The 72,089-nt window shown below is 35.9% G+C and overlaps 6 protein-coding genes and 1 long non-coding RNA gene across 9 annotated transcripts; 5 read left to right on the top strand and 2 right to left on the bottom strand.

Annotated features, from left to right (window-relative positions):
• Positions 1 to 4,615: 4,615 nt before the first annotated feature.
• LOC139888083 (protein ALP1-like) lies at positions 4,616 to 5,724 on the bottom strand. Its single transcript, XM_071871117.1, has 2 exons — positions 5,469 to 5,724; positions 4,616 to 5,148 (listed from the first exon to the last, which is right to left on the bottom strand). Exons 1-2 carry the CDS (start codon positions 5,722 to 5,724, stop codon positions 4,616 to 4,618), a joined length of 789 nt encoding a protein of 262 aa, XP_071727218.1.
• A 5,799-nt stretch (positions 5,725 to 11,523) lies between these two features.
• LOC139888082 (uncharacterized) lies at positions 11,524 to 14,329 on the top strand. The gene is made up of 5 exons (XM_071871116.1): positions 11,524 to 11,875; positions 12,603 to 13,281; positions 13,377 to 13,611; positions 14,068 to 14,130; positions 14,204 to 14,329. Exons 1-5 carry the CDS (start codon positions 11,524 to 11,526, stop codon positions 14,264 to 14,266), a joined length of 1,392 nt encoding a protein of 463 aa, XP_071727217.1. The 3' UTR covers positions 14,267 to 14,329.
• A 9,376-nt stretch (positions 14,330 to 23,705) lies between these two features.
• On the top strand, positions 23,706 to 30,489 carry LOC139891166 (uncharacterized). Its single transcript, XR_011773546.1, has 3 exons — positions 23,706 to 23,800; positions 24,380 to 24,501; positions 29,844 to 30,489. It is a non-coding gene; the product is annotated as an uncharacterized lncRNA (long non-coding RNA).
• Positions 27,298 to 28,710, top strand: LOC139894231 (serine/threonine-protein phosphatase 7 long form homolog). Its single transcript, XM_071877440.1, has one exon. The coding sequence runs from the start codon at positions 27,298 to 27,300 to the stop codon at positions 28,708 to 28,710; it is 1,413 nt and encodes a 470-aa protein (XP_071733541.1).
• A 2,558-nt stretch (positions 30,490 to 33,047) lies between the features above and the next one.
• On the bottom strand, positions 33,048 to 33,581 carry LOC139888081 (uncharacterized mitochondrial protein AtMg00860-like). Its single transcript, XM_071871115.1, has one exon. It carries the CDS (start codon positions 33,579 to 33,581, stop codon positions 33,048 to 33,050), a length of 534 nt encoding a protein of 177 aa, XP_071727216.1.
• Positions 33,582 to 55,274: 21,693 nt separating this feature from the next.
• LOC139888080 (uncharacterized) lies at positions 55,275 to 57,404 on the top strand. The gene is made up of 4 exons (XM_071871113.1): positions 55,275 to 55,790; positions 55,942 to 56,102; positions 56,294 to 56,925; positions 57,088 to 57,404. Exons 1-4 carry the CDS (start codon positions 55,275 to 55,277, stop codon positions 57,402 to 57,404), a joined length of 1,626 nt encoding a protein of 541 aa, XP_071727214.1.
• A 2,082-nt stretch (positions 57,405 to 59,486) lies between these two features.
• On the top strand, positions 59,487 to 62,983 carry LOC139891165 (F-box/LRR-repeat protein At4g14103-like). Of its 3 annotated transcripts, none has more exons than XM_071874113.1 (5): positions 59,487 to 59,661; positions 60,674 to 61,614; positions 61,880 to 62,035; positions 62,126 to 62,422; positions 62,770 to 62,983. In XM_071874113.1, exons 2-4 carry the CDS (start codon positions 60,682 to 60,684, stop codon positions 62,405 to 62,407), a joined length of 1,371 nt encoding a protein of 456 aa, XP_071730214.1. In that variant the 5' UTR covers positions 59,487 to 59,661; positions 60,674 to 60,681; the 3' UTR covers positions 62,408 to 62,422; positions 62,770 to 62,983. The 3 variants fall into 3 exon arrangements, with proteins under 3 accessions (XP_071730214.1, XP_071730216.1, XP_071730215.1); XM_071874115.1 differs by having other exon boundaries at positions 62,739 to 62,983; XM_071874114.1 differs by having other exon boundaries at positions 62,714 to 62,983.
• The last annotated feature ends 9,106 nt before the right edge of the window (positions 62,984 to 72,089 follow it).

Here is a 72,089-nt window from a genome sequence, read left to right as displayed (position 1 = left end):
TCGTACGAAACACGAGATTATTACATGGATGTTCGTAAGTGTCCAAATTATATGTCGCTGCTTGAGTTGCTCCAGCGAGACATAATCTACCCCTTCAAACATATGGTTTTTCAAAAAATCCAACGGTCCTGCCTCGTTACTAGAAGAAGATCACGATTGGTTTGGTGTGATTGGGCGAGCCTTGTTACGTAACCTACCAATTACGCTTTACACCGAATGGATTGATGAAAGTTACGCCATTGAGGCAAGTGAAGATGAAGCTGTCCCTGAATCTCAGCCGTGACAGCAATACAATATCCGCGATTACGAAGATTGATGATTGTGTTTGTTGAAGATAGCCGTTAGGAATTTAAGTTATCTTTTTTAGGAAAGTATGTTTTTGTTTTTTTTAAGAAGATAATGTAATCGTTTAGGAATTAATGAAATAAACGGCTATATCTTTAAAATAGAAAACAATTCATAAATATAAATAAACATAAAGTACATTAAATTGAATTACTAAAACGAAACATTACATAATTTTAAAATTCCTAAACGAAACTAAAATATACATAACACACTACTCATCATTAGCGGTACGAAAGTAAGGTGATAAGTTTCAGACGTGCTCAGTTAAATCTGCCTCCAACTGTTTGTGAACTTGCTTATCTCTTATTTCCTTAATCCTTGCATCTCGATCCCTCAAATTCCGTTCTAAACGTCGTGGTGGGTTCCTTTGTGTAACGACCCGTCAAAATCGCTATTGACGCGGCACATTAATCATTGATTCCACAGTGAGGTTTTGACCTCTATATGATACGTTTTGATAAAATATTGCATTCATTAAAATAAGTGACTTTCTAAACATAGAAAGTTATAAACATGTGGGCGAGTGCTTAGGTATAAGCAAAACCCCGAAATACATAAGTCTTTAATTTACAGGTTGACATCACAGTCCAATTATTTATTACACAACGCAGTTTTATTTTGAATGCAATAAACTTTGTACAAAGCATGAGAGACTCCATGCAGGCAACAAGCACATCACAGCGGAAGCATTCTAAGGACCCGAGAATAAAACATGCTAAAAAGTCAACACGAATGTTGGTGAGTTATAGGTTTAATTGCTCGAGTCATAAACATATATAAAGATAGACCACAAGATTTCATCAAAAGTTTATCAATAGATTCTACGTAACAGAGCACCCTGGTAACTAAACTTAACGCTATAGTGATAATTACCCCATTCGTTTTAATACACGCAAACCAACGTGTCTTAAACTCAAATAACATACGTCCGTTAAAAGGCTAGCGCTCTAGCTCGGACGGGGATGTCAAGCCCTATGGATCCATATACAATTATTCGCGCCCACCAGTCCATATCCTATGTACTGACAGCTACTAGTTACCAAAGCTAAGGGATTTTCGGTTTAACTCAGTGTAGAATTTTGTATGTACTTGTGTCTTATTGCGTTTAAAATAAATTGCATGTATTCTCAGCCCAAAAATATTTAAAGTATTTAAAAAGGGAGACTATAACTCACAGTTCAATATTGAGACTCAATATTGCAGGCAAATTGCGTAGACGTAATGATGGTAGACGACTGTATGGTTGGCCTTGGATTCAAGAACAATACCCCGAACAATACCCAATATTTCCTTATTTTAAAACGGTTTGAAACCCGAATTAAAAATACCCTCGAATATACTTTATTATTATTAAACTTAAAATTAAAATTATAATTAAAATTATAAATATAAATTTTAAGTACAGAATAAGAATGAAAAAAAAACGTCGAGCAAAACTGAACTTTTATAGTACTTTTCGATTTACTGTAGCTCATGCGATCGCATGAGTTTTTAGTGTTTTTGCCATGCGATCGCATGGCCGCCTTTTCTGTTTTTCTTTGCTAGTTCGTCGACATCAAATAGTATTTTACTGTAGCAAATAGTGTTTTACTGTAGCAAATAGTGTTTTACTGTAGCAAATAGTGTTTACTGTAGCAAATAGTGTTCACTGTAGCAATGTAGCAAAATACGGTTTCACTGTAGCAAATAGTGTTTTACTGTAGCAAAGTCATTTTTACTGTAGCAATTAATGTTTTACTGTAGGAAAGTCGTTTTTACTTGTACATCTTAAAATATATATATATATATACATACATATATGTATATTTACATAATATTAAATCATAAAGAGAATTGGTTTAAATTAGTCGAAATTTTTCGGTTCATCACAGTACCTCCCCGTTAAAGAAAATTTCGTCCCGAAATTTTGAGTAGTACCTGTTTCATGAGCGATATCAGTGAACAAATGTGGATACTTTTGCTTCATCTGATCTTCACGTTCCCAAGTAAACTCGGGTCCTCTTCTTGCGTTCCAACGAACCCTAACTATCGGTATTTTGCGTTGTTTTAATTGTTTGACCTCACGGTCCATGATTTCAACAGGTTCTTCGATAAAATGGAGTTTATCATTGATTCGTATTTCGTCAAGAGGAATTACGACATCCTCTTCAGCTAAACATTTCTTCAAATTTGACACGTGAAATGTGTTGTGAACACTACTAAGTTCTTGCGGTAGCTTTAATCGATAAGCAACTGTTCCAATTCTTTCGGTGATTTCAAAGGGTCCTACGTACCTAGGACTTAGCTTTCCTCGTTTACCGAATCGTACAACGCCTTTCCAGGGTGACACTTTCAACATGACTTTGTCGCCCACTTGAAATTCTAGCGGTTTTCTTCTTACATCAGCATAACTCTTTTGGCGACTCATGGCCGTTTTCAATCGCTGTTGTATTTGAATGATCTTTTCGGTGGTTTCATGAATAATTTCTGGTCCAGTAAGTTGTCTTTCTCCTACTTCACTCCAACAGATAGGAGATCTGCACTTTCTACCGTAAAGTGCTTCAAATGGCGCTGCGTTGATGCTCGTATGATAGCTGTTATTGTATGAAAATTCTGCCAACGGTAAGTGTCGATCCCAACTGGTTCCAAAGTCAATCACGCATGCCCGTAACATGTCTTCCAATGTTTGTATTGTTCTTTCACTTTGACCATCTGTCTGTGGGTGATAAGCGGTGCTCATATCTAATCGAGTTCCCAATGCTTTTTGTAATGACTGCCAGAAACGTGATGTGAATCGGGTGTCGCGATCAGATATGATAGAGATGGGTGCACCATGCCTGGAAACTACTTCCTTCAAATATAGGCGTGCTAATTTCTCCATAATGTCTGTCTCCTTTATTGGTAGAAAGTGAGCTGATTTAGTTAGACGATCAACTATCACCCAAATAGTATCATGACTACTTGCAGTCCTTGGCAATTTCGTAATGAAATCCATGGTTATTCTTTCCCATTTCCACTGCGGAATTTCTGGTTGTTGCAGTAATCCTGGCCGCTTTTGGTGCTCAGCTTTGACCTTTGCACACGTTAAACATTTGCTTACATAAGTAGCAATTTCTGTTTTCATATTAGGCCACCAATAAAACTTCTTGAGATCGTGGTACATTTTTCCGTTTCCTGGGTGAATTGAGTACCTCGTTTTGTGTGCTTCATCCAGTACTAGTTGCCTTAGGTTACCATGTTTTGGTACCCATATCCTACCAGCAAAATACAGGGTTCCATCGGCTTTTTCTTCAAGTTGTTTTTCTAACCCTTTGCTTATTTCGCCTTTTTCATTTTCTTCTTTTAAAGCCTCTAACTGTGCTGCTTGAATTTGCTTTGTGAGATCAGTACGAATTGTAATATTCAAAGCTCGGACCCTAAGAGGTTTTACTCTTTCTTTTCGACTCAGGGCATCAGCTACAACATTAGCCTTTCCGGGGTGGTAACGGATTTCACAATCGTAATCGTTTAACAACTCTACCCAGCGATGTTGCCTCATATTGAGTTGTTTTTGATCAAAAATATGCTGAAGACTCTTATGGTCGGTGTACACTGTACACTTGGTGCCATATAGATAGTGTCTCCATATTTTGAGTGCAAAAACTACTGCTCCAAGTTCTAAATCGTGCGTCGTATAGTTCTTTTCATGAATTTTTAGTTGTCGTGAGGCATATGCGATGACTTTTGTGCGTTGCATTAATACACATCCTAAACCTTGGCGTGAAGCATCACAATAGATCACGAAATCATCATTTCCTTCCGGTAATGACAAAATGGGTGCAGACGTTAACTTCTTCTTTAATAACTGGAATGAGGATTCCTGTTCTGTGGACCAATCATACTTCTTTCCCTTTTGAGTCAATGCAGTTAAGGGTTTGGCGATTCTAGAGAAATCTTGAATGAATCTTCGGTAGTAACCAGCAAGACCTAAGAATTGGCGAATTTGTGTTGGAGTCTTCGGGGTTTCCCATTTACTAATACGGTTTCACTGTAGCAAAATACGGTTTTACTGTAGCAAATAGTGTTTTACTGTAGCAAAGTCATTTTACTGTAGCAATTAATGTTTTACTGTAGGAAAGTCGTTTTTACTTGTACATCTTATAATATATATATATATATATATATATATATATATATATATACATACATATATGTATATTTACATAATATTAAATCATAAAGAGAATTGGTTTAAATTAGTCGAAATTTTTCGGTTCATCACACTTTGTATCATTATTTCTTCTCGCCGTCAAATCACAAAACCGTTATTTTCTTGAATCATGTTATGTAGAACAACACAAGCATACATATATCTTCTAATTTTGTTGAAGTCTATAGATCTCGCCGGACTTTTTAACATTAAAAATCTACCCTGTAATACTCCAAATGCACGCTCAATATCTTTCCTTGCACTTTCTTGAAATCGTTTAAATTTTTTACAAGGTTCGTCAGTTGGATTATGAGGCACTTTTACCAACATAGCCCAATCTGGGTATATACCATCACCTAAGTAATACCCTCTTTCGTAGCGACGCCCGTTTACTTCAAAGGGTGAAGGTGGAGCAGTTCCAACTTTTATAGTGTTAAACAATGGAGAAAAATTCAAAACGTTAATGTCGTTGTTCGAACCTGCCATACCAAAGAATGCATGCCATATCCACAAATCTTGTGAGGCGACTGCTTCAAGCATAACAGAAGGCCCTTTCTGATCACCTCTTGTGTATTGTCCTTGCCAAGCAACAGGACAATTCTTCCACTCCCAATGCATACAATTGATACTACCTAACATACCCGGTAAACCATGTTTTGTGCATGAAAATTATAAAGTCTAGCAATATCTTAGGCAGTTGGTTTTCGCAAATATTGTCTAGCAAACAAATGAAATACGCATTGACAAAAAATTTCAAGACACAACGCATCCGTTTTCTCCCCAATTTTTATATATTTATCAAACAAATCAGGAGTTGTTCCATATGTCATTTGACGTATGGCCGCTGTGCACTTTTGGATAATTGTCAAACTTTGACGGCCCTTTGCATCGGGCCGTTCCCGAAAATAAATAAAATAGTCAGGAATAATGACACTATTAAAATTAGATATACCTTCAACAATTCGAAGAAATAACTCACGACTCATTCGAAAACGTCGTTTAAGATATTTGTCGGGAAACACCGGTGACTCCGCAAAATAATCATTGTATAACCTTATAGCCGCATCTTCTCGATCCCTAGCAACATAAATCCGGGATCGAGGGACTCGAGAACTACTTGTCTCTCCATTGACTTCTTCTTGCGTCAGACTATTAACAAAATTAACAATCTTTTCGTCATCCGAATCATCCACAAAAAACTCTATCATTTTGAAAGTTTTATCCATTTGGAACAAATTAAAATTGTAAATTGTGTGTATTTTGATTGGAAAATAAGAAGAAAATGGAAGAGTGTGTGTTAAAATGTAAAATACATATACATATATATATATTATATATTATATATATATATAGAAAAAGAAAAGTGAAAAAATCAAACAATATTTTTGTTAAGTAGCAACGGTAAAAAAAAAACAGCCAACCAACGGATGCCACGTGTAAGTGATGTAACGACCCGGCTTTTTCGACTTGCTTTTGTGCCTTGTATTTTTGCGAAACTGCGTATTTGTGCGTACTGCGTTACTTTATTACTATGGAACCTTGGCACACGTGTTTTATATTCATATATACTTTAAAACATGCCTTGGTATGATTAGAATGCTTAACTTGTCCATTGGATGCTTTATAACCGTTAGCGTTACTTGCCGTTACGATTAAAACGCGGACTGCGCGTACGTTTGACTTTTGTCGGAACCGGAACTTTTGGACAGCGAAATATTAATTATTATTTTATAATAATAATTACTTGGGCCTTTGGATGCTTAATTTTATTTATTTAATTGCTAAAGCCCAATAGTTAGCCTTTTTGGACTTTTTACCTTGTTGGGCTCAAGACCACCCTACTCTAGCTAGTGACCCAATTAATTAGCCCAAATATATTTACTAGTGGCCCATAATAATAAATAAATAAATAAATAAATAATTAGTGAGTCATGCTAGCATTATGGATAAGGATAATTAACTTTGTTACATAAGATTATAGCAAAAGGACACACTTTAGACACCATTAGCCAAAAAGTAAACTTTTTGTCCTTCCCCTCCCCCTCCATAAATCGTCCACCACCACCACCCTAGATCTTGCCATGTCATCAATCCATGTGATCACTCTTTGCTTATAAATACTAGCCTTTAGCCTCTCATTTCCACACTTGATCATTTTGGTTTTTCACACACTTGTTCTTTCTCTCTCTCTTTCCTTTCTAGTATTACTTGTAAGTCTTCTTTTCCTTCTTCTTTTCCTTTTCAAATTCATGATCATCATCATCATCATTTTATGGAGATCAAAGTTCCTTTTAGCTTTGATCTTACTTATATCTTGTTGATTCAAGCATGAATCTTTCAAGAACATGGAAGATTCAAGCTTTTAGCTTGAATCTTCATAACTTTTGTAGATCTACTTCTTTTATACTTTAATCTTTCTATTTTATGATAAAGATTCAAACTTTTGTTTGTAATCTTCATGCATCTTCAAGATCCAAGCTTTATGCTTCAAGATCTTCAAGAACAATCAAGATACAAGCTTTCTAGCTTGAATCTTCATATCTTTTTGTTAGATCTAAGTTCTTTTTGCTTTGATCATATTGTTTTGTGAAAAAGATTCAAACTTGTGTTTGTTATCTTCATATATCTTAAAGATCCAAGTTTTATGCTTCAAGATCTTCAAGAACACTTAAAGGTTCAAGCTTTCTAGCTTTGTAACCTTGTAACTTGTGTGAAAGGGATCCAAGCTCTCTAGCTTAGGGTTCCATCACCTCTTTTGACTTAGATTGTGTTCATACTTGTTAAATTGATGTAAAGTTTGTAACTTTAGTTGTTATTGTGACTTGTATTAGTGTTAAGACTAAGGATATGATGTAACCTTGGTTCATCATCCATCTAAGACTCATGAATGAGTTGTATTCTTACTTGGTCTTAACATATTGTGTATTGATGGTGAATCATGGTCAAAAGTAATGCTAAACCATCAACGAGTTGTACACTTGAAGCTACAAGCATCAAGGATGAGAACCGTGATGAGCATCGAGCACCAAGAACCCCACTGGAGCACATGTCCACTGATTTTCGTATCTGATCAGACCACCTGGTCTACTGGAAAGTTTATTTTCAGTTAGTTCGGTTCGAGTAGATGATTTTCCGTTTAGGCCTCGTCTTAATCCGAGTTACGGTTTAGGATTTATGGCCCTCCGAGAGTCACTACACCCTATTAACGTTGAGCTGAAATTTCTGACCTACTCGCACTTAAACCGTCGCCATGGTCAAACGAAGACGAGTTAGGTCCTGAAAATTGGTCAGCTGTTAGGGGACTCATATACGGAGCCATAGCCACTGACCATGCGTCTTTTCGATTTACGTAGAGGTCGTAGCAGCTGACCGAAGTCAGCCTATTGTTTCGATCTCTATTCTTGTCAAACTCACTTAGCTTTTATGATGATGAATGATGATGATGATGATGACACTTAAACTTATTTTATGCACTATTAGAACTTATTAAGACAACCTACTGACCTAGTAACCTTTGATTTAGGTTGACGACCTTTCGGACCGACTTACTACTTGCGTACTTTCATTACCGACTTTACCGCTTTTATCACTGTGAGTTATAGCATTCCCTTTTTACTTTAACTTATTTTGGGAACTGAAAATACATGCGGATTTTATGTTTTACATACTAGGCACGAGTACTTAAACTTATATATGTGTGGGTTATACAACGGCATACACATTCTCTTTAGCTCGGTAACGTTTAATCATTGGTTTTTGAACCATGAACGCGAATCTTAGATATGGATCCATAGGGTTTGACATCCCCACTCGGGCTAGTCGCACTAGCATTTAACGGGTGTTTAATACTTCGTAAGTCATACGCACTTGCCAAGTGCACTTTCAGGGGGTTATAAACGTTAAGTCTAGTTACCGGGTGCCCACGGTTATACATATACTTATTCATACTGATTTGAACATACTGTTTTGATACGCTGTTTGCAGCACTGAAATCTCGTGGCCTACGTTACATTACTGATACAAACAAACTATAGCTCACCAACATTCGTGTTGACTTTTTAAGCATGTAATTCTCAGGTGCTTAGACGATGTTGCTTCCGCTGTTAGCCTTGCTATTCTAGTCTCGGTGTATAGACTTGCTGTTACAGACTTGCTGTGTTAGACTTCCGCTGCATTACTTAGAGATGTCTCAAGCATAGAACTTTTACTTTGCATTCGCAACTTATGTTATTTTCAGAACAATAGCTTTGTAATGACCTTAGTATCATGTACTCATGTTAATGTTTCCTATTCATCTTTTGTAAAAACCTTATCTTTTATGAATGCATATCGGTTTTCAAACAGCATATAGTGTTTGACCTTGTAATGATCCTGTTGTTGATGTACCGTACACGATGATTTTGTACGGGGCGTCACAAGTGACATTCGTCTCCTATCCCGTTTCTTCGCGACTGACGCCGGCGAAACGCCGCCAACTGACGCCGCGATACGCCATTAAAGGCGTCTCTTTGCTGCAATGCAGGCAAGGTGACGGTGTCACCTTATTCCGATACAAGTAGCCTTAGTATTGTTGTCGTGTTAGAGTGAATGTTCGTGGTTGCTTGGTGTCATTCTATACTCTAGCTTATGGCCAATTTTTAATAATAATTCAGTTGCGTGCCTTTATATATATTATAATTGTTTGATATATATTCTGAATATATTATGTTAGTGGAAATATATGTGTTGAATGGTTAAAAGAGTAATTCAAATTTAAATTTACCATTTACCGTAAAACATTCAAAAGAGACATAAAGGAATTTAAATTGTTGTTTCGAAAATATCTAGCTATACAAACCCATTACTTTGTTACTTTTTTTGAGAAATGACACTCTAATTAATCGACTTTTCATGTGTATAAATAAATGTATGAATAACTAAAACTATTGATTTTATTCTTTTTGTTCGTCACCTGTTAAACAATAATGTGGTTTACTTTCTTTCCCTTCGCGAGTAATTCAGCTTAGTCAGGTTTCTAGTGTTTTTTTTTTTTTTTTTTTGACGGATGACGTTCTCCCGTTCTCTATCATTGTTTGTTTGTTTGCTTTGTTTAATATAGTTGGTGATTTATATTCTCTTTGTTATAGCTTTAGTTTTGCTCTATATCATAGGTAGACGTATTTTCACATTGTTGGTGAAGTCGTTTATTTAGGTATGCTTAGTTTGCCTAGAGCTTGTTTTGGTTTCTTTTGTATCAATTTGTATATGTTGATCTCCGAATCCGTATTAATGTTATTATTATTATTATTATTATTATTATTATTATTATTATTATTATTTATTTTTCTTTTTTGAAAAAAGAAGTCATTTTGTCTGTATCCCATGTTAAGTGTGTAGCGCGCGAGAGTATTCTGTTTTACCACCACTCATTTAGATACGGTGTGACCCGAGATAATACATTCTTAATTTGTTCTATCCGAAGACACGTAAAACAAAACCCATATTAATAAATTATACTTGTGCAATGCCTGACACGAAAATTATGGTGTTCTATGTTTTTGTAACTGTTATTCTTCTGAAGAAATACATATCATGTCTGTAGAAAAAATGTCGTCTAAAAATATGTATAATGAATAAAAGAATGGAAAGATAGAAAAGAAAAAAATACCCTCACATGCTTGGCACATGATCGGATTGTACAGAAGCCTGTCATACACAAATTATCCGTGTAAGATTTGCAAACAACGGGACTATTCATGCAAGAAAAAAGTTAAGAGACAAAACTTGCAAAATTCGATTAACTACAGGGACTATTTGTGTAAAAAAATCCTTAGACTTGGATAATTCGTAATCTGGTGTGCTTAGACAATTCGTTGGGCAATTAATTATATCTATATATCTAAAAGGCATAGTCAAACTGAATAGTAAACCTCACAAGTTTCACAAACTACCCCCAATTTTTTACTCACTTACATTTTATATCTATATATCTAAAAGGCATAGTCAAACTGAATAGTAAACCTCACAAGTTTCACAAACTACCCCCAATTTTTTACTCACTTACATTTTAGCCCCAAAGTAAGGCATAGTCAAACTGAATAGTAAACCTCACAAGTCCAATCTTTTACTCACTTACATTTTAGCCCCAAAGTATATAATCGTTAACTTTATGTTTTTTATAAACTTACCACAAACTTTTAACATTTTATACTTTAACCATTAAACTTCTCATTCATTATAAATTGACCACATACTTTATATACTACCTAATAGACAAAAACGATTAATAGTCACCAGGGGCGCTTTCGTCCTTTCACTTCTTTTTTTTCCCATTTTCCACATTTTTTTTAAAAAGGCCCCATAGTTTGTTCAAATATTAAAATCGACCCCCCAAACAGGGGGTATAGTGTCAAATACTCATTTTCATAAAAAAATTTAAATAAACTCCACCCAAAAATTCAACGGGTCATATCTTCTCGCTCGCAACGAGTTAAATTTTTCTGACACCATCGTTAAACTCGAAATAATTTTAGGAGCACACTGTCACTAACTATACGCAATACAGACGCTTTTTAAAAAACGCTAAATATTTGAGTTACTTTTCATACACGTCGATTTTGCGTAAAATTTTTAAAAGTCGACAATTCCATAGTGAAACGCGGAGATGTGCATATATTGTTAATTTAAAATAACATTTAAATCTTTCACGGATTATACCTTTTAGTTCGACTCGAGTTGCACTTCAACGATATCATCGTTAGCCACGAAATAATTTTACAAACTAAACGCAATATAATACATTGAAAACCGAACCCCGGCGCGAAGCTAGGGTTCGAACACTAGTTATTTTGAAAACATAAAACCGATCGCGCCAATGAAATGATTTCAAGAATCGAGCGCCAAACAAATAGTTTGAAATTACCAAAAAACTTACATTACAAGAATCACTTTGTTCACTCTATAATCCAAACCCTCTCCAAATTGTTTTCATTCATCTCAATTTCAATTCAATTCAATTCAATTAATTCATGGCTGATTTTGAAGCACCTTCGTTCTCATTAGGTCTCGATTTTGACCTAATTGATTCCCAGCCCCAAATCACTACTGCAAATCAAAATAATAAACCTCAATCAACATCGAATCAGTTCTCCAAGTTACCAGAATATGAAGATGATGATTTTGAAACCCTAACAGTACTTGATTCAGACCCTGATAGTCTTGATTCACAGCCGAAACTGAAACGACTTCGCCGAGGATCTACGGTGAACGACGCCGTATCATCAGCTTCAGTTAAAAGTAATCTGGATTTGCATTCTGCTGTTGTTGTTGATGATGATGACATCGAAGATTTTTCTTCACCGGAGGATAATAATCGTATAGGTATATATAAACACACATTTTTTTTACATTTTGTTAATCAAATTATGTTATTGAAATTAGGTATAAAGTAAAAATTATTTAGCAATATATTTAACTTACAACATTTTATGCTATTGTTATTGTATGTATCGAAATTTAAACTTTAAATATTAGAGGTTACCAAGTACTACGTATTGTTTATGGCTGCCACATCATCAAAAAATTCGGTCACATATTTAAGAGGTCACTTGTGTACAGTGTTGTAAAAAACTCGATTACTCGCCGATTAATCCTCGATTAATCATTTTTAGGATAAATTTGTTCCGATTTCTAAAAATTCGTTTAATTAAACAGTCAAGGTCAATTGATGGATCAAAATCAAATTTGGTATTCAAAGTCGGTCAAAGTAAAAAATTGTTAATATTTAAACTATAATTTTATAGTTTGAATCAAAATGAACAATTTTAGACAATTATGTTAAAAATTTACTTTATATTTATGGTTTTTTTTCTATAGTTACACATATAATTTTTAAAATTTAATATTTAAATGTATACAGTATAATCTGATTAATCTCCGAATTACCGATTAATCCTTCCAAAGTCCCGACCGATTAATCCTCGAATAGCGATTTTTGCAACCTTGCTTGTGTATATACAATTGCAAGTTTTAGATTTATTTAATATGTAGAAAATGATACTATTATTTAATATGTATTCATGTATGCTATCTTTATTGGTAACTGCAGATGAACATCTATCTACCCATCAATATTCAGTTTATAACAGCTCAAAAGTCCCTCTTAGCGGACACGGGGTTTTGACTAAACAATCAGGAAAAAGAAAGCAAAGTGTCTCAGATGGTCCAGAGTCTGTAATCACGAATTGTAGCAAATCACCGTTTCCAAAGTTAACTGTCAGTCCTCTTAGAAGGTTTCAGCTGATTGATTCTGACTCTGATCCTGACGATCCTTTTACAAGTGAAGTCGCTGCAAACAAAACTTTTAATGGATCAGAATCGTACCTGAACGGTGGGCAGCCTAATCTTGTGTCACGTGCAGGTTTAAATGAACATGGAAAATTAGATGAATCGGTTAATACATTTAAGAAAGATTTATGGGAAGATTTTCAATCAGAGAAGACTTTTCGTATGCCTACACCTGCATTTGATGCAGTCTGTGAGGAATATTTCAGTGCCAAAAAAGATAAAATAAAATCTGAGGGTAGTTCTATAGAGAGTAAACGAAATGGTTTTTCTACAAATAGTGTCATTGATTTGGATGACACGTGTCTTCCTGCTCATCGGTATTTTTTCCATCATGATCCGAGGGTTCAGGAACTAGTTCGAACACGATTGCGCAATTTCTTCCCTTTAAATGCAGCAAACAGAGATAATGAGCAGCCCAGTACCTCAAACATCGACTATATGTAAGTGTTGCTGTAAGTTGATCACTTTAGTTTTTTTATTTGAGTGCTGTTTTACATTTAAATTTTATAAATGGGGTCGGAATTTTGTGTTTTAGGGGTCAGTTTAGCAATGGGGAAAAGTCCAAACAGGCTACTCAAACTAGTAAAGGTGAGACTAGCTCAAGGAGAAATTCAAGAAAGTCAAAGGCGCAAGAAACATCACAGGGTTTTACGAATCCGAAGCGTAGTACTGAGAAAGGGGTCCCAAAAGATGCCGGTAAAAGGAGGGTTCAGGCAGATGGTCAAGCTGGTGGTGGTGGGCATTGGTTCACAGGCTCAGATGGGAAGAGAGTAAGTTGGAACCATTTTGGTTTTATTGTATTTGTGATTTTTATTTATTTTAATTATTGTAGGTATCAAAATTAAACAAAAGATCTCTTATCAGACTATCAGAGTAATTGACAGTGTATGGTTATCTTAACCATACCAGCTTAAAGCATATCTATTACACTCAAGAATGCTACAGGCTGTAAAGTAGGGGTGACAAAATGGGCACTTGGGTCGGGTGGGTAAATCACTAAATCACCTTTACTCTTAAAATACTTCAATACATTTTATTTGGATTTTACTGGTTCAAATCACCTAACTTTAAGAAGCCAGATTGTGTATATGCCCTAATAAAGTTTATTATTAAGAATCTGTTATCTCCACTAGTTTAAAGTTTATGTTTTTGGATGTGCATTGTCTACTTCAGATGACATGTCTATATGTGCTGTATGATTTAAATCGAATTTTCTTTACTTTCAGGTTTATGTCAGTAAAAATGGGCGAGAGATGACTGGTCGAGCTGCCTATATTCTCTATAAAAAGGTATTCATGCTCATACCATAGTTTCAATTTAAATTGTTACTCCATGATTTATCAGTTTCTGTTGCTTTAACAGGAGAGTGGAGGAGGATTTAAAAAGAAAAATCCGAAGAAGAAAAGCGTTGCCAAGAAAAAATGAGTGCTGATTGTGTGTCGGACAAGTTAAATATCAACACTAATTTTGTTGGCGATTGCTTAAAGCAGTTTAAAGTTGGTCAGTGTTTGGAAACGAAGAACGTATAAACCTATCAACGGTCACATTGTATTGCAAACTATACGTTTACTAAAAAATACAAATTACACCTGAGCTATGGGAATATCATTTGAAGATAGATCAGAATTTGAAGGTACCTCTGTAGCTAAGGAAGTATCATTTGAAGTTAAGATCATTTCATTGTTTCAAGTTCATCAAAATGTAGCATATCATGACTTTTTTTTTTTTTTTACTACGCACATTATAATGAAGATACAGTGATTGCGTTTTAGCTATTGTGAAATGCTTTATTTATTTATTTTGGTAAAAATGAATACTATATAACAAATCCTTTTCTCATAAAGAGAAAGAAAAGCAAGAACCAAACATGGACGAGACTCGAGAACAGTATTTTAGACATAAAGGCACATATCGAACTACAACTAAACTCGAGCGCAACATAGAGCCATCAAACAGCACGACCTACCAACTACAAATATGAAAATACAAGAGACCAACCTAACAATGAAAACAAATTACTAAGTAACAAACAAAGTCAAACCCCATCACCGATGTTGTTCATGACACCGTCATTGCCCGCACAAGCCTTAAAGGAGAACGTCGTAGGTAGAGCCCGTCATAGGAGAATTAAAGCTGTGCTTTTTAAACTCCTCGAAAAAACCCCCATTTTCCTAACACGCTTCTCGATCCTGAACTCACATAAAACCACTTACAAGACTCGTCTACTTAAGTCGCACCCACGTCTTCATCATCCTCACTACTATCCCGTAAACTAAACGATTTATCCAACACCATATTCTTCTTAACCTTATCCTTTTCTTTCGCCTTACCTTTAACTATAGAACCATATATCTTCACATAACCTATTGGGGGCCCCTATAATTTTCCAACGAGTGACCCAACATCTAGCAGAAATGATTTATAGCACGGATAATTAAAATAGTCTTATTTAAAGGATTGAAGCCCAAATAGAAGAAGCTAATAATTACAGATTGTTCTCTCTCATATATATACTGAAGTTTTACTTATTCTTTTACCGATGTGGGAAATAAATTAAAATAAAACACAGTGATCAAAAGAATATTTCTTTAACATGCACCAAGTTTTCATTTTTATTTGCTAAATCATGTGTCGTATTTTTAACACCAACTTATGATATGTAGTTGTAATTTATACGGAGTATTATTTTAATTAGAATGCGAGAAATAAATCTTATAAAATTTCCAGATGCACTTAATTTTATAGAATGGAATAATATTCAAAAGATTATTCTAAAAAGTATTGACACTCAAACTCCCTTTTCGTTTAGAACAAAATAGAAGACGAACTGAAAATCAAAAAAAGATACCTAGAAGTTCCTGTATATGATATCTAGTTGCAAAATTTTCGTTTCTAAGGCACTATATATTTGATCCAGCACAGGGTTCCGAAAATCAACGGGACGGCCCTGCCCGCACCAACATTCACGGTTTCGTTTAACTTTCTTTTTTTTTGTTAACGTACCATTGACCTTCAAGTTCCGTCTGAAATTCTGAATATAGAACGTTATACACACCCGAATACACCCCAAGGTCATCTCCCGATTTAACAGTAGAAGCTTGAATCCTTTCAACTTTCGCCCCTAATCATCACTTCATTTTTTTTTGGTTTATTAGATAAATTACTACGTAAATCATGTTGACAATGTTTTTGCTTTGTAACGATTACCAGATTTACATGTCGTTGCCCTTCTTAAGTACTTCTAAAATTTTATGTATAAATATTTTTAAATGTTACGGAGTACAATTTAATATATTTTTGCTTAAACTAAAATTTCGTTTAATTCAAATAAAAAAATTTAAAAATTAAAATGAATGCTTATACTCCATCCTCTCCAGAGTTCTAGCTTAAGAAAATAAATATAGTGAAAAGAAATTTAAAAGCTTCGGTGTTCCTAAATTTTTTTTAAGTAGGGAAATGAAAAGAAGTGAAAAAAGATTGTACATAATTTTCTTTCAAGTAGTTTCTTCCAAATCGAAATGATCCAACTTAGTTAATTTTCATTTCACTTAACTTATTTTTTGACAAAATTGCTTAAATCGTCCCCGTGTTTTTGGTTTTTTTCACATTTCATCCCCATGTTATTAAATCTGCAAAATTCATCCTTAAATGGCAAAATAATTCCCAAATTAGTCCATGTGGTAACATCCATTAAAATCCTCCGTTAGTACAAGTCATGTGCAAGTCACGTGTATATGGTAAGCCATCAAACCTGTCACTTTCCCTCCCTATAATTCAATAAACAAAATCACAATATAAAGCTAAATCATGAATTACAATTGGTTTCATAGTTAAAGAGCTACTATATCGATCTATAACTTCAGTTTTGTGTTTAAATTTGTCAAAATCAATATCACATCCATATTTACGCTACAGTACCCTATTTTGATCGAAAATCGAAATACGAAAATGAATCATTCCAGTTAGGAATTTAGTGCTGTTAGAGTCATCATCAACAATCAAATATTTAGCAATCATCATATCGTGTTCGTACACACATATTTGGCCGAATTTGCCCACGTGTTTAATCTTAAAATTGTTTCGCTTTGTTCATTATAAAAAACAGAGCATGATTACTTGATGTAGGACTGAACTGTTATAGAATGATATAGTAATCAATTAGAATCAATTTAATTTGTTAATAGCCTGTAATTTTTGATATTAGTTATCGGAATCTTCATCGGTTAAACGAACCTTCGCCTGAAAAATTTGTTAATGTACCGAAAAGCTCCATTTAAATTAAAACTGAAAAGATTCATTTGAATTAAAACCGAAAAGCTTCATTATAACTGATACCAAAAAGCTAAAAATCTGTCACTTGTCGATAAATAAAAGCTCTAGTGTGTCACTTTTCGGATAAGGGATCTAGTGTGTCACTTGCACATGGTTGCATACCTACATATGTTTCTTTTAAGTTAAATAAATACCCTTTTAATTTTATTGGTTTAAAATCACGTGCCATGCACATGACTTGTACTAACAGAGTAATTTAACGGATGTTACCACAGGGACTAGTTTGGGAATTAATTTGCCATTTAAGGATGAGTTAGGCAGATTTGGTAACATAGGGATGAATTGGGCAAAAAACACAAAACATGGGGACGATTTTAGCAATTTTGTCTATTTTTTTCTTTCATAATAAACTCGGGAATGATGCTTACTCATTTATTATACTCCCATTTCTTAATATAGTTGTATTCAGATAAAATCATATTCCTTTCATTCCATATTAATATTTCATATTTTTTTTTTCCTTTCAAAACTAAGAGTCCACTTTCAAAATTACATAATAATAATTGATTAGAGTACCTTTATACCTTCCCTTTATTTAAATATGACAAAAATATAGGTAACTGAAAAATATACAAAAATTTAATTATGACAATCACTTTTTCTTTAATTGTATTTTATTGTCTGTAAACTATTAAATTGGAACGGAGGGAATACAATTTAGGAAATATTATCTATAGTTAATATTAAATTTCTAAAATGATGATGTCATAAATAAATAATTTTTAAGTATAAATATAATTCAAAATAAAAAAGAAAATTTTTAAGACATCTTTGATGATGTCATTATTTTATATTAAATTTAATTAAAAAAATAATATGAAATCTTTTATAAAAGGAATTAGTAATCTTTAACATAACACCAACACATTTATAAATTTTAAAGCATATTGTACAACCTTTATATAATAGTTGTATTTTAATTTTCTAAACAAATTTCAAAAAGCATTTATTATTACTAATAATTATTATTAAAACTATAAATACTCAACTTTGAGCAAATTTTATTATTACGGAGTATAATTTATTTTTATTATAATAATTACAGTTATTATATTATTATATTATTAATATTCAAATATGGATTCTCTTTACGATATTAATTACGTTACATATGTATGCGAAAATACATATCTCTATATATTTGTAAAAACAACGACAAGTTTCTTAGTCGAACGGGTCATTAAAATAAATTCAGTTAAGTCATTATATTGTTTCGTTTAAACAACCCCGTAATTTCACGGGTTATTTCACTAGTTATTATTATTATTATACTATATTTTTATGTTTATTTATAGTTTACCCTTTACATTTTACATATATTTTTAAATTATATTCATAAGTCTTCTACTTTCAACTTCTTTCAGCTTTAACCTTCTTAGCTCGCAACAATCTGGGTATGATCTCATTCAAACAATTGCACATTACTTGATCGACACGTCCAAAATATGTGCATATTGCACCCTACAAATCAGGCCCGGCCCCGTGCAAGATGTGCACCTGCTCAGGGCCCAATAAATTTGGGGGCCCAATTTCGTTGTACTGCTGCAGGCCCTATATATACACTAAACCCAAAAGAGGCTAAGAGAGAGATGATGCCTAAGGAGATCGGGACCAAGTTTTTTTTTTTTAATTTGTAATACTTTCAAGTGTCTTGCCTTTTTATAGAGTATATATCTTTTATAAGTAACCGATGTGGCATGGTTAACAGTAAGAGAAAATCATTTTGCCCAAACTTCCATACTTTCAGGACTGTGGGGCCCGTCCATAAAAAATACGGAGTACCTTTTATAAGTATAAGTGTGGTATCAACTAAAATAAATTATCAATGTAATTGGTGAGTAACAGTGTATTTATCATCAAATATGTAAAAATTGTTCATTTGGATTCTTTTGTTACATTTAAGTAATTATTATTATTTTTCAGTCTTGACCTCAAAGCTAGATTTTTATCTTTTATTTAGCTTTCATATGTTGATATTGTATTTTGACTATAAATTATGGGTAAATCATAGAACAAACTTTGTACATTGATCAAGAAGATAGGAAGTTAGTACTCGGTACATGGCATAATTTATGGTTAATGGTTTTTACATCTTCACCTTTGGTTACCAAGGCGCATTGGTACGGAGATAGTACTACTTTTGCTTAATTATTGCTATTTGATAAGTGATAATCTATTGTTCTTGAGAGTCGAATCGACCTACTAAGGGCCTTTTCTTCCGACTCGCTCAGGGCAAAAAAAATGTCAGGACCGGCCCTGCTACAAATTGTAAAAGATATATAATCAATCAACAAGAAAATATTAAATGTTACTTGTCAATTGTCATGTATAAATTGGTCGGCCAAGATTTTTTGTTAGCCTAGAAGTTCGAATGATAGCAGCTCTTCGACAAGAACACTTAATCATTTCGATTTGCTCTAAAAAAACCTAATTGAAAATAAGAACAATGAAACTGAAGATAGCAACAATGATAAAAAAAAAACCATAGAATTTAAATCTGTAGCTAGGGGTGTGCATGGTACGGGAGAAAACCGAAAAAACCGAGGACCGAACCGAACCGAATTGGAACCGAACCGGACCGAGGAGTTTCGGTACGGTCCATGGTCCTTAAATTTCATATTTTTCTGTCTTTGGTACAGGACGGACCGAACCCGAAAGTACGGGAAACGGACCAGACCGATATATTTACATTTTACTGATCTATGATTTAACAAATAGTCTATAGTATTACTGTCTTAATATGTTTTTTCATGTTGTGTTTGCAACACCATCAAATAGAAAGACTAACACTTTAAGATGATGTTTTTATTCGTCTTTTGTATCTTTGTTTTGAGATCATTGCATATAATTCTTAAGTTCTCCATGTAGTTGTGCTTCATCGTGTACTCTGTTAATATTATTAGTAATAATGTTTTTTTTTTATTTATAAAAAAACAATTGTAGGATATTATATATTTTGCAGGTGCTGTTATTTTAGGGCAAATCGATAAGATCAAATTGAATACTTGCAAATTAGCTGCACGCCAATTGCATCAGAGGAGCATGAACATATATATGTACTAATTAGTGTATTGACCTTATCTTTATTTGTAAAAAAAATACGAGTCTTTGCTAAGTGCAAAGTTTGGAACCTTTGAGTTAGTTAAATACATATTCACGTTAATAGGTAGATACATATAACAAAGATCATATATTATAGTCTTATATAACCAAGAATAATACGTATGCCTTGTGAGCAGGTTGAAGATCAAAATAGAGACATACGTTTTTTCTACCTATAATGAGAAGTAGAATTGTTGTAATCGCAATTCCAGCAGTCAATGTGGAGTGTACTCAAGTGGGACGGTTGTTTCCAGGGAACCGAACCAAAAATCATGTGACCGAACCGGTCCGAACCTGTGACGATCGCTCCAAATCCATATGGACGAACACGTCATTCATTGATTTCATTGCGAGGTATTTGACCTCTATGTGATACGTTTTGTAACATTGCATTCGTTTGAAAAGGTATTTCATAAATGAATATATAAATTCCAGGTTTTTTTACATCTGATGATTCCTACGTATAGACAATCACCATTTAAATGGTTTACAATAATACATCTGTTGACAATACAGTCAAAATAAGATACATGGTAATGGTTTGATGAATGCAAGTTTCTTGTATATAGCATGTATGACTCCAAACACATAACTTGTATCACGTATGAGCAAACAGCGGAAGACTTCTAGAAACCTGAGAATAAACATGCTTCAAGTGTCAACACAAAGGTTGGTGAGTTCATAGTTTTAATATTACACATAATCCGTATATCAATGTGGATTACAAAAGTTCAGTTGTTTCATTCAAAACGTTTATCATTATGTTTTAAATAAAAGGTGGACCACAAGATTTCAGTTGTTTCATCCGAAACGTTTATCAATCGGTTCTACAAAATTGAGCACCCTGGTAACTAAACTTTAACGTTTATATAATTTGTACCCTCTGTATAATCATCTTAATAATACACGCAAACCAACGTGTACGCTTCTCAAATAGCATACGTCCGTTAAAAGGCTAGCGCTCTAGCTCGAACGGGGATGTCAAGCCCTATGGATCCATATACTACTACTCGCGCCCACCAGTTCTTATAACTGGCAGTTACTAGTTACCAAAGTTAAGGGATTTTCGGTTCAAACTCAGTGTAGAATTTAGTATGTACTTGTATCCATTGCGTTTAAAATAAAGTGCATGTATTCTCAGCCCAAAAATATATTGCAAAAGCAATTAAAAAGGGATCAATGAAACTCACGCATATAAATATTGTATATCGGTTAATAAAGCATTTGCATGTATTCTCAGCCCAAAAATGTAGAGAGTAAAAGGGATCTTATGAAACTCACCCATATAAATATTGTATATCGGTTAATAAAGCATTTGCATGTATTCGCAGTTAAAAATATATTTCAAAAGCATTTAATAAAGCAGTTGTAAAAATAGCGCATGTATTCTCAGTCCCAAAAATATAAAGAGTAAAAGGGAATCAAATGAACTCACTGTTTAATATTGATATACAATATTGCAGGAAAGCACGTAGACGCATCGGAGATGATAAACACGAGGTTTGATTCAGAAAAAAAATACCCCCGAACATTACCCATAACCTCCTTGGCAATAACCCATAATTTCCTTAGCTCTAGCTTGCTCGAAAACTCATTTTGAAAATTACTTGGACAGCACTCCGTCGTAATATTTGATGTACATTATTATTTTTGTATCGCAAAAATAATAACACTAATAATAAAAAAAAAATAATAAGATTAATAATAATCTTATTAATAATAATAATAATAATAATAATAATATAAATAATAAATAAAATAAATACGGAGTAATATGTATGTGTGTGTTTTTTTTCTTTCTTTACTCGGCAGAAAATGTTGCAATTTATAGAACCTGGCCTGAAATCTGGAGTCATGCGACTCGCATGGAAATGGCCTTCTGGCCATGCGACTCGCATGAGGACCAGAGACAGCTCACATTGTTTTGGCTCCTAGCTTGTCGACATAATATAAAATAAATATAAATATATAAATAATTAATATAATTATTTATATATTATATTTTATTCTTGTGCATAGTAGACTTGTAATTTTTGTTCCGATAAGTCGTACGTCATCACTCGACTTATGTCCCGGTTCCGGTTTCTCGAACGCATTTTCGTACGCTTAGAAAACTTGCATTTTACATTTCGTGACACGTACCTTTGTCAAAATATAGCCTTAAATTATCCCTTAATTATATCACTCAAAGTGTATCTTAAACTTTCGAGTGTTTTGGTCATTTACTTCTATAAATCATCGTCTCGCTATTTGTTAAAACACATTTTTATAATAGTGTTTTACTGTAGCAAAGTTACTGTAGGAAAGTCAAATTTTACTGTAGCAATTCACTGTAGCAAAGTCAATTTCACTGTAGCAAATAGTGATTTTCGAAAACACTGTAGCATTTTGAGTAATGTGGCAATTTGAAAACACTGTAACAAATTAGTGTTTAACTGGTTCATCTTAAACGCTTTAGTTAACTTAACTAAATATCAATTGAATCAATAAACGAATGTTACTATCGTTTATTATATATATGTATATATCTTTTTAATATACATAAATCAGTTTTTAAATACACATTGGAAGTTATTTATAAATAAATTTTAATAATAAATATTTCAACTTATCATATACATTCGAATAGATATTTAAACCAATAAGTTTAATGTACGGTATCAAACAATTAATACATTGTTACCTTTTCATGTTATAGTATATATGTATCTATTTACATATAATTGTTCGCGAATCGTCGAAAACAACCGAAGGGTATTTAAATATATAAAAGTAATTCAAAAATTTTGAGATTCAGTTTTACAGACTTTGCTTATCGTGTCGGAAATGTTAATCATACAAAGATTAAGTTTAAATTTAGTCGAAATTTCTGGGTCATCACAGTACCTACCCGTTAAAGAAATTATATGGTACGGTCCTCGGTACGACTTCATTCATTAATTTGGGACTCGGGACGTAACCGAACCGAATTAGTTTGAGACGGAAACGTACCATGCACGGGCATATATGTAGCCATGTTGATAAACCCCCTTCTAGTGGCAGCGAACACCAACTTGAAAAACCCTAGCTTCTAATCGATTTAGGAAGCGATGTTGATAAACCCCCTTATAGTAGCAGCTAACACCAACTTGAAAAACCCTAGCTTCTAATTGATTTGGGAACAAGTCCCATCGTAATATACGTAGAGCTCATTTGTTAAATGACGTAAATGGCCATCATGTGATGGGCACATGGCATCTTTTAACGGACCAAGATAACAGATGTTATAAAATGGACTAACGTCAAATTATTCTAAAATCACAAGGACTAACGATATAATTTTGAAGAATTAGAGACTACCGCCGTAATCAAACATAAACCACAGGTACCATTGGTGTAATTGACTCTTATTATTTTTAAGAAAAATATTGTAATCTCCAAAATAACATCATCTTGTTTGAACCCTAGCATAATTTTGAGATATACTGACAACCTCAGTCATCAGGAAATAACTACCTTCACTCTTCCTACTTGAAGATAACAACGGTAATCTCTATCTCTATCTAACTATTATATTAACCCTAGTTTTTAGTTAATTTATGATGTTAATCCTCTATGAATTTATAGCCCATTCCAACTAACTCCTTCTCGTGTAATTACATAACCATGATTCTAAATTAGCATCTATTTATCAACAAATTTGTTGCATTTAACATCATATACTCATATATATGTTCTGAAATGGAAATTATTTGATTGGTGGACAACTTTGAAACAATTTCGTATGCATTTTCCTTATATTGGGACCCCAATTGTGGTGCTTGTGTATTAACCTTTCTGTAATACTAGCCTAAGTATGTAGATTGTTAAAACAATATACTGAAAAAGGGAACTAAACAGCACAAACGATAAATTATCGTCTACTGTTTATGTGGAAGTTTATATATTTTGACGCGAAACTAGCTTTTAACTTCAAAGATAAAATCAATGTGAAGAATTATGTGTTGTGAAGTAGGATATGTGTGTATAGGTGTAGTTTTTTTGGTTGTTTTGTACTGAAGTTATTACATGTATCGGTTGATTTACTTATATATGTCGGTGTAATGTAATGTTCAATTCTTGTAGAGGATTGTTATCATGAAGAGGTATTATGCGTATTCACTCGGACGGGACTCACGAACGAGCGTATTTCATGTGTTGAGAAATTAGGAAATTGGGATTGGCACTCAAAGCAACACAAATATAAGGTACCGTTGTTTTACATATGCTAATTTTTCGTTTGAAAGTCTTTTATTGTATCTTGAGGATATATCATTTTGTAACTTTAATGAAGTAATATGGGGTATTTTTTTGAGGAAGGAATGTACATATGTATTAGAATGATATACCTATAGTTGTTGGTCCATGGCCATTTAACCATAGATTATTAGAAATTTCCCATAATTTTGAACAATATATGAAACTTGTGCAACTTGTGACATACATAGTTTGTGTGAGATTCTTGTAGTGCATCTCATTGTATGTATAGTACTTTTAATGAACATACCCAAGCTAGTTATGTAGTTGGAGGTCATATTACTTGAATAAAACAGGAGCATTAGAAGATTGTAAATTGTCAATATGAAATATGAAATATCCAATACCACAAAGCTCAAGTTAAAACTTAAAAGCACCCTATGACACTAAAGGGACTTTGGCCTAGCGCTATAGGAGGAATCGATAAACCAAGAAGTTGTGGGTTCAAAGAGTTATGTTTATAACCATATCTAATGTGTATGATTTTGCATAAGAGGTTTCAAGGTTCCTGTTCTTAAAAATGTATCCTATGGCGAATCTAGAATTCATTGAGGGCTCGAGGCACACACTCTCATAACAATTAGATACTTAACTAAGTTTGTACTTTGTACTAGTTTCAGTTTGAGTAATTTTTTGTTGCTTCCTTACTAATAATAGGGTGAATGATCAATCATATTGATTCCTTGATCGAATATAAGGTCTTAATCATATAATCATACTTAACTTTAAAATGTATCACCTTCAGCTTAATAATTATGCCACATGATTCTTTTTGGAATTGATTGGATTGTGTACTCATCCTTTGTGAGAGTTGAAATATGCGGGACTGTTTTTCTTAGTATCATTACTTCACTGTTAACTACTTAGTTTGTAGTTTTGATTGGGTCTACATATCCTCTCCACATTTATTTCTCCCCTTTCTTCTTTTTGCCCTCGAGTAGGGGAGGGATACCTTTTTCTACGTGGATGTGGAGAAATGACTTTTCTGCATGTGGGTGGAGAAGCGACTTCTCTTTTATTCTTGAGTAGAGGAATGATTGTCTACACCTTACCTCCCCCATTTACACATTCGTGGGATTATGTATTGTTGTCTTTTGTGAGATGTTTAGTCATAAATGCTTAAATATATTATTTATTGAATACTTTGTTTTTAATATCTTTTATTTATTTTGCTTACATTTAGTCATTAATGCATAAATATGAAATATATATACGCATACTGACATACACATATACCTACATACATACACTTGTGGATGGAGAAACGACTTTTCTACCCGTGGGTGGAGAAGTGACTCCCCTTTTATTCTTAAGTAGATCGTAGATGAATGATTGTCCTCACCTCCCTTATTTACACATTCGTGGGATTATGTATTGTTGTTGTCTTTTGTGAAATGTTAAGTCATAAATGCTTAGATATATTATTTGTTGAATACTTTGTTTTTTCATATCTTATTTATTATGCTTACATTTAGTCATAAATGCATAGATATGAAATATATAATGTCAAAGTGCTTTTAGTCATAAATGCTTAATTATTGTATATACACACACATACATATACACATATATATACATACATACATACATACATACATACAAACGACTTTTGCACCTGTGGGTGGAGAAATGACTTTTCTATCAGTGGGTGAAGAAGCGATTTCCCTTTTATTCTTGGGTAAAGAAATGATTGTCTACACCTCACCTTCCCCATTTACACATTCACGGGATTTTGTATTGTTGTCTTTTGTGAAATGTTTAGTCATAAATGTTTAGATATTATTTATTGAATACTATGTTTTTCATCTCTTTTATTTATTATGTTTAAATGCTTAAATTTAGTCATAAATGCATGGATATGAAATATATAGATGTCAAAGTGCTTTTAGTCAAAAATGCTTAATTGTTGTATATACACACATAACATTTATGACTAAACATTTCACAAAAGACAACAACAATACATAATCCTGTGAATGTGTGGGGAAGGTGAGGTGTAGACAATCATTTCTTTACCCAAGAATCAAAGGGAAGTCGCTTCTCCACCCACTGATAGAAAAGTCATTTCTCCACCCAACACGTATCCATACGTATACATACATATACATACTTCCATATATCATATGTACATATATATACACTATGTATCACCTATCTTATATCCTATATTATATCATATACTCCGTATCACATATCATACTTCCTTCGTCCCTTTTAGAATATCCATGTTTCTATTTTGTGTTGTCCCTAATAGGTGTTCATTTGTATTATTTAGTTATTAAAGTTTTAATTGGTAAAGATGAAATTTTACGAAGAAGGGTGTAATGATTGCACATATTTCTTACTTATTGCATTTTCAAAGTGGACACTTACATTGTGACGGTGTGTATCATTTTATATCGAACATCATATATCCTATATCCTAAATCCCTTATCATATGTTATATATCACAAATCATATTTATCTTTTATGTTATCACATATTACATGTCTCTTTGTGTCATATATGTATATATTGTGGATGACTTTCTTACATATTTAAATGCTCATTCTTTGACTTATGTAATTATGACTTTGTTGATAATAAACTTGACATTTATTACCTTAGTAAATTATTAAATCTAAAATCCTATTTAAACCACTTGTTATGCTATAGTTTTTTAGACCAATCAAACTCCAATCCCTCCAAGCTTCAAAGATCTTTTCTTCAATTTCCTTTGTTATTTCTTGCTATTGAGTTTGTAAATATGTCAAGTAACAACTTTTGTGAAGAGAGTGAGGATTTAATTGTGGTTATAACACCAACTAGTAGCAAGGACCGTAACGGGCGTTTTCTTGGGCCGATCCTTAAAAGGGAAGCCTCACGCCCAAATCGTCCTTCTCGACCCGTATCCACTGCGGTAACTCGTTTTTCTTTCCTAGAAGATTTAAAATTTATCGGGTGGCTCCCGCCACAAAATAAGTGGCGAGAATGGGTTAACGCGATGAAACCAATAAATGCTGCCACATGGATGACAGCTGGAATTAATGATGCAATTATGAATTCCGTTTTAAACATGCATCAAAATAATAGTGTCATTTTTTGGTTCGCCGAAAAATGGTCTCCTAAGACTAATACATTTATCCTCCCATGGGGAGAAATAACCGTTACCTTAGAAGACGTAACGGTATTAGGAAATTTTTCCGTTTTAGGAGAACCCGCCACCTGTCAAGTCGAAAGTCTCGATGAGCATGCCGCTTTAAACGAATTATATAAAGCGTACCGAGAATTAGTTCGATCTCCTTCTAAAAAGGCCGTGTTGAGTGGCTGGATGAAAATGTTCATGGGCACACATAAAGTTTATGAACATGAAGCTTTTTTAACGTTTTGGTTGTCTAAGTATTTGTTCCCGTCTGTAAAAGACACAATCGTACCCGAGACGTTTCATTTGGCCGTTCTTTTAGCCCGAGGCCGTAGAATCGCTCTAGCGCCAGCTGTCCTTGCTACCTTGTATCGGGATCTTCACTTAATACAAAATGCTATTTTGGATCTACAAGAACGAGAAACGAAACCGGATTTGCACGAAGTATTTGCGCCTATGTATTACCTTCAAGTTTGGATATGGAAACGGTTTCCATTGGTGGGACCTAGTGAAACGAATAATGGTGATGGAACTAGATTGGCCCGATGGGCCGGGTTGGATAGTAGAGAAAGAAAGTATGGTACTTTAGACTCGGTTACCGGGAAAGAACATTTTGTGTGGAGGCCTTATGTTGAGGATGCTAATCATTTATTTGCCGACACGATTTACAATGAAAACGAGTCGTATAGAAGAATCGATAATGAAGCATTGGATTCGTTTGCTCGGTGTTTGAGGATATCAAAGTTGGTTGGTTTAGATATAATTCAACAATACTTTCCTCAACGTGTGTGTAAGCAATTTGGTTATGATCAAGATATCCCACCTTATTATGTCCATTTGGTAGACGATGAGGATGCATGGGCTGATTATACTACATCGTTGTCTGACAAAACGTTATATCTACCGTCACGACGTTTTGAAGGACGTGTGACTGCAAGGTATGAGTTTTGGTGGGGAAGTGGGCCCGTTGATCCTACGGGGTCTCGTGTACCGCTTCCAACAAAGCGACAACGTCGCAAACGAATTACAGCAAATTAGTTTTTCTTATAGTAGTAGTAAAAATATTAATAGTGGGGTGATTTTCTTTTTCTATTTAATATTTATATAAATATAAATATAAACAACAATAATAGTTAGTACTCCGTGTTGTTGGAGAAGGCTGAGGGTTATGTCATCCTTATGGAGTTATAGATAAGGAATCAAATGTTGTTGCAGTATTTATTTTTCAAGTTTATTTTCTTATTTTTACAGTTTTATGATACTTTTGGCTATAGAGCTTCATAAGTTATTGCTGATAAAGTTAAGGTGTTTTTTGGTTTTGTCATTGTGCTGCTTTGATCTCAAGACTCGTGATATCTTACCAAGGTCATTAATTTCTATATCTTAAAGAACTGTTATCGGAAGCACATAATGGATTACGACTCATTAATTCAAATGTAATGTATGTATTACGAAGTAGTTACTATTATGGTAGGGTATTTTCATCTAACAGAATCTTCACAACATTACGGAGTAGTTATATCTACGAGTGTTGTTCTATTTTTTTACATTTTCCCATAAGTAGTATAATTCTTATGATCTGTAGTAGATCAAATTCAGAACTAAACCCTAATTGTGATTTTACTTTGCATCTTGTTTAATTTCCAGAGCCAATGTATATCTCTTTTTAGGGAACAAAAACGGAGTCGTATTTATTAGCATCCCATGGGGAGATGGTAAGATATCAGAAGGGAAAATATACTCCACTTCTACAAGAGTGAAATACCTTTCTAGATTTTAGTTGGTGGGAAAATGGAGTTTTTGTAATATATCATTTACACCTCATACAAACTATTTACTTGCAATAACGCAACCATAAAGTTAATTTCTTTACATTGTTATCACTAGAGACTAGAGATGTAACCGGGTAGACGGTTCTAACCCTTTCCCTGACCACCCAAAATGTGTTGCAATTGAGGTTTGAACACGAGACCTTTTATATTAGGATGCCATCTTGTGATAGTTGTTTTAGCTAGAGATGTGATTTAGTTTATTTGTTTTCCGGGTGTACTTCGTCCTGTACCCCTTATATGGAGGGCAGTACCTCTCAATGAAGTACGGAGTAACACAGATTATTACATTGTTTTTTTAATCACTATCTGATCACATTGCTTTTTTAATCATCTATGTAGGTTTTTGGTGCAAAGCTGGCTTAAGGATTGTGTAAACAGGTTAGGCAAGGATAGTTTATGGTATTCTTCTTTTTACTAACCAGATGATGAAGTTTGCCTAATAAGTAGTTTATATTACTCCCTGTTCTTTTAGTTACACGGGTAATACTTCTCTTGTGTATTGGTGTACATGTTGTGATAATTCGATCGCGTCCTGAATGATCAATGTTAGGAACTTGTCGAGATCCTCTTTGCATCATGGATATGTTGGTTACTTTGTGTACCTGTATATGTGATTTTAGTTGACTATTGTAAAGATCTGGGCGTGTAAGGGAGGATCGGATATTAAAAAGTTATCATTTCCATCCATCGCTAGATTATGGTCCCCTATTGATCTTGTAGCTTTTTCAAGTTAAACTAAGATTTTAATTGCCTCAAGGGTAAAGTTGTGTTCACTAAGATTTTTCTGGTCTTTTGAATGTTTGGATTCCTTTTGTAACTGCTCGGGTTGCTTGTGGCTGCTAGATTGTTCTTTTGTGGTGGTGGCTAGCGTTCTCTCAACCACCGCTGGTTGTTTGTTTAGTTTGTTCTTTTATATATTCTAGTATAGTCAGTATTTTTTTTTATTTGTTATCGTTTTAGATGTGTTTACTTCCTAGTTAAACGTTCTCTCACCCTCTTGGAGGGTGAGACCGTTTTATTTAGGTTTGTTTAGTTTGGCTAGTGCTCGTTTTGGATTCATTGTATCGATTGTACTTGTTTGATCTTCAGATCCGTTATAATGCTATTATTTTAATTGCCAAAAAAGGGGGAAGAGGGGGAAACAGATGAATGTTAGTTATGTGCGACGAATGTTATTAAGGTCTCGTTTGGTTCACATAATCCTGAGGGATCTTTACATTCCCTCATTCATGAACTTCTTGTTCCAAAACGTGTTTGGTTCATAGAAGTTTAAAGAATGAAATTCCTTAGGAATCTTTACATTCCCTCATTCGTGATATTGTTGTTCCTTCAAAAATGTGATGGAATTAATTATATTGTCGTTCCTTGTTTGATACCGAAACACGAAACAGAATCGCGAATCAAAAATGCCAAACTGAAACGCAATATCGAATCGCGAAACTGAAATTCGAATGTGAAATTGAATCGAAATCACGATACTGAATACCGAAAATGAAACGTGAAACGTAATACTGAAAACCGAACATAAATATGAAATTGAAAGGCGATACTGAAATGCGAGTCTACAAACTAAAACGTGAAATGTAAATTTGTATATAGTTTTTAATTATACTCCCACCTTCCCAATTTATTGTCACCACACAAGAATCACACATGATATTTTTTGAAAATTCGGTTACGTTTGTAAGGGAACAAGGTTGACAAAGCGAGTCCTAGGTGGTGGCCTGATAGTTTTGAATTTATAATTGCGGGGACTAAATCTACTACTCCTTCATATTAGTAAATAAAGTATGACCTATGATCGTTCTTTAGAAGTTCTTTAGAAGACAACGGCATTGTGAAGTATTTACTCTAGCAAACAGATCTTAGTAGATGGCAATCATGAGTATTTCTGTTTTGAATTTTCTCCAAGTCTAATAATGCAGGGATAAGTAAATTAAGTGATAGGAATGACTATAAGTTCAGATAAGGTTAAGGCAAATGTATGTTATAACTTCGTTATTTACTTGTATGAGATAGTCAAATGCTTGGCTCATGAATTGACCTTGCTTAAGACTTGTTATGCTTTGCCCTACGTCCCTATCAAATGATTGACATGTCACTGGAAATTACGTAGGTTCGGTTATTCTGATTAGACGACAATGTCCATGACCCCCGACGTCCATTTGTACATCTACGTATTGATGTAAACGACTCTGTGTGCTTCAGGCACGGTCCGAACTATCGGAACATGTGACATTGTCTATAAAGGGTTTCTACTATTTGCAAAAATATCTAACTGTTCTTAGCATGAGAAAGGTGATTAAAAGGCGTGATGCTTTGTGATGACTTCTTTGATGAGTAGTTAGTCGATAAAACAGTTGGGCTCTATTTAAAGAGAATGACCTTAAAACTATGGAGGTTGTCAGTGTTCGAGCTCAGCTCGATTGATTTTCGTAAAGCTCGAGCTCGAATCGAGTCGAGCCTAATTTTTTTGTTCGAGCTCGGATCGTAAAATATGTTAAAAGTTCGAGTTCGGCTTGTGAAAAGCTCGTTTCTTTTCTAAAATACTTCGACGAGTTTTAGCTCGAATTAGCTCGACTCGTTAAGCAAAACTCGAGCTCGTTAAACAAAGCTTGAGCTTGAATTGTGATAAGCTCGGTATTCACAAAAGTTATGTGAATATCCTCAAATTCCGGTACTTAAAAATAAGACAAAAATTGATAGTTAATTAAAATTATCATTGAATAGTTTTTCATAAAGTTACAAACTTTGACATGTTTGAACTAGAATGTAGACGAGACGTGAAATTAAGCCAAAACAATCAAAAACATGTTACACATAAAATAACCATCTTTAACAAAGATCAAAATCATGCATTTGGTGTAATTAATGGATGACTTCCAGACAGTCGTTTGTCAAACTGATTGTTGAAGTAATATCTATAAGAGCTTTCAATTACTTTTTCTAACCTTGATACAATCTGCTTTAGTTATTACCCTACTTAATTTTTCAAACAATGGATCAGTAGTTTTCATGTTGAACACAAACAAATCATCCTCCACAACATTGAATGTCTCTCTGTACCCATTATCAGGGAGCAATTGCTTCCCTCATCTTGTTCGCATCATACTTTGCATTTGGTGTAACTAATGGAGGAGGCTACTCACATCCCGTATCTGCATTGGGTTGAAAATCAACGTTTGTTGAGTTTGGTATTGTTTTCGTTGCGGATAACTAACTGTCACTTATATGTTGATGTAGTGCCACTTTTAGTCTTAGCCATTTGTGTCTTGCTTTAAATGCACTTAACTTTTTGATTGTCATTTTAGAGTGACAACCACATATTCATTCAGGGGAAGAAAGTGTTTTTAATGGGTTTTAAGTGAAATGGATATGCAATTGAAACTCACCACCTATCCATCCTTCAACCATCTACTCCAACCACAACATCGTCGGAAAACCGTAACTCTCGCCGTTAATATCAGATCGAAACATATAATCGTTGTCTTCGGAACTTGTATGGTTTCATCGTCATTAATAATTTTTTTGTTAACTACGAAATCATTGATATTTGATCTTGAAGTGTCTATCTAACAAATAGCCACGCCATTTATCCAAAGCTATGATGACCGCTAGAAACTCCTTTTCATATGTAGATAAGCTTTGGTGTTGTGATGATAAAGTTTTACTCATGTAAGCAATGGGATACCCCCCTTGTTGTAAGATAGCCCCAATGCCAATACCCGAGGCATCCGTCTCAATTGTAAACTCTTTCTTGAAGTCGGGCAATGCTAAAACCGGAGCTTGTATCATTTGTTGCTTTAACTTTTGGAAAGCTAACGAAGCTTCATTTGACCACTTAAATGCATCTTTCTTCAACAATTGAGTAAGTGGAGCACTAATGCTAGCATACCCTTGAATAAAACGCCTATAATATCCGGCTAGTCCTAAAAACCCACGTAATTGTTTGATCGTTTTAGGTTCGGGCCAACTAGCCATAGCTTCAATTTTGGTTGGATCCGTAGCCACTCCTTGAGCCGAAATGACATGACCAAGGTATTCCACTTTTGAGGTTGCAAAAACGCACTTTGACATCTTAGCATATAGTGTATGCTTCCTCATTTCATCTAACACCAAACGTAAATGATATTCATGCTCTTCTATACTTGCACTATAGACAAGTATGTCATCAAAGAAGACCAATGTGAATTTTCGTAAAATGGTTTAAAGATGTCGTTCATTAAAGCTTGAAACGTTGTCGGTGCATTAGTTAACCCGAATGGCATAACTAAGAACTCGTAATGACCTTCATGTGTACGAAAAGCCGTCTTAGCTACATCATCTTCAAACATGCGAATTTGGTGGTAACCGGATCGTAAATCCAACTTCGAATAAACCTTGAAACCATGTAATTCATCAATCAACTCTTCGATTATTGGAATAGGAAAACGATCTTTTATGGTTTTTGCATTGAGTTGGTAATCGACACACATCCGCCACGTTCCATCCTTTTTTTTAACCATGACTATGGGCGATGAAAATGGACTTTGGATTTGTCGAATTACACCAGTAGCCAACAACTCATTCACCATATTTTCGATATCATCTTTTTGGTTGGGTGGATGTCTATATGGTCGAATATTTATGGGTTGTGTTCCTTCTTCCAAAACAATTCTATGATCATATGAACGTTTAGGTGGTAAACAAGTAGGGACTTCAAATACATCATTATATTCCTGTAGTAAGGTATTGAGAATAGGGTAGCTAGTTATACCTTCAATTTCATCTTTCTGCACTTTGTCCGTTGAAAACAGTGCTATGTGATATATACAAAGACACATTGCATTCAATTGAATTTTGGTATTCGTAGCAACCTTGTCGACACGTTTACCTTCTGTCCACTGTATTCCCAAGTCTCTTCTATCCTTTACATCAACTCTTTTGCCTTGATATTGGAATCTCATTTGTAACTTTGAAAAGTTCCAAATAATATCACCAAGAGTTTCCAACCATTCCAACCATTGTATGCCCAAAATCATGTCACACCCACCTATTGGTAAGATAATCATGTCACTTGAGAAGGTTTCATCTCTTATTTTCCATTTAAAATTCTTACAATATCCCACACTTTGTATCTTATGACCACCTGGAACAAATACCTTTATGGAGTTATTTGAAGTCGATACACAACTCTATCTTTTTGCTATTTCACAATCTAGGAAGTTGTGTGTGCTTCCCGAATCTATCAAGATGTGTATCGTTTGCTTGTTCACTTGACCCGCCACTCTCATGGTTTGATAGGCATTTGTACTCGTAATAGCACTAAGTGAAATGTGGGGAATTTGGTCATCACTGATTACTTGTTCAGTGCTGTCATTTAACTCTAAATCAAGCTCCTCACAACCCACTTCTTGATCTTCAAATCCAATAATTTCTAATGAATACATCTGCCCTGCACATTTGTGACCAGGTGTATACCTTTCCTCACAATAAAAACACTGATTCTTGGATCTTTTCTCTTCTAGTGCTTTCTGTGTTAAACGTTTTCTTGGGGTAAATGTTGTACTATTTGATTGGGTATATGGCTTAGCTGTAAGTGCAAGCTGATTATTTTTAGAAGCCACACCTGGTGACGTAAACTGGTTGTTACCAAAATAGGACTGTTTTGGTGTGTATGAGTATGAATGTGTTTTTGGTGTGGGTAATAATGGTGTACTTCTTTTCTTGATAGCAGAAATTGCGTCTTCTTGAAGCTTAGCAAGACATAGGGCATCTTCTAAAGATTTGGGTTTGAACATTCTTACAGAGAGCTCAATTTCCTTTAACAAACCTCCCAAGAACAAACTAATAGCATAATTTTCACTAACTTCCAATTTGTTTATGAGTCTTTCGAATTCATCATAGTATACCTGAACTGTGCTAGTCTGCTTTAAGTTCTTTAATTCAGACAAGGGATCTTCAACCACTGCTCCAAATCGCTTCAAAATTGCATCTTCATAAATGTTCCAGTTCACATCCTCACCATGTAATTTCACATAGTTTTGATGCCAACTTAATGCCTTATCAAGTAAATGTATTGAAGCTATTCTCACTTTTTCCTCATCTTTGATTCGATCAACAGCAAAGAATTGCTTACTCTTGTATAACCAACCACAAACGTCATCTCCATTGAATTTTGGTAATTCTAGTTTGGTTGATTGAGTGTAACCATGTCTGCTCGTACCTTCACCACCATTATGGACTCGCTGTAAATCTTCCTTGAAATACCGATTCTGCAACAGCAGACCTTCGATCTTTTCGTTCATACTTCGATTCTGATCATTCATCTGATTGTTCATATTAGCCATATTCTGACTAAGTTCTGAAATCGCCGCCCTCAAAGAATCAATTGAATTCTCATCGGAGTTGTTACGTGTAGCCATCACCATCTTGATCGGACTAGATCTGAGTTGTCGCAGGAGACCTCTCTGATACCAATTGATATGAACCTATCCCATACTAGGTCCATAATCAAGCCACAAGGCTAAGTGTAGAACTCACTCCCAAAAGCTAGCTTGAAGGAGGAGGGAACACCCAACCTTATAAACCATCTTTTGGTGTGCACCCCATCCGATGTGGGTTCATAACATATTTATATATAAATTGTTGCAGTTGTTAAAAAAGAAAAAGATAATAATCCTATGATTTGAAAATTTATGATGTTGTTAATAAACTTGTTGTTAATGGCAAACTTAGTTTTAGTTGTTAATAATCTTGATGTTCGATTTATGATTATGATGATAATTTAGTTGCGAAATTAGGTTCAAGATCTGTATAAAGAATTAAGAAATCATAGCTTACGATGATGATGATAACTTGTGTTTTAAGAACTAGTGTTGGTACGATTTTCCGTATAGCGGCTGTAAGGTACAAGTACAAGACAATAGCTGCTCAGCATGTGGCGTATAATGTTGATTGTTGTTTGCCCTCGAGAAATTATCTCTGCAGACCCAGAACACGGATGGATGATCCTTGGGGTGGCCTCAATCAGTCTGAGGATCAATCTGAAATTGATACGTGTAGCGTATTGCTGCTAAGAGGCTAATGTATGTTTAGAGTGAGAAAGAACTGTGTAAGAGAGAAAATGTACTTCTCTCTGACTGAAGTTCAGATCAGAATGATGTGAAATGTGGTGACCCAGGGTGTCTATTTATAGGCACAGAGTGTCCGAAATTTACGGGATACACGTGTCAATCACTGAATGGTTCTGTTATGTGAAGTATCCGGAATGTCGGTGGCGTGTGCTGACGTGGCCGCGTTCCGTTCACGCGCTGAGTTAAAGGGCTTATGCATAGAAGCTGCATGCAGGGCTTACACTTGACGCTGGGCGGCCCGCTGTACGCTGGGCGGCAAATACTGAAAACCACCAAATTTAATTATCTTTTGTGTTGTTTGATCCATTTTTCTGTATAAAAATGGTGCTTTTATGCGTGTATCCTCTAGGATACACCATTAAGTCCCCCCAGTTTAATGTCTTTATTTTTGCAAAAAATAAAGTCATTAAATTAAAAAATAAAAGATGTCCTTTTTCCTCGAAGACACAAAACTGCTGTAGCCGTCTGAGTTTCTGCTCTGACGTCACATTATCAATTATGAATTTGCCCCCAAAATCCTTTTGATTTATTTTCAAAATTTAAATTGCTTGTTCTATTGATCTGTCCCATATACGTGTCTCAATCTCATCCCTTCATCAGTTTAATTATAAATAGGCCGTTCCCCTTTTCTTTTTCCTTTTCCCAAAATCGATCATCTACGTTGAAGATAACTGCAATTATTCAGTTTAGCAAATCTGGTAAGTACCAGGTTAGTGCAATTAATCATCATTTGTCTTCCTGTTCTCCTTGAATTTTTATTTTTCATACTACCATGGCCGAATCCAGCAGCACTTCTTCTCAAAGAGACAATCGCGATGTGAGCACTATTCCGTCAAGTATTACTGAAGCTGAAATAGATAGACTATGTATAGATCATAGGAACCTTAGATTTCTGAACCCCATGGTACCCTCTCCGAATGATAGGGCAAATAAACCACCTAAAAAGATGATCACACTGTATAAGCTTCAACTTACAATAGGTAACCTTCGCATTCCTCCCACCGTTTTTCTTCAAGAACTTTTATCTCATTATGGGATTGGCCTTAGCCAGATCCACCCACTAGGTTTGCAAAAAATTGTGCTATTTGAATTGTATTGCAATGCTGTTGGCAAAATTCCGAGTATAAATGTTTTTCACGAGTTGTTTAGGACTCGATTGGTGAGTAAATGCTGGTACACTTTTGATTGTAAAACTAATAAGGATTTTACTGAATCGAAAGAAACCTCCTTGAAAAGATGGAAAGAACCCTTCTTTTTTATTAACGAAAGAGTTATACAGGACAATTAGGCAAACATTCTAAAATGGAGGAAAACCAAAATAGGAGTAAGTAAGTCAATTGTTTTGTCTGATGATGAAAGAACAACTGTTGAAGAGTGGAAATCATTGGAACTGCCACAACGTTCATATGCTGATAACGAAGCCATTTTAGTGTGTTGTGGGATGAGTGATAATTGGCGTGCTGGATTTGTACCAGTGCTGCACTGGAAAGGCTGTGGTAGGCAATTTATAAAAATGCCTTATTTGCACTATGTCATTGTAAAATGTATTCTTATGTGCCGTGCATTCAATGTGTCCATCATTTGTAGAAAAATAAATGCAGGTCTTTAAAGTATTTAAGAAGGCCAATCTGGATTCTCTTACTGTTACTGAGCGGCCAAAGACTGCTGCTGAACTTGAGGCTGATAAGGCCAAAGATACTATTTTTGAAGAACAACTGAAGAGCCCTGAACGGCCTACGGAAGGCGGTAATGATGATGCTGTACAGCCTTCCTCATCGGATGTGGAAATTATTGAGGCTAATCCAAAACCGCCTACCGCCAAGAAAACTGGGAAACACACAAAGCGTGTGTGGAAGCGTGCAATTAGAAAAGCTTCCCAACAAATAAAGAAAAGAAGTATGTCTTGTATATTTTCTTTTGCCTTGCCATAATATGTATAATATTTGTTAATGCTTATCTGTAAAGTTGGTTATCTATGATGCAGAACCGATTTTGTCGATAGATGATGATGAAGCCACTGCTAGTGGTGAAAAGGGTGGTAAAGCTGTTGATGCTGAAGATGATGATGATGAAGAAGAGGATGAAGAAACAGATGAGGATAATACTGTTAAAACTCCTCCTTTCACTAACCCATTAACTTCTTTAAGAATTGGTACAACACAATCTTCTTCATCTTCGCAGCCACCTTCCGTTGTCCCTTTGGCCGGCTTAAGAAGCTTTTTAGAAGATCATGTTAATAAATCCGACAGCTTTGTCGATTTTCTGAAGGTACACATTACCAGTTAATTCATGGAAATCTATATGTATTTTCCACATTGCTTGTAGTTTTTGAATGTATGTTTATGTTGCAGGGAAATACGATTGCTGATCTTTCTTCCTCTTTAACTGCAATGACCCTTAAACAAAGTTGCCAATCGACTGCTGCATCGCTGCTGCTTCTGAATCACTATGTTCTCCATGGTCTAAAAATGCAAGAGGCTCAAGCAACTCTTATTGATAATGTTGTCCAGAATGCCAGCAAGCTAAAAAGGATAGAGATTGATTTGAAAGATGCTAATCTGAAATGGAAGATGGCAGTTGATATGGCAAAGAAGAAGGAGGAGACACTTCAGTTGGTTGAGAAAAAATTTGTTGCGGAGAGGACTGAAAAAGAGAAGGTAATGGAGGAGAAAAAAAATTGTTGAAGGAAATGGAAGAGTTGAAAAAGATGGTTGAACAAGAAAAATATCGTGCTGATGAAAAAACTGTTGTTGCTGCTGCTTCAGAGAAGAAATTTATTGATTTGAAAAATGGTATTCCTGCTCTTGTGCAGAGGGTGTTATGCTCTTCCCTTGTTGGTCAGACTTTTCATAGATATCTAGAGGCATCTACGGAAAGTGACCTTTCAGATACTATGGGTGAAATTTTGAATGTTCTTCCTGTGAGACCTGACCCCTTACCAACTGCAATCTCAAAACATATTAAACCAGATGCTGGTGCCAAGCTGCAAGTGGCCATCAATGAAGTAACTTCTCTGAAAATTGGCAGTTTAGAAGAAGTATGTAGTAGGGAAAATATTTATGTGAAGGACATTTTAGATGTGCCTATTTCCAATTAATCTGTAATACAATATGTAACTTCTGTATATGTTATTATATGTACATGTTCTGCTTTTATTCGTAACTTTGCTATGCTCTATTGCTTTTCATGATTAACATATATCTGCTTTCTATATATGTTTAACCATTGCAAGCTCTTAGAAAGCTTAGATTTCATATTTCACATCATATGAAATGATTTTTGCCTTAGACTGATTTGTGATGTTGTACATGAATTGAACTGTCATCCATCGTCCGCTGTCCGTAATACATAATTCCTCTTTATGAATCAGATGTGTACTACTACCTAAATGTTATTATGTATACATGCTATTAAAATTGTATACCTCTTTTGTATCGTCATTCAGCAAAACGTATTTAACTTTGTTATTGTTGTGTAATGAATATATCAGACAATTTATCCGTTCTCCTTTCTGCATTAGAGCACTTGTTTTATAAAGAAACATTGAGAATTCTCAGACTACTTCTGAAGTAGGATATGAATGAATCATAATGTTGTTACGTTATTTATATGTTATAAAAAATTGATAAATCTGTTAGAGAAATTTCTGTTTATGGAATTAGTGGTGTTCCGTTTAACGTGTTGCGCTCAGGTGTTGTGCGGCTTATGTAGTGACCCGAACTTTTTCATGTTTATATATATTAATTGAGATTGATATTTACATGATTAAATGTTTCCAACATGTTAAGCAATCAAACTTTTTAAGACTTGATTAATTGAAATATGTTTCATATAGACAATTGACCACCCAAGTTGACCGGTGATTCACGAACGTTAAAACTTGTAAAAACTATATGATGACATATATATGGATATATATATATAGTTAACATGATACTATGATAAGTAAACATATCATTAAGTATATTAACAATGAACTACATATGTAAAAACAAGACTACTAACTTAATGATTTTTAAACGAGACATATATGTAACGATTATCGTTGTAAAGACATTTAATGTATATATATCATATTAAGAGATATTCATACATGATAATATCATGATAATATAATAATTTAAAATCTCATTTGATATTATAAATATTGGGTTAACAACATTTAACAAGATCGTTAACCTGAAGGTTTCAAAACAACACTTACATGTAACGACTAACGATGACTTAACGACTCAGTTAAAATGTATATACATGTAGTGTTTTAATATGTATTTATACACTTTTGAAAGACTTCAATACACTTATCAAAATACTTCTACTTAACAAAAATGCTTACAATTACATCCTCGTTCAGTTTCATCAACAATTCTACTCGTATGCACCCGTATTCGTACTCGTACAATACACAGCTTTTAGATGTATGTACTATTGGTATATACACTCCAATGATCAGCTCTTAGCAGCCCATGTGAGTCACCTAACACATGTGGGAACCATCATTTGGCAACTAGCATGAAATATCTCATAAAATTATAAAAATATGAGTAATCATTCATGACTTATTTACATGAAAATAAAATTACATATCCTTTATATCTAATCCATACACCAACGACCAAAAACACCTACAAACACTTTCATTCTTCAATTTTCTTCATCTAATTGATCTCTCTCAAGTTCTATCTTCAAGTTCTAAGTGTTCTTCATAAATTCTACAAGTTCTAGTTACATAAAATCAAGAATACTTTCAAGTTTGCTAGCTCACTTCCAATCTTGTAAGGTGATCATCCAACCTCAAGAAATCTTTGTTTCTTATAGTAGGTTATCATTCTAATACAAGGTAATAATCATATTCAAACTTTGGTTCAATTTCTATAACTATAACAATCTTATTCAAGTGATGATCTTACTTGAACTTGTTTTCGTGTCATGATTCTGCTTCAAGAACTTCGAGCCATCCAAGGATCCGTTGAAGCTAGATCCATTTTTCTCTTTTCCAGTAGGTTTATCCAAGGAACTTAAGGTAGTAATGATGTTCATAACATCATTCGATTCATACATATAAAGCTATCTTATTCGAAGGTTTAAACTTGTAATCACTAGAACATAGTTTAGTTAATTCTAAACTTGTTCGCAAACAAAAGTTAATCCTTCTAACTTGACTTTTAAAATCAACTAAACACATGTTCTATATCTATATGATATGCTAACTTAATGATTTAAAACCTGGAAACACGAAAAACACCGTAAAACCGGATTTACGCCGTCGTAGTAACACCGCGGGCTGTTTAGGGTTAGTTAATTAAAAACTATGATAAACTTTGATTTAAAAGTTGTTATTCTGAGAAAATGATTTTTATTATTAACATGAAACTATATCCAAAAATTATGGTTAAACTCAAAGTGGAAGTATGTTTTCTAAAATGGTCATCTAGACGTCGTTCTTTCGACTGAAATGACTACCTTCACAAAAATGACTTGTAACTTATTTTTCCGACTATAAACCTATACTTTTTATGTTTAGATTCATAAAATAGAGTTCAATATGAAACCATAGCAATTTGATTCACTCAAAATGGATTTAAAATGAAGAAGTTATGGGTAAAACAAGATTGGATAATTTTTCTCATTTTAGCTACGTGAAAATTGGTAACAAATCTATTCCAACCATAACTTAATCAACTTGTATTGTATATTATATAATCTTGAGATACCATAGACACGTATACAATGTTTCGACCTATCATGTCGACACATCTATATATATTTCGGAACAACCATAGACACTCTATATGTGAATGTTGGAGTTAGCTATACAGGGTTGAGGTTGATTCCAAAATATATATAGTTTGAGTTGTGATCAATACTGAGATACGTATACACTGGGTCGTGGATTGATTCAAGATAATATTTATCGATTTATTTCTGTACATCTAACTGTGGACAACTAGTTGTAGGTTACTAACGAGGACAGCTGACTTAATAAACTTAAAACATCAAAATATATTAATAGTGTTGTAAATATATTTTGAACATACTTTGATATATATGTATATATTGTTATAGGTTCGTGAATCAACCAGTGGCCAAGTCTTACTTCCCGACGAAGTAAAAATCTGTGAAAGTGAGTTATAGTCCCACTTTTAAAATCTAATATTTTTGGGATGAGGATACATGCAGGTTTTATAAATAATTTACAAAATAGACACAAGTACGTGAAACTACATTCTATGGTTGAATTATCGAAATCGAATATGCCCCTTTTTATTAAATCTGGTAATCTAAGAATTAGGGAACAGACACCCTAATTGACGCGAATCCTAAAGATAGATCTATTGGGCCTAACAAACCCCATCCAAAGTACCGGATGCTTTAGTACTTCAAAATTTATATCATATCCGAAGGGTGTCCCGGAATGATGGGGATATTCTTATATATGCATCTTGTTAATGTCGGTTACCAGGTGTTCACCATATGAATGACTTTTATCTCTATGTATGGGATGTGTATTGAAATATAAAATCTTGTGGTCTATTATTATGATTTGATATATATAGGTTAAACCTATAACTCACCAACATTTTTGTTAACGTTTTAAGCATGTTTATTCTCAGGTGATTATTAAGAGCTTCCGTTGTCGCATACTTAAATAAGGACGAGATTTGAAGTCCATGCTTGTATGATATTGTGTAAAAACTGCATTCAAAAAACTTATTTTGTTGTAACATATTTGTATTGTAAACCATTATGTAATGGTCGTGTGTAAACAGGATATTTTAGATTATCATTATTTGAAAATCTACGTAAAGCTTTTTAAACCTTTATTGATGAAATAAAGGTTATGGTTTGTTTTAAAATGAATGCAGTCTTTGAAAAACGTCTCATATAGAGGTCAAAACCTCGCAACGAAATCAATTAATATGGAACATTTTTAATCAATAAGAACGGGACATTTCAGTTGGTATCCGAGCGTTGGTCTTAGAGAACCAGAATTTTGCATTAGTGTGTCTTATCGAGTTTGTTAGGATGCATTAGTGAGTCTGGACTTCGACCGTGTTTACTTGAAAAATGATTGCTTAACAAATTTTGTTCGAAACTATATATTTTTAACATGTGAATATTATGTGATATATTAATCTCTTAACGCGTTTGATATTATGTGATAGATGCCTACCTCTAGAACAAGTCCCATTGACTCACCTAATAATAATGAAGAGTCAAATGTAAATTGGAATGATTCGTGGACTGATTCACAAGTTCCCGAAGAGGAACCGGAAGAAGAGTCGGAACCGGAAGAAGAATCGGAACCGGAAGAAGAATCGGAACCGGATGAAGAAATAGAACCGGTGGGGGAAATAATAAAACGGTTAAGTAAAAGAAAATCCTCAACCAACCTACCAAGGTTAATTATGGTCAATGGTGTTTCCGCCAAGGAAGCAAAATATTGGGAGGATTACCAATTCTCCGATGAATCGGATTCCGACGAGAATTCCGATGATGTTATAGAAATTACCCCAACTGAATTTAAAAAGGCAAAAGAAAATAATAAGGGAAAGGGCATAAAAATAGAGAAATCTAATTCCAACCCCGATGAACTTTATATGTATCGTCAACCCCCGAAGTCCTTAAGTTGTAACAATGACCCGGGAACCTCTAAACCACCAGGTTTTTCTAAACCAATGTGGAAAACGACGGCTCGTATTAGGGGAACATCATATATCCCTAGAAACTTGGCAAAACGAACCAAAACTGAAGAAGAAGAAACAAGCGAGTCGGAATAAGATAGTTGTATTCGCGTGGTGTAATATATGTAATATAGTGTGCTTATGCTTTATGATATATGTAAAAATTGCTTGTATTAATAAGTATTTTTTTTATGAATCTAACTCTTGTCTATTTTACAGTATAAAAACACAAAATGGATAGACAACCCAATATTTTAAGAGACCTACCCGGAGACATGATTGATGAAATCTTGTCTAGAGTCGGTCAGAATTCTTCGGCACAACTATTTAAGGCGAGATCAGTTTGTAAGACATTCGAAGAACGTTCTAAGAATGCCTTGGTTTATAAAAGGCTTTCGTTCGAAAGATGGGGGATATCACATTGGGAAATCCATAAGTTACGATGTGTTTACTTTGACGCATATATTGCGGGGAACCCAAATGCTATTTTACGCAATGGGTTAAGAAATTATTTTGACTCAATATATCCGAATATTGGACTTCGTGATTTAGAAAAAGCGGCTAACATGCAACATAAAGAAGCATGTTATGCTTACGGATTAGTAATGTTCGCTTCTCACCAAAGTGAGAACAAGAACATCGGGCTACAACTATTAAGCAAAACGTTCCCACAAGTGACGGAGTCGGTAATTGGGGTAAGAAATGAGGTTTTTAGATTGTTACGGGACTGTTGGACATTACGTAACCCTCGTCCCTTTGACGACGTTACAACACGCTGTCTTATCAACGGCCATAACGGTTATGTTCCACAAGACCAAGGATGGGAAGTAATCCTAGTAAAACCAGAATGCATGACTTGTTTCTGGACGTATGAATTACGTGTCTTTATTGCCTTTGCTGAACGACTTGTGTACTAGCTAGAATTATCTTCACAACCATCTTGTATCAAATTTATTGTGTGCTATATTTCATGCTATATGTAAAATAAGCGGTATTGTAAGTTTGTAAAATATTGTGTAAAAGTTTGAACGCGAAATATTATTATAATCAGTTTTTCATATAGAATTGTAGTAGTTGAATTGTATATTAGCTACTAAGTATGAACTTAACGGGTAGGTACTACCCGAATTTAAACTTATAAAACACTAATATGAAGAAAAAGCTTTTATAAATGAGTTCATATTATGCTACGAAATACTATTAACTACTCTTAATATTCTGTATGATTAACTTGTTCCATTTGATTATTTTGAAGGAAATGGCACCGACTACTCGACACACCGTGAATATGAATGAAGAGGAATTCCGTACTTTTCTAGCTTCAAACATAGCCGCAGTACAGGCTGCGCTACATACCAACAATAACCTTGGATCTAGCAGTACAGGAAATCGTGTAGGATGCACCTACAAAGAATTCACTGCCTGCAAACCTTTGGAATTTGATGGAACCGAAGGACCGATCGGATTGAAACGGTGGACCGAGAAGGTCGAATCGGTGTTTGCCATAAGTAAGTGTACTGAAGAGGACAAAGTGAAGTACGCTACGCATACCTTCACAGGTTCTGCGTTAACATGGTGGAATACCTATCTAGAGCAAGTGAGACAAGACGATGCGTACGCACTACCGTGGTCAGCATTCAAGCACTTGATGAACGAGAAGTACCGTCCCGGAACCGAGGTCAATAAGCTCAAGACAGAACTTAGAGGGTTATGAACCCAAGGATTTGATATTACCACGTACGAAAGACGATTCACAGAATTGTGCCTATTGTGTCCGGGAGCATTCGAAGATGAGGAAGAGAAGATCGACGCGTTTGTGAAAGGATTACCGGAAAGAATCCAAGAAGATATAAGTTCACACGAGCCCGCCTCCATACAACAGGCATGTAGAATGGCTCACAAAGTAGTGAACCAGATTGAAGAAAGAATTAAAGAACAGACTGCTGAAGAGGCCAATGTGAAGCAAGTCAAAAGAAAGTGGGAGGAAAACGGTGATAAGAATCACCAATACAACAACAACAGCAATTACAACAATAATCGCAACAATTATCCCAACAATCGCAACATCAATCGCAACTACAACAAACGGCCCAACAACAACAACAACAACAACAACAACAACAACAGCAACTACAACAATCATCCCAACAACAATAATAACCGCAACAACAACAACAATCAGAAGCAGCTATGCCAAAGGTGTGAAAAGTATCACTCGGGGTTCTGCACCAAATTTTGCAACAAGTGTAAAAGAAATGGTCATAGCGCGGCGAAGTGTGAGGTCTACGGACCAGGGGTTAATAGAACGAAAGGAACAAATGGTGTCGGAACGAGTAATGGCAGAGCAAGTAGTGTCGGAGCAAGTTATGCCAATGTAGTTTGTTATAAATGTGGAAAACCGGGCCACAGTATTAGAAATTGCCCGAACCAGGAGAACACGAATGGACAAGGCCGCGGAAGAGTTTTCAATATTAATGCGGCAGAGGCACAGGAAGACCCGGAGCTTGTAACGGGTACGTTTCTTATTGACAATAAATCTGCTTACGTTTTATTTGATTCGGGTGCAGATAGAAGCTATATGAGTAGAGATTTTTGTGCTAAATTAAGTTGTCCATTGACGCCTTTGGATAGTAAATTTTTACTCGAATTAGCAAATGGTAAATTAATTTCAGCAGATAATATATGTCGGAATCGAGAAATTAAACTGGTTAGCGAAACATTTAAGATTGATTTGATACCAGTAGAGTTAGGGAGTTTTGATGTGATAATCGGTATGGACTGGTTGAAAGAAGTGAAAGCAGAGATCGTTTGTTACAAAAATGCAATTCGCATTATACGAGAAAAAGGAAAACCCTTAATGGTGTACGGAGAAAAGGGCAACACGAAGCTACATCTTATTAGTAATTTGAAGGCACAAAAACTAATAAGAAAAGATTGCTATGCTGTTCTAGCACACGTCGAGAAAGTACAAACTGAAGAAAAGAGCATCAATGATGTTCCCATTGCAAAAGAATTTCCCGATGTATTTCCGAAAGAATTACCGGGATTACCCCCACATCGATCCGTTGAATTTCAAATAGATCTTGTACCAGGAGCTGCACCAATAGCTCGTGCTCCTTACAGACTCGCACCCAGCGAGATGAAAGAACTGCAAAGCCAATTACAAGAACTTTTAGAGCGTGGTTTCATTCGACCAAGCACATCTCCGTGGGGAGCTCCTGTTTTGTTTGTCAAGAAGAAAGATGGTACATTCAGGTTGTGTATCGACTACCGAGAGTTGAACAAACTTACCATCAAGAACCGCTACCCACTACCGAGAATCGACGACTTATTTGATCAACTACAAGGCTCGTCTGTTTATTCAAAGATTGACTTACGTTTCGGGTATCATCAAATGCGGGTGAAAGAAGATGATATTCCAAAGACTGCTTTCAGAACACGTTACGGTCATTACGAGTTTATGGTCATGTCGTTTGGTTTAACTAATGCACCAGCTGTGTTCATGGACCTTATGAACCGAGTGTGTGGACCATACCTTGACAAGTTTGTCATTGTTTTCATTGATGACATACTTATTTACTCAAAGAATGACCAAGAACACGGTGAACATTTGAGAAAGGTGTTAGAAGTATTGAGGAAGGAAGAATTGTACGCTAAGTTTTCAAAGTGTGCATTTTGGTTGGAAGAAGTTCAATTCCTCGGTCACATATTGAACAAAGAAGGTATTAAGGTGGATCCGGCAAAGATAGAAACTGTTGAAAAGTGGGAAACCCCGAAAACTCCGAAACACATACGCCAGTTTTTAGGACTAGCTGGTTACTACAGAAGGTTCATCCAAGACTTTTCCAGAATAGCAAAACCCTTGACTGCATTAACGCATAAAGGGAAGAAATTTGAATGGAATGATGAACAAGAGAAAGCGTTTCAGTTATTGAAGAAAAAGCTAACTACGGAACCTATATTGACATTGCCTGAAGGGAATGATGATTTTGGATTTATTGTGACGCATCAAAGCAAGGTCTCGGTTGTGTATTAATGCAACGAACGAAGGTGATTGCTTATGCGTCTAGACAATTGAAGATTCACGAACAAAATTATATGACGCATGATTTGGAATTAGGAGCGGTTGTTTTTGCATTAAAGACTTGGAGGCACTACTTATATGGGGTCAAAAGTATTATATATACCGACCACAAAAGTCTTCAACACATATTTAATCAGAAACAACTGAATATGAGGCAGCGTAGGTGGATTGAATTATTGAATGATTACGACTTTGAGATTCGTTACCACCCGGGGAAGGCAAATGTGGTAGCCGATGCCTTGAGCAGGAAGGACAGAGAACCCATTCGGGTAAAATCTATGAATATAATGATTCATAATAACCTTATTACTTAAATAAAGGAGGCGCAACAAGGAGTTTTAAAAGAGGGAAATTTAAAGGATGAAATACCCAAAGGATCGGAGAAGCATCTTAATATTCGGGAAGATGGAACCCGGTATAGGGCTGAAAGGATTTGGGTACCAAAATTTGGAGATATGAGAGAAATGGTACTTAGAGAAGCTCATAAAACCAGATACTCAATACATCCTGGAACGGAGAAGATGTACAAGGATCTCAAGAAACATTTTTGGTGGCCGGGTATGAAAGCCGATGTTGCTAAATACGTAGGAGAATGTTTGACGTGTTCTAAGGTCAAAGCTGAGCATCAGAAACCATCAGGTCTACTTCAACAACCCGAAATCTCGGAATGGAAATGGGAAAACATTACCATGGATTTCATCACTAAATTGCCAAGGACTGCAAGTGGTTTTGATACTATTTGGATAATAGTTGATCGTCTCACCAAATCATCACACTTCCTGCCAATAAGAGAAGATGACAAGATGGAGAAGTTAGCACGACTGTATTTGAAGGAAGTCGTCTCCAGACATGGAATACCAATCTCTATTATCTCTGATAGGGATGGCAGATTTATTTCAAGATTCTGGCAGACATTACAGCAAGCATTAGGAACTCGTCTAGACATGAGTACTGCCTATCATCCACAAACTGATGGGCAGAGCGAAAGGACGATACAAACGCTTGAAGACATGCTACGAGCATGTGTTATTGATTTCGAAAACAGTTGGGATCGACATCTACCGTTAGCAGAATTTTTCTACAACAACAGCTACCATTCAAGCATTGAGATGGCGCCGTTTGAAGCACTTTATGGTAGAAAGTGCAGGTCTCCGATTTGTTGGAGTGAAGTGGGGGATAGATAGATTACGGGTCCGGAGATTATACAAGAAACTACCGAGAAGATCATCCAAATTCAACAACGGTTGAAAACCGCCCAAAGTCGACAAAAGAGCTACGCTGACATTAAAAGAAAAGATATAGAATTTGAAATTGGAGAGATGGTCATGCTTAAAGTTTCACCTTGGAAAGGCGTTGTTCGATTTGGTAAACGAGGGAAATTAAATCCAAGGTATATTGGACCATTCAAGATTATTGATCGTGTCGGACCAGTAGCTTACCGACTTGAGTTACCTCAACAACTCGTGGCTGTACATAACACTTTCCACGTCTCGAATTTGAAGAAATGTTTTGCTAAAGAAGATCTCACTATTCCGTTAGATGAAATCCAAATCAACGAAAAACTTCAATTCATCGAAGAACCCGTCGAAATAATGGATCGTGAGGTTAAAAGACTTAAGCAAAACAAGATACCAATTGTTAAGGTTCGATGGAATGCTCGTAGAGGACCCGAGTTCACCTGGGAGCGTGAAGATCAGATGAAGAAGAAATATCCGCATCTATTTCCAGAAGATTCGTCAACACCTTCAACATCTTAAAATTTCGGGACGAAATTTATTTAACGGGTAGGGACTGTAGTGACCCGAAATTTTCCATGTTTATATATATTAATTGAGATTGATATTTACATGATTAAATGTTTCCAACATGTTAAGCAATCAAACTTGTTAAGACTTGATTAATTGAAATATGTTTCATATAGACAATTGACCACCCAAGTTGACCGGTGATTCACGAACGTTAAAACTTGTAAAAACTATATGATGACATATATATGGATATATATATATAGTTAACATGATACTATGATAAGTAAACATATCATTAAGTATATTAACAATGAACTACATATGTAAAAACAAGACTACTAACTTAATGATTTTTAAACGAGACATATATGTAACGATTATCGTTGTAAAGACATTTAATGTATATATATCATATTAAGAGATATTCATACATGATAATATCATGATAATATAATAATTTAAAATCTCATTTGATATTATAAACATTGGGTTAACAACATTTAACAAGATCGTTAACCTGAAGGTTTCAAAACAACACTTACATGTAACGACTAACGATAACTTAACGACTCAGTTAAAATGTATATACATGTAGTGTTTTAATATGTATTTATACACTTTTGAAAGACTTCAATACACTTATCAAAATACTTCTACTTAACAAAAATGCTTACAATTACATCCTCGTTCAGTTTCATCAACAATTCTACTCGTATGCACCCGTATTCGTACTCGTACAATACACAGCTTTTAGATGTATGTACTATTGGTATATACACTCCAATGATCAGCTCTTAGCAGCCCATATGAGTCACCTAACACATGTGGGAACCATCATTTGGCAACTAGCATGAAATATCTCATAAAATTACAAAAATATGAGTAATCATTCATGACTTATTTACATGAAAACAAAATTACATATCCTTTATATCTAATCCATACACCAACGACCAAAAACACCTACAAACACTTTCATTATTCAATTTTCTTCATCTAATAGATCTCTCTCAAGTTCTATCTTCAAGTCCTAAGTGTTCTTCATAAATTCTACAAGTTCTAGTTACATAAAATCAAGAATACTTTCAAGTTTGCTAGCTCACTTCCAATCTTGTAAGGTGATCATCCAACCTCAAGAAATCTTTGTTATCATTCTAATACAAGGTAATAATCATATTCAAACTTTGGTTCAATTTCTATAACTATAACAATCTTATTTCAAGTGATGATCTTACTTGAACTTGTTTTCGTGTCATGATTCTGCTTCAAGAACTTCGAGCCATCCAAGGATCCGTTGAAGCTAGATCCATTTTTCTCTTTTCCAGTAGGTTTATCCAAGGAACTTAAGGTAGTAATGATGTTCATAACATCATTCGATTCATACATATAAAACTATCTTATTCGAAGGTTTAAACTTGTAATCACTAGAACATAGTTTAGTTAATTCTAAACTTGTTCGCAAACAAAAGTTAATCCTTCTAACTTGACTTTTAAAATCAACTAAACACATGTTCTATATCTATATGATATGCTAACTTAATGATTTAAAACCTGGAAACACGAAAAACACCGTAAAACCGGATTTACGCCGTCGTAGTAACACCGCGGGCTGTTTTGGGTTAGTTAATTAAAAACTATGATAAACTTTGATTTAAAAGTTGTTATTCTGAGAAAATTATTTTTATTATGAACATGAAACTATATCCAAAAATTATGGTTAAACTCAAAGTGGAAGTATGTTTTCTAAAATGGTCATCTAGACGTCGTTATTTCGACTGAAATGACTACCTTTACAAAAACGACTTGTAACTTATTTTTCTGACTATAAACCTATACTTTTTATGTTTAGATTCATAAAATAGAGTTCAATATGAAACCATAGCAATTTGATTCACTCAAAACGGATTTAAAATGAAGAAGTTATGGGTAAAACAAGATTGGATAATTTTTCTCATTTTAGCTACGTGAAAATTGGTAACAAATCTATTCCAACCATAACTTAATCAACTTGTATTGTATATTATGTAATCTTGAGATACCATAGATACGTATACAATGTTTTGACCTATCATGTCGACACATCTATATATATTTCGGAACAACCATAGACACTCTATATGTGAATGTTGGAGTTAGCTATACAGGGTTGAGGTTGATTCCAAAATATATATAGTTTGAGTTGTGATCAATACTGAGATACATATACACTGGGTCGTGGATTGATTCAAGATAATATTTATCGATTTATTTCTGTACATCTAACTGTGGACAACTAGTTGTAGGTTACTAACGAGGACAGCTGACTTAATAAACTTAAAACATCAAAATATATTAAAAGTGTTGTAAATATATTTTGAACATACTTTGATATATATGTATATATTGTTATAGGTTCGTGAATCAACCAGTGGCCAAGTCTTACTTCCCGACGAAGTAAAAATCTGTGAAAGTGAGTTATAGTCCCACTTTTAAAATCTAATATTTTTGAGATGAGAATACATGCAGGTTTTATAAATGATTTACAAAATAGACACAAGTACGTGAAACTACATTCTATGGTTGAATTATCGAAATCGAATATGCCCCTTTTTATTAAGTCTGGTAATCTAAGAATTAGGGAACAGACACCCTAATTGACGCGAATCCTAAAGATAGATCTATTGGGCCTAACAAACCCCATCCAAAGTACCGGATGCTTTAGTACTTCGAAATTTATATCATATCCGAAGGGTGTCCCGGAATGATGGGGATATTCTTATATATGCATCTTGTTAATGTCGGTTACCAGGTGTTCACCATATGAATGACTTTTATCTCTATGTATGGGATGTGTATTGAAATATGAAATCTTGTGGTCTATTATTATGATTTGATATATATAGGTTAAACCTATAACTCACCAACATTTTTGTTGACGTTTTAAGCATGTTTATTCTCAGGTGATTATTAAGAGCTTCTGCTGTCGCATACTTAAATAAGGACGAGATTTGGAGTCCATGCTTGTATGATATTGTGTAAAAACTGCATTCAAGAAACTTATTTTGTTGTAACATATTTGTATTGTAAACCATTATGTAATGGTCGTGTGTAAACAGGATATTTTAGATTATCATTATTTGATAATCTACGTAAAGCTTTTTAAACCTTTATTGATGAAATAAAGGTTATGGTTTGTTTTAAAATGAATGCAGTCTTTGAAGAACGTCTCATATAGAGGTCAAAACCTCGCAACGAAATCAATTAATATGGAACGTTTTTAATCAATAAGAACGGGACATTTCAGCTTACAAAATACTCTTGTATTTAATTTTTTCCGTTTTCAAGATATAAATGGATTTATGCCGTTGTGATAAACCATTATGTATGTCATGACATTATGAGATCTTTACTTTCGCCTCGGTGCCCTCTAGCGAAGTAATCACTTTATGCTAGCCGATCCCTTGTGTCTATAATGTTGACACAAGAGCATCTACCATCGGGGGCATAAAAATGCCTTGCCTTATGTGGGTAGGTATGAATGCTATGCTTTACATTCGTATGAAAAATTAAAATTTTATTGAAATTCGATTGCCATACATACAACATTTTGTGCAACATCTTCATGTGGGGTGATCAATCCCAATTAGAAAACTACAAAAAGTGTATTGTGCTGTTGTCTGAATTGAGAAAAATTAAAAACGTGATAAAGACTGCTCTGCAAGATTCATTTTATTATACTGTCTTTCGTGCAGCGTGCTGCATCTTGCTTTTAATGTTCCCACATTTTGGGAGGTTTGAAATACCCGTTCACATCATTTCTACTGAACAACTTCCTCGACGATTCCCCTCTAACAAAATTCCCCGGAGCTTCATAAACAACTGATCTTTCCCTTGTCGGTCCAACGTATTCAGAGTGTATCACCGCTACACCTTTTGGCATTGGGAACCGCAATTCTGCATGCGGCGAAGAAGTAATTGCTCCAAATTTACGAAGAGTTCTCCTACCAAACAATGCTTTGAATCTTGATCTGCCATCAAGAACTGTAAAGTCCACAATTTCTGTTCGGACTAAAGGGTGTGTGCCCATTGTTACATCCAGTTTCACCTTACCAACTGCCCTCATTGATTCGCCCGTGATGCCAGCAATCTTCAAGTTCGTGTAGCGAAGTTTATCCTTCACGCTGAACGGATAATCTTTAAAACAATGCAAATATAAAATATCTGCCTCACTACCTGTGTCAGTATAGATTCGAGTGATATTTCGGTTTGCAATTACAGCTGAGATAACCACAGGCTCCTCTGACAGACGCCAATTTAGAATGGTGTGACATATGATTGGAGCATACATCCAGTTCTCCGTACTGCGTTCTCCGTCTGTTTCATTTTCCTCCACCTCATTCCATATAACTTTGATGTGCATTTCAGGAGTCGTATCCCTTTCATCATTTCTTTCTTCCCTTCTGTTCCAATCAAGCCGTCCACCGTGATGCATTTTTCCTTGCCAAGCAAAATGTTTGTTTGGATCATTTCTCTGATACTTTTTTTTTTGGTAAAAGATGATTTAACTCTCCAGCCTTGATCTTTGCAATGATCTCTCTCATCAACGACTTGCAATTATCAGTGTCATGTCCATATGCTTCATGGAAGTCACACCACTTGTCACTCTGTGGTCCCTGACGCTCTTCCATTGGCGGTGGAGGGTGAAAGGTTTCCTTAACAGGTTCTGTGAACAAGATTTCTTTTGGAGTTTTAGTTAATGCCATGATAAGTGGATGCCTGTCTAATGGCTTTCGATGGTGATAATTGTCATTTGGATGATTATCCCCCCTCCAACCTTGTTGCTGTTTCTGATAATTGTTGTCATAACCACGTTGTCTCTGATAGTTATCATTCCTATTCCGTTCTCCGCCTTGCTGCCTAAAGTTTCTCTGATAAGTATCTACTCTTGGATATCCCATTTCTCCTGCTCTCAAGTGTTTATGAGAAATAACCAATGCCTGATGCAATGTCTTTTGAACATCATAACGCAAAGCATGAATTAATTGTGCAAAACGTCGCTGATCAAGACAAAATATAAACCCTGAAACAAGCTGGGACTCTGGTATGTCTGGTATTTTTTGACACTCAATGGTATAACGCTTCATGAAAAGTCAGATCCCATGAATTTAAATGATTTTCGGCCTATTAGTTTGATAAGTTCATACTATAAAATCCTCACTAAGGTACTCTCTAACAGAATCAGGAAAGTTATTCTGGGTCTCATTGATGAAGTTCAGAGTGCCTTTGTAAAAGGAAGGTTTATACTTGATGGCGCCCTTATCGCCAATGAGGCTACTGATTATCTAAAGAAAAATAAGAGAAAGAGCCTCATCTTCAAAGTTGATTTCGAGAAAGCCTTCGATAGCTTAAGTTGGGAGTTTCTATTAGAAATAATGGAGAGAATGGGATTCGGTTGTAAATGGAGAAAATGGATCCTCGCTTGTCTTAAGTCGGCCTCCGTCTCAGTTCTTGTTAATGGATCCCCTACACATGAATTTAATCTCGAAAGAGGAATCCGACAAGGTGACCCATTATCACCTTTTCTTTTTATTATCGTAGCTGAAGGGTTAAATATTCTTACAAAAAAGGCGGTAAATTGTGGTTTATTCAAAGGAGTTGAAATCGGGTCGGATAAAGTAGTAATATCCCATCTTCAATATGCAGATGACACCATCTTTTTTGGCGATTGGAGTAGACAAAATTTTTGCAACCTGATGAAATTACTAAACTATTTCGAGAGAGTGTCGGGTTTAAAAGTCAACTATAATAAAAGTGTGTTGTATCTAGGCCCTTCGGGTTGGCTGCAAAATTGGAGAACTAACGTTTACGTATCTAGGCCTCCCTATTGGACGTAACATGAATCGTGTTGAAAACTGGAAACCTGTCAAAGATAAATTTCACTCCAAACTCGCAGATTGGAAAGCAAAAACGATCTCCTTTGGTGGAAGGTTGACGCTAGTTAAATCGGTTCTCAATAGTCTTCCGCTATATTATTTCTCACTCCTTCGTGCGCCGGCGAGTGTCTTAAATAATCTAGAGAGCATTAGGAGAAATTTCTTTGGGGGGGGGGGGGGATCGGGTGAGTGTCATAAAATGTCTTGGATCAAATGGGATGTCTCGCTTTTACCTTACGGTGAAGGTGGGCTAAACATTGGATCTCTTCGAGGCAAAACCTTGCACTTTTGGGGAAATGGTTTTGGCAGGCCAAAACCGAGCCTAATTCTCTTTGGGTTTCCGTTATTAAAAGCATCTATGGTACTAACGGTCTCCACATTCCTTCGGGCCCCTCTAGGCCCATTGGAAAAGGTAATGTGTGGCCCAATATTTTGCGTGCAGGTACTGCTATTGATAAGACCGAGCTACAATTCGGAACTTCTTTCATTAAACAGATTGGTGATGGCAGCCGCACCTGCTTCTGGGAGGATACATGGCTTATTGAAGGGACCTTAAAAGACAAGTTCAAACGGCTCTACCATTTGGAATCTGATCGAGCAGCTACAGTATGTAACCGAGTCAATTGGATCGAGAATCAGTGTCATTTTTCATGGAGCTGGAACCGTGAAGTAACCGGGCGTGCAATCGATGAACTACAATCTCTGATTAATATTTTAATCTCGTATGTTAAATATGACAGGAACTCCGATGGATGGTTTTGGAAATTAGCAACGAACGACATATTTACAACCAAAAAATTATCAAGGCTTATTGATGACGCAACCATTCTAGATGGCAGAATAAGACTAGAGACTTTAAAGAATAATTTGGTACCAGGTAAAATTGAAGTCTTCATTTGAAGAGTTATAAATCGGCGAATTCCAACAAGGATCGAACTTGACAAACAAGGTATAGATTTGGATTCCGTAAGATGTCCTATATGTGATGACGATGTGGAGTCTATCGACCACATCTTATTCTTTTGTCGACATTCTTTAGACGTTTGGGATAGAATCTACAAATGGTGGGGTTTGGGTCCGGTTTCAAATCTATGTGTAAATGAGGCTTTTCGGGGAAAAAGTAACCGTGGTATGACATGGATGGGGTGCAAGATTGGGCAAGCTTTGGAATGGACGAGCGCATACTTAATATGGAAAAATCTCAATCTCAAGGTCTTCTCAAACAAAAGTTGGACCGGTCCCACAGCCCTTATGGAAATACAATTAAAATCGTTTGAATGGATATCCGCTCGAGTTGAAGGCGTGAAGATTGAATGGACCGAATGGCTTACCAATCCTCTCGCCTGCGCGGTTTGATCTACGATCACTCATTCCTTTCCTGTCTTGTTAGTTTTTATTCAACCTGTAATTTTGTTGCTGCCTCCGCAACCATATGCTGTCTGTTGTGATTTACTTACCTACATCGGGGTTGTCTGTTATGTTGTAACATTTCGAGTTCTAATAATAAAATTTCTGCTTTTCGAAAAAAAAAATAACGCTTCATGAAATCACTCAATGATTCGTTGTGATGCATTGTTATCTCATGCGCATCAAGATGTGATAACGTGCAGCTTCTCAAACTTTGATATTGCATTACAAACTTTGCTCTTAAATCAAGAAAACTGGTAATACTTCTTGGTGGTAAACTATCAAACCACTCTCTTTCCATTTTCTGCAGTACCATTGGAAACATATGACATGCAGTTTCGTCTTCCCAATGCTGTAATCGCATGACGCCTTCAAACATGGTGAGAAAATCTTCTGGATCTGTTGTACCATCATAAACACCGATAGATGGAATTCCTAAATTTCTTGATAATGGATAATCTGCAATTCGAGGGATAAAACACTGTGTTGACTCTGCCATTGCTGGCGGTTTGATAGCTTCATCTCCAGTAATCAAAGCAAACAAATTATCCACAGCTGTTGCACGGATGACTGGTTGTGCTAACTTCTGCTTAAATCGTGATGGTGCTGTTTTATTCAAAATTCCATCCAATAACTTTCCTGCCATTTCCTCAGTCATAAAAAACTGGTCATCTTCTTCTTCAAAATTCCAATCATCTTCCAGAAAACCTTCATCACTGTGTTGATTCTCAGTATCATCAATTAAAGTAATCAACTGATTGAATAGCTTGAACAATTGTGATTTGGAAATTGATTTTCCTTTGTTGTTGTGCTTAACATTCACATCAGATGTCTTCTTAAAAGAAACATTATGTGTTCCTCGCATGGCTTTCCACATTCCCGCACTAGAACTTCCCATCAATGGTTTTCTCAATCGTGGTAGGGTTTCATGAACTTGATCATCTGCTGTACCAGTGTGCAAATGATCTTCTTCCTCAATTGAAGTCTCTTCAAGAGTTAACTGATCCACTGGTATATTTTCAATGATGTTTTCATCAACTGGTTCAAGTGTTGTTTTTGATGAGGTTGTTTCGGGTGCCTTCGTGCTCTTGGTGTTTTTGCTGGTCTTTGAAACGGGTGGCGCCATTTGTTGGTACGATTTTCCGTATAGCGGCTGTAAGGTACCAGTACAAGACAATAGCTGCTCAGCGTGTGGCGTATAATGTTGATTGTTGTTTGCCCTCGAGAAATTATCTCTGCAGACCCGGAACACGGATGGATGATCTGTGGGGTGGCCTCAATCAATCTGAGAATCAATCTGAAATTGATCTGTATAGCGTATTGCTGCTAAGCGGCTAATGTATGTTTAGAGTGAGAAAGAACTGTGTGAGAGAGAAAATGTACTTCTCTCTGACTGAAGTTCAGATCAGAATGATGTGAAATGTGGTGAACCATGGGGTCTATTTATAGGCACAGAGTGTCCGAAATTCACGGGATACACGTGTCAATCATTGAATGGTTCTGTTACGTGAAGTATCCGGAATGTCAGTGGCGTGTGCTGACGTGGCTGCGTGCTGTTCACACGCTGAGTTAAATGGCTTATGCATAGAAGCTGCCTGCAGGGCTTACGCTTGACGCTGGGCGGCCTGCTGTACGCTGGACGGCAAATACTGAAAATCACCAAATTTAATTATCTTTTGTGTTGTTTGATCCATTTTTCTGTATAAAAATGGTGCTTTTATGCGTGTATCTTCTAGGATACACCATAAAAATCATATGAAAATGAAAAAAAAAAAATTGATTACCCACTAATCCTAGATGGAATGAAAACTTAACGCCAAGATATTTTTATTTCATGATAAAAAAGTTTAGTTGTTTAAAAAAGTGAAAATATATTGTCTATGTATAAAGTAAAGAGTAAAATTCTAAAGTAAATAAAAAAATCTTTTGATTGAATTGTGATCGGAGTACAGCTTTTGTACTTGGCGTATCTCAATTAAACTCTTGGTTAATCTACAGTTGCTTTTTTGTTTCCATTTTCCGAAAAGAGAAACAAAAAAATCAAGAAAAAGTTCTGTCCTTTCATCTTCATCCTTTATTAACCCCCTATTTCACTTCACATCACCTCACTGTACGTTGCAACCGTCAAACGGGCAAAACCCGGAACCCATTTATCGTTTTTCCAAAAGTGTCCTGCTTTCATCAATTTAAGTTAATGGTCTTTTGGGTATGCTTTAAATCTCTAATGTTTACCGCTGCATAGTTACATCTCTTTCAGTATCTTTATTTTATGCTTGTATGTCTCACTTTATGTGTGTGTATGTGTTTATTTGAAGTTATGCTCATTAAAATTAGGATACTTGAAGATTACCCCTGTTTTTCTTTTCTTATTTTGTACAGTTTAAGATGATTATTCTGTTTTTTTATTGATGGGGTTTTATTGTTCTGGTAATCTTGATTTAGTCTACGAGGAATAATTTATTACATTACTAAAAACCTGATTTTGATGTTTACATGATCGGTCTTTATAGAGTTCACTTGTTCAACATATCTAGGGTTTCTCAATACAGTGAAAAATTCTATTTTGGGGTAACTTGATTTATTTACTAATTATTAATAACTACAAATATTGAACATTTGATATGTGTAATGGCTTAATACTATGATCTAATGGAGTAGTATATTATGTTTTGCCTTAAAAATATATCTACTTTTTAATAATTTGAAATGTTGAACTATTGTGTAGTCAAGGTTGAAAAAGACTCGAGACGGGTCGAGACGGTAGTGACCTTAAAACGTCGCAACGGAAAAAACGGGGTCGAGACGGGGTCGAGACGACCAACGTTGACCTTTTATATATATTTCAAACATAAACATTTCAAAGTAAACATAAATATTTGCTTTTAATTTGAAATATTTATATGTCTGCAATGTTTATTTTTGAAATTTATTTAAAAAGTCAACATTGGTCAACATCCGTCTCGGCCGTCTTGGCCGTTTTTTACCGTCTCGGCCGTTGCTGACCGTCTTTTTGGCGTTGTTGACCGTTTTTTAAGCGTTAACCGTTTTTAACCGTTTCAAGGTCCGTTGCAACGGTACCATGGTAAATCCGTTGTGACGCCCGTCTCGGCCGTTTTTTACAACACTATGTGTAGTGCTAAAGCAAGTTAAACTATCTTGTGATATTTTTGCTCAATTTTGTTTTGGAAAATTTCTAAACCTTAAAAATCTTAATACAGGTGAGATTATGAGTAACACAGGCCAAGACCGGTATGCAATTCATAATGTGCGCGACAGATATGATCGTATAAGCCAACTTCCCGATTGCATTCATCATTATATCTTATCATTTATTCCAACAAAAGAAGTTCTAAAAACTTCCATACTTTCAAAAAGTTGGAAATATCTATGGACATCAGTTTCAAATCTGGACTTCGATGATACATTATTCCACGCTAATAAAACGCACAATGAGATTTGCTTTGTTAACTTTGTAGAACATGTTCTCTTATTACGCGATGCATCGAACATTGACAAGTTCCGTTTGTCTTGTCGCGTGTTCTTCAATGCATTACGCATTAATTCATGGATTACTTATGCCCTTCTGCACAATGTTCAAGAGCTAAATCTGTGCGTGTTTGTGGAAGATCAGTTCGTGCTCCCAAGTTCATTGTTTTGTAGTCAAATTTTGACCAGCTTGAAAATAGAAATGAACTGTGTTCTCGAGCTCCCGAATAATATCTGCTTTCCGTGTTTAAAAATGTTGCATTTATCTTTAATTACGTTCCCTGATGATGAAACGACACAAAAGCTTTTCATGGGTTGTCGTGTTCTTGAAGAGTTGGTTATATTAGACTGCGATTGGGTGAACTTGAAAAGCATTACGATTTCTAGTTCAACTTTAAAAAGGTTTACGATTGATGACTTGCCGTATTTTGGGCCACCCGATGGGCCCGGTGGTTGTAAGATCGAGATTTATGCATCAAATCTCGTGAATATGAATTACGCAGGGTATCCATCGAACGAGATTGTCTTGTGTGATGTATCGTCGTTGGTCAACGCGTACATTAGTGTTCCGGTCCCACACACGAGAAAAATAGAAGTTGCTACTCATGTTATTAACCTGCTGAATGGACTCAGTAAAGTTGTGTCTTTATGGGTATCTGATCATACTATCGAGGTACTTGAATAAAGACATAATATCACGAATGGTCCCTGTGGTTTGTATCAAAAATCACTGGTGGTCCTATACTTTTTTCTAGTGATGTATGGCCCCTTTGGTTTGCATTGGAATCACTGGCAAACCACTGGGACGAAAAAAGTCCAGGGACCATGAGTGTAATCCGATACAAACCACAAGGACCATTCATTATATTTTGTCCTGAATAAATTCACTAAAATGTTTGACTTTTTGACCCAATTTGCATGCTGACTTTTATGTAAAGTCTCTTGTATTTGCAGGAAACTTGTTCGTTCATCTTCCAGTTTTCAAGAACCTGACTTATTTGGAATTGATTATGGAAATTGGTAATCCCACATTTAAAGCATTGATGAAATTGCTTAGTCGCTGTCCGAATCTACAGTATCTATGTTTTTCCGAGGTTGGATTTATCATTCATACTCATGGTAACGATATTTAGAGGGCGTTTAGTTGATTATATTGATCCAGTTTCATTTAATACGTTGTGCAGGGATTCAACAACGATATATACCTTGACGAAAAGGATTTGGTTTGGTCATCACTGCCAAAATGCATTTCGTGTTGCCTCAAAACGCTGAGTTTTCATAATTTACGTGGGTATGATTCGGAAATACGGTTTCTAAACTGTGTTTTGCGAAATGCACTTGTTCTCGAAAAGATGGTCATAGTTAGTTGTGAGAATCTGGTAAGAGATCGAAACAGACAAAAAGAGGTCAAGAAGGCGTTACAAGCGACTGCGAAGGGCAAGTCTTGTGTCGTTACATTCTTATAGAACCTCAACGAACATGTAAGTACTTTTTATCGTCTTATGTTTACTACTTTAAACTTTATTAATTCCACAAGCAGCGACGAATGAATCCATGATGAAAACCCAATGGGGTCCCACAAATTTTTTTCAAAAGCTAATTGTATTTGAAGGGTACTTTATTGATTGTTTACCTAAAAAACATAAATTTTAAAAATATTATACAAATTGAAGAGCACATTGTATAAATTTTTTCACACGAGTGGTGTCGTAGGACCCCATACCATACGCTCTACATTCGCCCTGTCCATAAGTATGATTTGCTTACTATAGGCTGATTTATCTGCACGGTGCTTAGATCGTTGATCCTTTTTGGTTGGTTATGTTAGTTGGTCAGCTGGATCTACTTTTTTGATGATGACAGCGAGTGCGTCTTGTAAGTTATGGTTTCTGTTTTTGGCTTGTGATCATGCAACGATTAAAGCTACATTTGTGGTTGGTTTGGTTACATATTGTGGGTTGTAAGTTTCTTCAAATATATGTAGAAGCTAACATTTGTAAGAAACCGTTTTGCTGTCTAATCTGCTGCGACTTTTCTTTTCACTTATTAAGTTGTTAATATGATCTCCAGTTGTTGAATTGATAAATCAAATGACATGGTTCATGTAGATGGGGTAATTTTGACCCATTTATCAGCTAGTTCATACTATACTAATTTTGACCCATGTAGATGGGGTCATTTTGTACACCTTGTTGTTGAGGGTGTTTTCCTTTGGAAAACGACCTCGTTTCTATATGAGTTTTCGTATTTTTGCCAAAAAAAAAAAAAAAAAAGTGCACGGTCATTATTTGTTGTATGATGAGGGGATTATTTGACTGTTAATAAAGTGCAAGGGTTGTTTTTTTTGAAAGCTGGGTTTGAAATCACTGATGGGATAGAAACTATTCACTCGATCATTTTTCACGCACACACGCGTTTTCGGGCGGAAAAGTCGTTTTTGATTCCCCAGTTAAACTTTTAACATTGAAAATCTCCTCTCTTTCTATCCCGTCCCCCGTCCATTCCATTCCATCTATACACTAAGGCCCCGTTTGGCTCATGGAATCCGATGGGATTCCGACGGAATTGGAATTGAATTTAGACACGGCGCGTGTCTAAATTCAATTCCAGTTCTGCCGGAATCCCATTAGATCATTGAACAAACGGACCACCGGAACATCACTGGACTGCTGAAACACCGCCAGACCACCGTCAGACCATCAAAACACCACCAGACCACCACGAGTCCAATGGACCGCCACCAAACCTCAACCACACCACTTATAGTTATCAATTAATTATTAATTTTGCGAATTCGCGAGTATATACTAGTGTAAATATAAAGAATATATGAATAAAATATTTGTTATTCAACTCTATCATTTGTACACACCAAAAACATTCTGACAATTTCATAAGAGAAAATTGGATAAATGGTCCCTGTGGTTTACATGAAATGGGGTAAATGGTCCCTGATGTTCATTTTCGAGGTTCGTGGTCCTTGTGGTTTACATGTCCGGTGTAAATGGTGTAACGACCCTGGATTTTCCAACGTTTAATTATTAATAATTTATTATTAATGCTTGCGTTTTAATAAACGTGTTCTTATACGTGTTACTTGTTACCGTATTTAACTTTACATGCCCGATTTGTCTTTGTGACACACGTACTTTACACGAATAATATTTTCGAATATTATTTACATTCATGGTTAATTATTATTAATCATTTTTAATTAACTAATGTAACTAGTTAATTACTTGGGCTTTATTTGATTAATTGCATACTTACTTGGACTTGGGCTTTTATTATTGGAAATAGACTTGGAAGCCCACCCTACTCTCTTAATGGACTTGTAAGCCCATGTTTTATGCAAGTATTACATTAAGATACAACTAGATTAATTAGCTTAGTGAGGAATCTAGTTAAATGCTTACTTACACCATATTCCCATGCCATTTAGCTTTAATACCACTTCAAGCATTCACCATCTCCCCATGCTAGAAAGTTGAAATTTGACTTCCCCCTTTAAGCCACAAAAACCGTCCACTTTAGGCTCCATGTAGGGATCTCCATTTCAATTTTTCTTTGATACATATTTGCTAGTTTCACTTCATTTCACACACTTCACTACTTACACTTTCATTTTTCTCTCATTTTCTCTCTAACTTGTAAGTAAACAAGCTTTAATTTCTTCTTTCTTTTTCTTCTAAAAACTGAATACTAGTACAAGATATCATCATCATTTACTTGTTTTGTTACTTGATGTTCGTTTGTTGTTTGTTGGTTATTATTCAAGATCAAACTTCCTAGTTTGCATCTCCATGAACCTTGCTTTCTTCAATCTTTTGTTTGATGAAGAACCAAGAACAAGAACCTAAACTTGTTAGTTTATGGTTCTACAATTAAATGTTTTCAAGATTTAAAGTTCATAAGTTTCATTATCATACTTGTGTTCATGTTTGTAGACTTAAATCCTAAGATCCAAACTTTGATTTGAATCTTCCTAAGTATGAAACAAACATGAACATAATACTTGTACTTTAGTTTAATTCTTTCTTTTGTAAGTACTTTAAAGTTGTGATGTTGTTAATTTGGTCAAGTATTACTAGTTAATCTTGATCTCATATTTCTTGAAACTAAAAGTTAACTTTGTAAGTTCAAGAACATGGAAGTATAACTTTCTAGTTATAACTTCAAACACTTATGTTGGATCTAAGTTTATATAGCTTATGGTCTTCTAATTTTGTTGTAAATAAGAGCTTACAAGCTTATATACATTTTACTAGTTGAAAATCTAAGTTTCATAACTTATGGTTTCATTAAAGTGTAGATCCAAGTTTTGTAACTTAGGATCTAACTTAAGAACACTAGATCTAGACTTTCTATTCTAGGATCTTTAAGATCTAGCTAAGATCTAAGTTCTACAACTTAAGATCTTGATTAATTAGTTTACTTTCAAGTTTGTAGCTTAATATTACTTTTATAACTCATGTTGTGTCGGATCTAAGATCTTGATGTAACTTTGGTTCATCAAACTACATACAACTCTTAAGTGAGTTGTGCTACATATCTTAGACTTACACTAGTGTTATGATGATCAAACCTTGGTTAAGATGATGCAAACCCATCAACGAGTTGTACACTTGAAGCTATACGCATCAAGGATGAGAACCGTGATGAGCATCAAGCACCAAGAACCCACCGGAACACCTTTACTTACTATTTCTGGAACTGATCAGACTACCTGGGCTACTGTAAAGTTGATTTTCAGTTATTTCGGTTCGAGTAGATGATTTTTCGTTTAGACCTCGTCTTAATCCGAGTTACGGTTTAGGATCTATGGTCTCCCGAAAGTCACTACACCCTATTAACGTTGTGCTGAAATTTCTGACCTACTCGCACTTAAACCGTCACCACGGTCAAACGAAGACGAGTTTGGTTCTGGAAATTGGTCAACCTCTAGGGGACTCATATACGGAGCCATGGCCACTGGTCTCACCTCATTTCAGTTTGTATAGAGGCCGTGGCGACTGAACGAAGTCAGCCTTTGTTTTAAACCCTAGTCTTGACTTAAAACTTACTTTACATTTTTTGTTTAATGATGAATGATCATGGTACATAAGACCTAATTTACATACTTTTAAACCTTTGGGAACGATTTACTGACTTAGTAACTTTTGACTTAGGTTGAGGACCTTTCGGACCAACCACTTGCTTACTATTCTCGCGTATCGACTTTTACTACTTTCCACTGTGAGTTATAGCATCCCTTTTTACTTTAACTATTTTGGAAACTGAGAATACATGCGCATTTTACGTTTTAAATACTAGGCACGAGTACTTAAACTTATTATATGTGTGGGTTATACAACGGCATAAACTTTCCCCTTAGCTCGGTAACGTTTAGTCATTGGTCTTTGAACCGGTGAACGCGAATCTTAGATATGGATCCATAGGGTTTGACATCCCCACTCGGGCTAGTAGCGCTAGCATTTAACGGGTGTTTAATACTTCGTAAACATACGCACTCGCCAAGTGTACCTTTAGGGGGTTATAAACGTTAAGTTAGTTACCAAGTGCCCACGGTTATACATATACTTTTCATACTGTTTTGAAACGCTGTTTGAAGCACTGAAATCTCGTGGCCTACCTTACATTACAGTTATACTTAAACTATAGCTCACCAACCTTTGTGTTGACGTTTTTAAGCATGTTTTTCTCAGGTGCTTAAGGTTTGCTTGCTTCCGCTGTACTAGTCATGCCTTGTAGACTCCCGCTGCGCTTATTAGAGATGTCATCGCATGAAACATTTTATCTTGCATTCAAACTTTGTTACTTTTGAAACGATGTATTTGTAACGACCTATGGGTCACGTACTATTATTGCTTGCTATTCGTAGAAGCATATTTTTGGTTGTTAAACATTTGACGTTGGTTAAAACGTCACCTTTATTCATGAATGCAAACTTATTTTGAAACAGCATATAGTAGTTGACCTTGTAATGATCCTGTTGTTGATGATTCGTACACGATGGTTTTGTACGGGGCATCACATTTGGTATCAGAGCATTGGTTGTAGGGAATTAGGTTGCATTAGTGAGTCTAGACTGGACCGAGTAGGATTCACTAATAGGACTAATCTACAACTTGCTAGTTTACTTGTTTCCGCGGAACTTGCTGCATGCTGCTGCTTACTTTTACTGCTATATGTCGTATGCAACTACATGATTTCACTACTGCATGCTACTATCTGCTTTCGATTGCATGATACTTGTCGTTATTGCCATGCTACTTACTGCTATAGATGATCTAGACTGTCGTAGTTACTTTGCCTAATACGTGCTTGCTTTATGACTTACTGACATGGAAAAAGTTATTTTTCCTTGTTCAGATGTCGGATATTCCACCTGTTATCATTTTGGAGAGCGACACAGACTCATCCGCCACCTCGCCTGCCATGGTTGCCGATTCTCAGATCCCGTCGTCGACACCCTCCAGTGACTATGGCGCTTCATCCTCTGGAGCCAGTAGCCATACACCCGACCCAGTGGTCACCTCTGACGGAGCAGAGGGCCTACAGGAGATTCCAGCTCCACTTGTCCCAGGACCCTCGGAGCCACAGCACCATTCCGGTGGTGCTGTGATTCCCGCGGAACTTGGGGAAGGTCCGTTCCGTAATGAGCATAACCATTGGTGCCGACGCCTTCCTGATGGATGTCTCGTGCCGATCCCGCCTTTCAGATACCGACCGATGATGGTTGGCCGAGCAGAGTCACCCGTGCAGCTACCCCCAGATGATTTCGACGACTCATCATCCGAAGACTCATCCTCTGATGACTCCAGTGACGAGGATTCCGACGAGGATCCCGAGGAAGCACCCGTGCAGCCACCCTCTACCCCGCCGAAGAAGCGGTATCGTTTCGACGGTACTGTTATTCCTGGGGTTAACGGAGGGATATCGTCCGTTAACGCACATGGACTGAGGACTAGAGTTACCGCCCGTAAGCGGCTTGTGCCGTATCCTGCTGATCCATTCATACGTAAGGCTCCCCGATACGCAGCATCTACTTCTGGTGCCGGACCATCTGCACCACCCGCACCACCAGCACCACCCGTACCGACTGCACCGCCTGCCCCACCATCTCCCTCTGTCGAGGAACTGACGAGAGAGGTGGAGATCCTCCGTGCTCGGGTAGCTGAGCTCGAGGACCAGATGTCCCACGTAATGGACATCCTACACCCACCATCACCATAGGACATTTGTATTAGATTTCATTATGTAACCTCATTTGTAGTTTTATGTTTTACTTATGTATTGTACGAACCTATGCGGATGTATGCAACTTATTATTAATGAATGGAACTTTGTGTTGTTTAATTCTTGCACAGTGTTCTATTTACGTTACCGTGTGATGACTTTGTGGTATCTGAATCTATTTGCGTTACTTAATTAGCATGTGTTGTGTTGATTCCATGCTGGTTACCATATACTGTATTACTATTATTTGAATACTGGATTTTGACTTGAGTCAAAATTTTTGTTTAGAACATCAATGGCCAACGGAAGATCAACGCCCACAGCAGCACAAATCGAGGAAATGATCACTGAACGAGTAGCGCAGCTTTAGCGAAAATGAACCCACAAGCTCCACCAGTTAACCAGCTCATTCGTAATGGGTGCACATACAAAGAGTTTCAAAGCTGCAAGCCCCACAACTTTAGTGGTACTGAGGGGCCGGTTGGTCTCACTAGGTGGTTTGAGAAATTAGAATCTGTGTTCGTGTTAGTAACTGCTCAGAGACGGACAAAACTAAGTATGCCTCGTGTACGCTGTCAGACGGCGCACTAACCTGGTGGAACACATTGGCTCAAGCAAAGGGTATTGACGAGGCGTATGCTACGCCGTGGGAAGAATTCAAGGGGGCCATGATTGAAGAGTGCTGTCCCCGAACAGAGATCCAGAAAATGGAGATTGAGTTTGGGCAGTTGAAGGTTGTGGGAAACGATCTCGATGGTTACAACCGTAGATATCTGGAATTAGCCCTGATGTGTCCTACCATAGTTACCCCGGAGTTTAAGCGCATGGAAAGGTACTTGTAGGGAGTTCCTAAGTCCATTAAGGGAAATGTCACCTCATCTAAGCCACCAAATGTCCCGGAAGCAATGCGCATGGCGCACACCTTAATGAACCAAATTATCAGCGATGAACCGGAAAAGGCAAAATCCGAAGCGGGTAGTAGTGATAAGCGTAAGTGGGACAACAACAAGGGGAGAGCCTATGATCAAACCCCCGCAAAGAGGCACAACGATGGGAGGAACCCCAACCCGAACACTGGCTCAAACCCCAACTACAAGGGTACTCTACCACAGTGCAAGAGGTGCTACAAGCACCATACCGGGTACTGTAATGTTGTCTGTGAAAAGTGCAAAAGGACCGGACATATTGGCAAGGACTGCAAGATCACCACCATGACTGGGAAGCCGAACCCCACGGGACCGAGAAAGTGCTATGAATGCGGACAGACGGGCCACTTCAGAAATGAATGTCCCAACAAGCGAAAGGACGGCGGACCACCGCGTGGCAGAGCCTTCAATGTAAACGCAAGGGATGCCCGTGAGAACCCCGACTTGGTGACAGGTATATTCACTATCAACAATCTATTAGCTTCTGTCCTATTTGATACTGGTGCCGATAGAAGTTATGTATGTAGACACTTTTGCTCTAAGATAAATTGGTCGTTAGTTCCTTTAAAGGAGAGTATGCTTGTAGAGGTAGCCAATGGAAAACTTGAGAAAGTTGACCAAGTTAGCCGAGGAGCTATTATCAACATAGCTGGTGTGGATTTCGAGATTGACTTGATACCCATTAAGTTGGGAAGCTTTGATGTTATTGTCGGTATGGACTGGCTGACCAAGATAAGGGCTGACATTATCTGTGGAGATAAAGCTCTTCGTATACCACACGGAGACGGTGAGCCACTGATTATTTACGGAGAGAGATGTAGCTCGAAACTGAATCTCATTAGTTGCATGAAAGCGCAAAAGATCATGAAGAAAGGACGTCTTGCTGTTCTAGCACATGTGAAAACGTTAGAAACCGAGGTGAAGAGCGTGGATGACGTACGAATTGTGAACGAATTTTCCGATGTCTTTCCGGAAGAATTGCCTGGATTACCGCCACCGAGAGCAGTAGAGTTTCAGATCGATTTAGTGCCAGGAGCTGCACCCGTAGCTCGCGCACCTTATCGACTCGCACCTTCCGAAATGCAAGAGTTGCAGAGTCAATTACAAGAACTGCTAGACCGTGGATTTATCCAACCAAGTTTCTCGCCTTGGGGCGCACCTGTTTTATTTGTGAAGAAGGACAGATCATTCCGCATGTGTATCGACTACCGTGAACTCAACAAATTGACGATCAAGAATCGGTATCCTCTTCCCAGAATTGACGATCTTTTTGATCAACTACAAGGATCGAGCGTTTACTCTAAGATCGATTTGCGATCCGGTTATCACCAGTTGAGGGTGAAAGAAAGCGATGTGATGAAGACTGCGTTCAGAACCCGTTATGGTCATTATGAGTTTCTCGTGATGCCATTCGGTTTAACCAACGCACCTGCCGTGTTTATGGATCTCATGAATCGTGTCTGCAAGCCATACCTGGATAAGTTCATTATCGTCTTCATAGATGATATCCTCATCTACTCCAAAAGCGAAGAAGAACATGAGCAACATCTTCGTCTAGTGCTTTGTAACAACCCGACTTCGCTTTACCAAAAACACACTACAAAAAAAAAAAAAAAAAATTCTGGTGCAGCACATCTGGACGGCGTCTAGATATCTGGACGACGTCTAGATATCTGGACGGCGTCCAGCAATGAAGGGTGGGACGACGTCCAGCAGATCTGGACGGCGTCCAGTTTGCCTTCCAGCTGCTGTCCCCGGGTCCAACTTACACGAGCGGAAATCCCGCTTCCCAACACTTTTAAACGAAAACCTTTTCACAACATAACACAATATAATAAACTAAGAGGTTTTCATCATCAAAACAAGTTTTACATCACCGGGCCCACATCGGCCCGAATTACGCGTTTCGTTCAAAAATACAAGTTTCGACCATTAGAGTTTAAGTTCCAAACGACAACTAGAGCACGGTGTTTGGGGTTAAACTACCCAATCTCGGTCAAACTTCCAAAAGCTAAACACCCAAAAGCATCCCCTATCAAAACAAGCGGGAGACCACTAATCCAACCGAATACCTTTGTCTTTGTCCACGCCGGAGCCTAAAAAGGTAAACAACGAGAGGGTAAGCTAACGCTTAGTGAATGCAATAATTATACGTATACATATATAACCTACTTACTTGCATCACTTACACAATACCATACACGGGCTAGCAATTCTACAACCATGCAAAACATTATGCATATACCAATAACCGCAATTCACAATGAGCTAGCAATACCAATAGCATATAGTTCATAATTAAATATGCTAACACAAAATTCGTACAACCATGGTTAACCAAACGAATAAGGGAACGGTACTTAAAAGACCGTCGGAGTTCATAACATCCATTAGTGTTACTTAAACACCGCGTAATCACTAATTTCCCGGGTGATGTCTTGAACAACACGACTCACTCACCCCCATGACAATGTGGCATCTTGAACAACGCGACGAATCCACATGTCAATCAAAACAATGAGTGGTGCCTTGAACACCGCGACATCCACTCCCATGACAATGTGGTGCCTTGAACACCGCGGCATCCACATGTCAATCAACCAATGAGTAGTGTCTTAAACACCGCGACAATACTACTCGTTACTTAGAATGTGGTGTCTTGAATAACGCGACAATGCCACATTCATACAACACAAATAAATACATTATATACGGACACGCATAATTATTCCACTCACCTTACGCCTTTGGTGAATCAATAAACCAAGCTCGCGGCTTCAAGGTAACGTACCTATTACATTATGCATATATATCAATCATTCATTCAAGTGGGTCAACACTCACTCACCATCCTTAGGTCATTTTGACCCATGGTGCAATTCCGACCCATTTGCACACTTAACCCTAATATTGGGTCAACTTCGCCAAAAACCCTAACCCTAGCCATTTATGATCTTAATACACATATAATCACAATGTTATC

Source organism: Rutidosis leptorrhynchoides, chromosome 2 (genome assembly GCF_046630445.1).
Source record: "Rutidosis leptorrhynchoides isolate AG116_Rl617_1_P2 chromosome 2, CSIRO_AGI_Rlap_v1, whole genome shotgun sequence".
Lineage (NCBI taxonomy): Eukaryota > Viridiplantae > Streptophyta > Magnoliopsida > Asterales > Asteraceae > Rutidosis > Rutidosis leptorrhynchoides.
The sequence above is the reverse complement of the archived record's forward strand: the minus strand, read 5'-3'. Positions and strand labels throughout refer to the sequence as shown.

Bases quoted from the DNA above. Each gene is read 5' to 3' on its own strand.
- LOC139888081 (XM_071871115.1), bottom strand. From the start codon at position 33,581: ATGTCAAAGTGCGTTTTTGCAACCTCAAAAGTGGAATACCTTGGTCAT.
- LOC139888080 (XM_071871113.1), top strand. From the start codon at position 55,275: ATGAATTTAAATGATTTTCGGCCTATTAGTTTGATAAGTTCATACTAT. The intron at 56,103-56,293 runs GTTGACGCTAGT...CTTACGGTGAAG, and splicing joins ACGATCTCCTTTGGTGGAAG to GTGGGCTAAACATTGGATCT. The intron at 56,926-57,087 runs GTAAAATTGAAG...GACATTCTTTAG, and splicing joins AAAGAATAATTTGGTACCAG to ACGTTTGGGATAGAATCTAC.
- LOC139888082 (XM_071871116.1), top strand. From the start codon at position 11,524: ATGGCTGATTTTGAAGCACCTTCGTTCTCATTAGGTCTCGATTTTGAC. The intron at 11,876-12,602 runs GTATATATAAAC...TGGTAACTGCAG, and splicing joins GGAGGATAATAATCGTATAG to ATGAACATCTATCTACCCAT. The intron at 13,612-14,067 runs GTAAGTTGGAAC...CTTTACTTTCAG, and splicing joins CAGGCTCAGATGGGAAGAGA to GTTTATGTCAGTAAAAATGG.
- LOC139891165 (XM_071874113.1), top strand. From the start codon at position 60,682: ATGAGTAACACAGGCCAAGACCGGTATGCAATTCATAATGTGCGCGAC. The intron at 61,615-61,879 runs GTACTTGAATAA...TTTTATGTAAAG, and splicing joins TATCTGATCATACTATCGAG to TCTCTTGTATTTGCAGGAAA. The intron at 62,036-62,125 runs GTTGGATTTATC...TACGTTGTGCAG, and splicing joins AGTATCTATGTTTTTCCGAG to GGATTCAACAACGATATATA.
- LOC139888083 (XM_071871117.1), bottom strand. From the start codon at position 5,724: ATGATAGAGTTTTTTGTGGATGATTCGGATGACGAAAAGATTGTTAAT. The intron at 5,149-5,468 runs GTATATCTAATT...CGGGTATGTTAG, and splicing joins ATTTCTTCGAATTGTTGAAG to GTAGTATCAATTGTATGCAT.
- LOC139894231 (XM_071877440.1), top strand. From the start codon at position 27,298: ATGTCAAGTAACAACTTTTGTGAAGAGAGTGAGGATTTAATTGTGGTT.